We start from the raw sequence: 72,089 nt of genomic DNA, 5'->3' as shown, positions 1-72,089 counted from the left end.
TTAATTTTTCAATTGGAGTAAAAACAAGGGACAAAATTGTCACTAAACCAGGTTTTCAATAAAAAAAAGTCTAATCAAGGGAAACAACTACAACTCAAAATGTGCATTGCTACTGATTGTTCATCACAGTTACCCCCTTGTTTCAAAATCAATCTTTTTTTAGTCGTGGCGACCTTGACTTGGAGATATCTACGCAATTCTGTTGCGCGACACACCGTCAAATGATGGTGAACAAATGTGCCAAATGAAATCTGTCAATGAATGACATAGTTATGGCTCGGACAAGCTCGTTTTATGGCCATTTTTTACCTTTCAACTCAAAGTGTTACCTTGACCTTGGAGATATCTACGTAATTCTTTTGAGCGACACACCGTCAAATGATGGTGACCAAATGTGCCAAATGATTTTAAAATCTGACAATAAATGACATAGTTATGGCCCGGACAAGCTCATTTATGGCCATTTTTGACCTTTGAACTCAAAGTGTAACCTTGACCTTGGAGATATCGACGTAATTCTTTCGCGCGACACACCCTCCAATGATGGTGAACAAATGTGCCAAATGATTTTAAAATCTGACAATGAACGACAAAGTTATGGCCCGGACAAGCTTGTCGGCCCGCCCACCAGCCAGCCCAGCCGCATTTGCCAATCTCAATCGGAAAACCTGGTTAAAAACATCATTAATATGTAGCTTTTTAAAATGGTGAGCAAATATGGCTCAGAATAATGTAGAAATACTAAAAAGATAATGTGAAACAAACATCCAAGTTCCATTCTTCAAAGTAACCTAGATATTTGCTACATGCTTTTATTTGGGGTATACATGTAAGCCTTACTTCCATTGAAGTAAAACAGACATTTATTCAGCATCAGTTGGCATCTTTAAATTGTAATAAACGAAACACAAATACTGAAGTTCCTTTCACCAAAGTAACTTCTAATCCTTGGTTTCTATTATAAATTATTCTGTGTTACAATAAATATGAAATAAAACATGGGACAAAATTGTCACAAAACCAGGTTTTCAATTAAAATGTGCATTGTTACAGCCCCCCCCCCCCCCGCCCTGTTTCAAATTCAACCTATTTTTACTCGTGGCGACCTTGTTTTCAATTTGAAACAAGGGACAAAATTGTCACAAAACCGGAAGGCAATCCAAATGTGTATTGTTAACCCCCTTGGGTAAAATTGACCTTGATTTCAATTAGAAAAAAACAAGAGATGTGTTCGTCAGAAACACAATGACCCCTATTGTGCGGCTTTGAAGTAAATTAAAAAAAAATATTTTATTGTTTTACCTTTGACCTTGAAGGGTGACCTTAACCTTGAACTTCCACCACTCAAAATGTGCAGCTTCGTGAGATACACATGCATGCCAAATATCAAATTTCTATCTATAATAATGCAAAAGTTATGGCCAACGTTCAAGTGTTTTTTTCGGACGGACGGACGGACAGACTGACATACACACATACTGACATACTGACAGACAATTCAACTGCTATATGCCACCCTACCGGGTGCATAAAAAGTCTGATAAAGAGAGACAACTCAAAATCAAAATGTGCATTGTTACTGATTGTTGTTCCTAGTTTCAAAATCAATCTATTTTTAGTTGTGGCGACCTTGACCTTGGAGATATTTACCTAATTCATTCGCGCAACACACCTCCCAATAATGGTGAACAAATGTGCCAAATGATTTTACAATGTCACCATGAATGACAAAGTAATGGCGCAGACACGCTCATTTTTGGCCATTTTTTACCTTCAAACTCAAATTGTGACCATGACCTTGGAAATATCGACGTAATTCTTTCGCACGACACACCGTCTAATGATGATGAACAAATGTGCCACAAGATTTTAAAATCTTACAATTAATGACAAAGTTATGGCCTGGACAAGCTCATTTATGGCCATTTTTTACCTTCAAACTCAAATTGTGACCTTGACCTTGGAGATATTGACGTTATTCTTTCATGCGACACACCGTCTAATGATGGTGAACAAATGTGCCAACTGATTTTAAAATCTGACAATGAACCACAAAGTTATGGCCCGGACAAGCTTGTTCCGCCCGCCAGCCCGCCCGCCGACATAGCCAATCTAATTAACAGTTTTTTCCTTTGGAAAACCTGGTTAAAAAGTCTGATAAAGGGAGACAACTCAAAATGTGCATTGTTACTGATCATTAATAGTTACCCCCCCTTGTTTCAAATTCAATCTATTTTTAATCGTGGCAACCTTGACCTTGGAGATATCGACATAATTCTTTCGTGCCACACACCGTTCAATGATGGTGAACAAATGTACCAAATGATTTTAATATCTCACAATGAACGACATTGTTATGGCCCAGACAAGCTCATTTATGGCCGTTTTTGACCTTTGAACTCAGTGACCTTGACCTTGGAGACATAATTCTTTCGCGCGACACACCGTCCAATGATGGTTAACAAATGTGCCATATGATTTTAATATCTCACAATGAACAACAAAGTTATGGCACTGACAAGCTTGTTCCGCAAGCCCGCCCGCCCACCACATTCGCCAATCTTATAACCAGTTTTTTCCTTCGGAAAACCTGGTTAAAAATGTTATTGGACGAACAAATTATCAATGAAGGTTTTTAAAACAATTAGTTAAAATTTGAAATGCTTGACTAATTATCCAAACCGCAAAAAAACGTGAACAAAAAAGGGCATACTGCATATGGACTTTTGACAAGGAAATGGACAGATGATCAAGAAAAGAATGTTAAAGATCTCCCAACAACATTTATCATGGAGGCTGCATTATATCTGTTACAAAGCCCTAAAGCCTGCATGTGGACCAGCAACGTATGCCAAAGGCAAGGACTATAGAGGCTTGACTAGCAACGTATGACCAAGGCAAGCTCTATAGAGGCTTGACTAGCAACGTATGACCATGGCAAGCTCTATAGAGGCTGGACTAGCAACCTATGACCAAGGCAAGCTCTATAGAGGCTGGACTAGCAACATATGACTAAGGCATGCTCTATAGAGGCTGGACTAGCAACCTATGACCAAAGGCAAGCTCTATAGAGGCTGGACTAGCAACCTATGACCAAGGGAAGCTCTATAGAGGCTGGACTAGCAACGTATGACCAAGGGAAGCTCTATAGAGGCTGGACTAGCAACCTATGACCAAAGGCAAGCTCTATAGAGGCTGGACTAGCAACGTATGACCAAGGGAAGCTCTATAGAGGCTGGACTAGCAACGTATGACCAAGGCAAGCTCTATAGAGTGCTGGACTAGCAATCTATGACCAAGGGAAGCTCTATAGAGGCTGGACTAGCAACGTATGACTAAGGCAAGCTCTATAGAGGCTGGACTAGCAACCTATGACCAAAGGCAAGCTCTATAGAGGCTGGACTAGCAACGTATGACCAAGGGCAAGCTCTATAGAGGCTGGACTAGCAACATATGGCCAAAGGCAAGCTATATAGAGGCGGGCCTAGCAACCTATGACCAAAGGCAAGCTCTATAGAGGCTGGACTAGCAAACTATGGCCAAAGACAAGCTCTATAGAGGTAGACCTAGCAACCTTTGGCCAAAGGCAAGCTCTATAGAGATTGGACTAGCAACCTTTGGCCAAAGGCAAGCTCTATAGAGGCTGGCCTAGCAACCTATGACCAAGGCAAGCTCTATAGAGGCTGGACTAGCAACCTTTGGTCAAAGGCAAGCTCTATAGAGGTTGGACTAGCAACCTATGGCCAAAGGCAAGCTCTATAGAGGCTGGACTAGCAACCTATGGCCAAAGGCAAGCTCTGTAGAGGCTGGACTAGCAACCTATGGCCAAAGACAAGCTCTATAGAGCCTGGCATAGCAACCTATGACCAAGGCAAGCATTATAGAGCCTGGACTAGCAACCTATGGCCAAAGGCAAGCTCTATAGAGGCTGGCCTAGCAACATATGGCCAAAGGCAAGCTCTATAGAGGCTGGCCTAGCAACCTATGGCCAAGGCAAGCTCTATAGAGGCTGGCCTAGCAACCTATGGCCAAAGGCAAGCTCTATAAAGGCTGGCCTAGCAACCTATGGCCAAGGCAAGCATTATAGAGGCTGGCTTAGCAACCTATGGCCAAGCAAGCTCTATAGAGGCTGGCCTAGCAACCTATGGCCAAGGCAAGGTCTATAGAGGCTGGCCAAGCAACCTATGGCCAAAGGCAAGCTCTATAGAGGCTGGACTAGCAACCTATGACCAAGGAAAGCTCTATAGAGGCTTGAAACCTGCATGTGGACTAGCAACCTTTGGCCAAAGAAAAGCTCTATAGAGGCTGGCTTAGCAATCTATGACATGTATTACTTGCAATGAGTATTTGATTTCTTACTGAACAAATTTACACTTTTGATATAACATTTCATTATAGATTATTTAATCATTTTCTTTCCTTTTAAAGGGAGCCCAGCAGTTCAGCAACCTGGTCGTTAATGGCCACACTACGTATACCCACAACTACAGTATTGGTGCTTTTTTGTCTTTTATTGGTGATGTTTTGGAGGTTGATTTGGTAGAAAAGGTCAAACAGTCCAATGGTTTCAGTAAAATGTTGGATGAATCCACAGATGTTTCCGTCCATCAGAATATGATTGTGTTAATTTGCAAATTAGAGTAAAATTGTTTCGGTCAGATCCTCCCGTCGACTTACTTTCTTGGTTAATTATCACGACAATCAATCACCATATTGGCAGTTCAATGTACAACAAAGAAGCCACAAGGCACTAAGAGAGACAGAAAGCAAACTGACAAAATGAAAGAAAGTACTGCCCAAGAGCTGCAGTTCAGTCCGAAGAAAAAGAAAACAACTCTTTCAGACAATTCTTTCTTTGAGCAACACTAACAAACATGAAAGCAGTAGCTCGCAAAACAGTGAAATTACTGTCATGAGTGAATTTTTGAGTAAATTGAAAACAAAACAAAACAAACCATCAAGCATGAACATTAACAATTCTACTGGTATCAAAACAAGTGAACAAACAAACATAGAAAAAGATCACCAACTTGGTAGCCCAGACACCAGCTTCATGAAGCTTCTTACAACGGAGAGCTTGACAAATTAATACTGCATCTCAATATCATCAACAGTTCCAGCAATCTCCTCTGCCCTTTTAGAAACAGACCAAAATATCCAGCACAATTTCATGTCTTCTGAGATGTCTGGCTGCCAATCGCCAATGCCAAACAAATTTCTTCAAGGTAAGTTAGTTTGTGAAAAATGATAGTTTAATATAAATATAGTATATTTATGGCATGAATGTAGAAATACTAGGTACTATGTTAAACTAGGCGTATGCGTTCTTGAGTTATCATCCGGAAACCATTTTACTACTTCAGGTCACCGCGACCTTGACCTTTGACCTTGTGACCTCAAAATCAATAGGGGTCATCTGCGAGTCATGATCAATGTACCTATGAAGTTTCATGATCCTAGGCCCAAGCGTTCTTGAGTTATCGTCTGACAACCACCTGGTGGACAGACCGACAGACCGACAGACAGACCGACATGAGCAAAGCAATATACCCCCTCTTCTTCGAAGGGGGGCATAATAAATAACTAATGAACTGTCCGATATCAAAAGCTTAAAGAGCTGTAACATGATCATTTTGAATATGATTGTCTCTGCAATCTGGCCTTCATTGATACAATGTTAATTGTTATATTTAAAGTTATTTCGATTAAAATTATATCGCTAGAAAACCATTAAAACACACTACTTTTAAAGAAAAATCAATATAAGGCTATGCTTATCGCAACTGATTTTTTTAATTACGTAGAACTATAATAAAAAAGTTGTAGTCCCATTAAGTGACCAGGTCATAGTATAATAGCCTTAATATTGTTTGCACAATATAAAATCATATCAACAAAATCATGTCTTTCGCAGTAGATTCATCATTAGCGGCGCCAGTAGTGCAGTTTTTTACATTGCTACTGAATCCTGAAGTGCAAGCATTTGCTGCAAACATGGGCCAGCAAATGAAAAATGTCCAGACAAAGAATAGGGTATTATATATAATATATTTTTTATAATCTAAATATTATATTCAAGTACTGGTGATCTTCATGATGCACATGAAAATTACAGGTATAATTTGTATGCAATGATTTATGTTATTATTATTTTAAAGGGTTGTGAAACTTTCACTTAGTAATGATGAATACAATTTATAAATTTATTAGATCCACCATGCACAATGAAGTATTGGTTTAGAACTTCTTAGAACCTCTTTTAATTATAGGCCATGAAGCATTGTTGAAATTATATTAGTTTTCATTGTGTAAACTATGTATTTAGTTCATTATGCCATTTATTTGTATCATTCAAATTCTATCTTTCTTTGTTTTTTCTTTATTTTTGGAGTCACTCCCAGATTTTTATTTGGACGCGATAGCGTACAAATAATGTAGCAAGTTTTGCAAGCCAGTATGAGCTTAGGTACGCTGGGCGGAGCGTCGTTGTAAACAATCGATATTGGCCAATGAGAGTGCACGCTTTGCATGAGCGACAGCACTCGTAGGCCTACATTACCTGCAGTAAAATTATGCAGTCGATAAATGAGTCGGAACAGTGGTGTAATGGTAGATCGCTGGCGTAGTGAACGAGAGGATCCTGGTTCAAAACCTGCCCTGACCACTGGAATTTTTCTGAGCAAGAAATTTATTCCACATTTGCTCTTCTCGTGGAAATTGCGCATTACATGCAAAATACAATTAAATCACGTATTTGACGTAAAGAATTTTAATAACTTAAAGTTGAATTCATTACATACCACTAAATTGTTTTGTCGAATTCTCAAATTGGCATAAATAAATTTGTAATCCGAAACGCGCTTCTGAATTTTATTGTCAACGCCACATTAACAAATTGTAGCTTCAAATAAACAGTGCTTCGTGTATTTTTTCGGTTTCTTTGTTTCAGTAAAAAGCGCGCGAAAACTATGATGAAGTGTACAACGTCACATGAAATGTGTTGGTGTATTTATTGAACAGCAAGTCAGGCGACATACGTGTGTTCAGTTGGAAAACCCCGTCTCAATTGGACATTATTTCATCACATCTTTTAATTGTCACATATGCCAAAAATTAATTTGCTACTTAAGAAACAAGGGCTGTTTGTAAAACATGCATGCCCCCCATATGGGCTGTCCGTTGTAGTGGCAGCCATTGTGTGAATACGTTTTTTGTCACTGTGACCTTGATTGACCTAGTGATCTGAAAATCAATAGGGGTCATCTGCGAGTCATTTACATGTGTCCATGAAAAATCGTTATACCATCCCCATAAAAGATGAAGAATCACAAAACGTTCAAGTATTTTATACAAAGGCTTAATTTGCGGCAGTTTTACCCCTGGTAATCTTGTTACTCAAACATATGCATGATTTTTTTGTAGTGTTTGTGTTTTATTATTTGGATGATTGAAAAGTGTGTAGGTTGGAAAAAAATTACGTGCATCCATAAATGCATATAATAATATATTATGAATAAATATACTTTTATAAAGGATTTATTAAGTGGTAATTTTAAATCAGGTTATATGATTAAGCAGCAATAATTTAAAGCCTTGTTAAAGCCTTGTTCAATTCAGGGATTTCAATAGACGCAAAATCCTGCGTTTTGACGCGAGCAAATTAAAAAAGACTCGTTTTTGACGCAACCCCTTTTCTGTCGTGTGTTATTTTGACACATCGTAATTTGACCCGTGCGTCAATCGGTTAACATATCGAGTTCCATGGTAATAAATCCCACTATGCTCCTAATTGAAATTAATGTTTCAGTATTTGAAACACGGTCTATAATCGAGGGAAAACCCCGGGCGTTGTTTATCTTATTTCATCTCCTCCAATACACATGTCACCTTCTAAAAAGTGCGTGCGCACTAATTAACTCGGTAATTAGCAGCAGCGATTACGTGATAATTGATGGACCATCCGATAATTGCAGGCTTTTTTTTGGAGGCTTTTAAACGGCACGGTTAAAGTAAGTCGACAAAAGTAATAAAGGAATAAACAAAATTGACCAAAGGTGTATTAATTACATAGATCCACTAGTAAGTTCAGCCAGTTTTGTCAATTTGTTAATCCACCGGTAATTACCAGTAACACCCGTCTTATATAAAAATGGAATCACAGTTCATTTTTTATACTAACATATTTGGGACATGTGTAGTATTCGGATAAACAATAGATATACTAGGTGTTCCATGCATTTTTATTGTGTTTTGTTAGAAGAGCTATCATAGGGATGATGATAATATAATGACGATAAATATGTGATGAAAAGGTGCAACCGGTACATATCTTAATTACTTAAATGTGTTGAAAGACTTTAATATTTTAAAGGAAGTTGATTTTAATGTACCAATTCATTAAAATATTTAGTGTTTATTTATAATGGTATTGTTATTTAATAAAGCAATATAACTTTTTAATAATTATGTTACTTTTAGAGCATATTTTTATCTAAAAAATTGAATAATACAAACAAAAACACAATTAAAGCGCTTCAAAATTGACCCCAGCATTTTTCAATTTGACTCCTCCAAATTTCAGTCCAGGGGTCATTGACTCCTGGTTTTTAAAATTTATTGAAATTTCTGCAAGGTATTAATTATTGTTTTGTTTTTAATTTAAGGGTTTAAATAATAATTGTGAAGCTATTAAGTTTTATAGTTTTAGTATTATATTAATTTGAGTTGAGCTTTTGAGTAAGTAAAGGCAATTTTAATTGAAGCATTGTATATGTTAGTTTCTTTGAAGTACAAAGTTCCGTTGCGGTTTTAATGCTCCGACAATGAATAACGTAGCGTTGATTCCCACTTAAAATGAATCCCGCTGCTTTGTAAGCCGTCTTTCTTTGTTCTTAACGAAGTGGGCGTTTAACGCGTGTTCAAAGGTCCGTCAGATAAGTTACTTAGATTGAGAACTCTGGTAATTGGCGTGACTACGCGTTGTGTAGCTTGTATTTCAATTTTCACTATTTTTGAGTGCGCGCAATATAAGTATTTAAATGTGTTATAAATATTGGTATTTATTATCTCTGTATCAAAAAAATAATATAGTTAAAGTGAAGCTACATGAAACCGACGATGCTAATTAATTAAGACACGAGGTAGGCTTTTATGACAAGCGTTGAAACGGGCTTTGACTAGAAGTTCATTATTTCGTTTTTAAATTTTTAATAAGTTTCATGTAAAATTAAGGTAATATACGAATCTATAGCCTTAAAATAATTTTGTAATTTTAACGTGCATAGTTTCGAATAGTTTACAATTGTCCCGATACAGAAACTCATGCATGAAGTGTTCATAATTTGCGAGTGTTATTATTTGCATTTTTAAAGTATGTGTAGACGGAATTCGCATTTTAAAAAAATGTGAAGAGTGAATAGTGAAATGAAAACCTTGCATGTAAAAGTGTATAGATTTAATATACTTTATTAATGGTTTTATAAAGTGCCAGATTTTATGAAGATAATATCAATAAAGAATATTAATTATGTTTAACAATTAAGGGTGATGATGTAAAGTAGCTAGCAAGTAAGTTTGAATAATTTAGCATTATATTATTTTGAGTCGATTTTAGAGTTGGTAAAGGTAATTTTAATGGAAGCATCGTAAAGTTAAATGCATTGTTGAATTTGTGTTTGTCAGTTTGTTTAAAATATGAAATTCCATTATGGTTTTAGTGCTCAGACTTCGAATGCAGCGCAAATGCAGCTGTGATGTGTAATTGGAAGGACACACGCTGCTTGTAAAACCGCCTGTCTTTGATGTAACCATTGATATGAGCGAAACATTTACGACATTAAGCGTTTGCGCAACACTTGTTCAAAGATTTTCGAAATAGTTATATCGATCGACAACACTGATAACCGGCGTTTGGCGCGTTGTTTAGCTTGTGTTTGAATACACGGGGTTTTATGACTAAATTGTACAAAGAACTAAATGTGGTTTGAATTTAGGAATTTATTACTTCTTTACCAAATAAAAACATATAGGGATATAAGAATAACACATAATAGAAGTATAAAATAAATGTATGTTAACGTATATGAAACTGATTTGTTGTCATAATTAAGGCCTGTGTTTTTTAAAGGCTTTGGAAACGGCTTTGTGTTAACCTTAATTATTTTTTATTAGTATCTTGTTATATAAGCTTTATTTTAAATCATGGCTTTAATCATATCTATAGCCTTAAATAAATTTTGTGTTTTAACTTCAATAGTTCAGAATTCATCAACGCAGGTTTAAGTTTGTGTGTACTATTTTTATTGTGCGCATGATATGGCTGCATGCTTATATTTACTGTTACGTTTTCATTTTTTCCTTGGAAATTTACCACTTTCCGTGCTTATTTTTTTTTCCTTGGGATTGTTGTTATTTACATCGATGCATGATGTTTGCATTAACATTTTGACATCCACATATGTTGATGAAAAGCAAGTTTAGTCGTGTTTACCGCCTTTCTAGAAAACAGCGATGAAATGTTTAAAATGTGTATTGTAATGCATACATTTGTAATCTGGTATAGTAATGTCGCGGTCATTATAAGGTCCGTGTAATCAATTTGGTTTTTAACTCATAATTATACCGTGAGCATGTATTTTTTTTAACCCGCATCTGATTGCAATCACTCTCTGTTTACAACACTTGGCGATGAAATGATGTTGTGAACGCAAGATGACAATTAGAAGTGAAATGGAAATCGCGTGTTAAGTGTTTGTGTATTAACCCATTTGTAGCCTTAGAGTAGGAAATAGGCGTTGGCAAACAACGAGCAAGCAGTTTTTTACCGAAAGTGCCGATGGCGTTGTAAACCTATTTGCAAGTTATAGGAAAGTTTTTGTTGCCGTAGGTATTAAAACTTTGGTTATAAAAACTGTTCTACGAGCACTGTTATTAACATCAATACTTAGGTGTAAAAGGCAGTGGTCAGACCTTTTTTACTGGGGTTAACCATGTACAAAGGGAGTTAGCAGTGGGTGTGAAGATATAGTAACAATTTAGTTTTTTAAAAATATTTTTATATAAGACAATACTGTTGGGAATTGCGTTATAAACGCTAAAAAATCAACACTGGCAAATCGATGCTTGCCTAACTACGCGGAATAAGCATGTTTACCATTGGCTAATAGCTTTTTTAAAACATGATTCTGATTAGCGGTTAAGTACATGTGACTTAAGATTTATCTACTAACTACGCTGCTGTGAATAAACTCCGCCTACTGTCTAATACGATTGGCAGTTGCGCACAGCATCTGGAGCTGTGTATTTTCGTTAGAAGTGTATAAATAACTGATGCAGCGCGAGTGTAATTATAAATTGCTTTGTAATTGCTCAAAATGGAGTTGTCAACAGAGGAATTGGTGGAGATGCGGCTTGAAGAAATAGATCGTTTCGACAGAGCATTCAGGCAGCTTCTGCATTTGAATGAGCATATGAGTTGTCTGATGGAACACTTCAAGAGGGCGAAACGCTGTAACAACCATGTGTTTGTGTTCTCTCTTCACTTGAAGCTGCGAATGCTATGTGGTGTTCGTAATATGTATCGCGCCTACGCTTTGCAAAAATGCGACCATATAGAGGAGCTGAGACAGGCTCTACGTGGGAGATCCGACGTGATGGAGGTGCTTTGACAGGTTCGACGTAGGACTCTGATCTGTTCGGAATGTGGCCGCTGCCAACAACAATGAAGCTGCCGGTGATCCTGTATAAAAAAAATTGTCCCTTGTCTTTGACCGAAAACGGCTCTTTTCAGAGCCAACCACATGTTTTCGAAAGAGATGTCTTTGATTGTCACAAAGCAAGTGTAGTCGATTACATGCACCTAACTCACACGTTTCAGTCCGAACACAAGAACATTGTTGGCATTCAAGAATGGATGTGTTTTTCATTTTTATGTGTCCCTAAAAAATCGTGTATATCTTACCCATTACAGTTTAAGTAAATTACCATAACAATTTAACGTTGTTTTTTTTCTAATAATAAAAGTATTTAAATTTTGGGTTAGGTATATTACGCTCAGATAATAGTTTGTTTGATAAAGTAATTTTTTACATATTAACAATTGAGGTATTAAGGATTTTTTGGTAAATAAAATTTTGATTGTAAGTACAAACTGTACGCGCGTATGTGGTTCTTACATGGGAAAAGCTGGAAAGTTTGCAAATGTCTTTTATTTTTTATACGATTATTATTACAAATGGGGTTTATGAACTAAAATACCGAACACCAAAATTATTGTATCCTGTAACGAAGGAACTACCACAAGCAGTTAGGTGTGGAAGTATGGGACTGGAAGTACATGTATAGTAAGTTTGAACGACTTAGTATATATGGGTGTAGTATTAGGTTTACATGTAGCTTTAATTGTGATACTAAGAGTCTGCGTGGTAAGGGCCCAAAGCACTTAAATTATGTTGTAAAACATGTAAGTTTTGGTTGTAAGCAGCATTTAAGGAAGGGTAATTGCGTTAGCGGTTCATATGTAATCGAAGGAGGAAGTGGACGGCTGCAAAGTGGCATTCATTGTGGTAAGTGCAATAGCGTTGTAACATGTTGTCTTAGTTGGTCGTTAGTTGTAGTGTTTCAGAAATTACACAACAACGAAATGTAGCGACTTTGCGTTTAAGTGTGAAGTGTTTGTTACATATGTAGCAGTTTTAAGGCAGTTAGGCTGCCAACAATGACAGCATAAAAGGGCAAGAATGAATTGTGATTGTTTAATGGGTGTGATTAAAGAGGGCCTATACAAAGTTGTTAAATATTTATAAATTTTTAGGAAATGTGTTAATGTGGTATCAATATAATAAAATTTTGCTCATATAAAAATTTAGCAAAATCGACCAGTCTCTTTTCAAGGCCAATAATTGAGCATTTTATATTGTTTGGCGCTTTATAAAAACGACTAATGCTGTTGTGGTATGACTTTTTTAATAACATTTACATTCCTACCACAACAAAAGCATTTATGAGGGTGTTGCGTAACGTAAACGCTATCGTGGTCCTAAACACTACGCTAAAATTAAACCACGCATTGTTATGTTCTGTTGCATGCAGTCGTTAAAAAGTTTATGTTCCGCGGGAATCCCCTCAACCATTGGTTTTTTAAACCAATCAAAATGCTTATTTCACACTGATTTTCAATAAGAAGGAAATCTGCAGACGGTTCAATGTTCGGAATTCCTTGAGTAGAAAATGTTTGTATAAAAATGTTTACAGAGCGAGTTTGCATTTTTTGCAACGGGTAAGTTGCATTTATTCCATGAATTTGTCTTGTATTTATTTGTTTTAAGTTTGTGTTCATGTTATGCGTATGTGAGCGTGATGTCATCTGCAAGTCATGATCAATCTACCTATGAAGTTTCATGATCCTAGGCATATGCGTTCTTGAATTATCATCCGAAAATCATTTTACTATTTCAGGTCACCGTGACCTTGACCTTTGACCTAGTGACCTGAAAATCAATAGGGGTCATCTGCAAGTCATGATCAATCTACCTATGAAGTTTCATGATCCTAGGCATATGCATTCTTGAATTATCATCCGAAAATCATTTTACTACTTCAGGTCACCATGACCTTGACCTTTGACCTAGTGACCTGAAAATCAATAGGGGTCATCTGCGAGTCATGATCAATCTACCCATGAAGTTTTATGATCCTAGGCGTATGCGTTCTTGAGTTATCATCCGGAAACCATTTTACTATTTCGGGTCACCGTGACCTTGACCTTTGACCTAGTGACCTCAAAATCAATAGGGGTCATCTGCAAGCAGTGCCACAGATAATTATTTCGGAAATAGGGTTTTCACCCACTGATTTTGAAAAATAGGGTGATTTCATTCTTGGAATAGGGTGAAATGAGTTATAAGATGCATACAGTAAAACCATCGCTGCTTTACTTCTGTTGAAGCTGCACACAATTGTATTGATTCAATAAAACTGTAAACTAATATATTTAACTTTAATAAACTGATGTTTCATAACATCTTTAATCCTTGAAACTGTCAATAAAGTTTAAACTTAAAAAAATCGATAACACGAATGATTCGGCACTTATTGGCTCTTGCTTTCCTGGTTCGAAAAAGTTAGCGATCGACTGATATTATGGCGCAACAATTGCTGACGTCTTTCTCTTAGACATTTTTATTACGCATCGTATTAGAAACTGAAAGTACAGACACTTAACAAATACATGCACAATGAACGACGGATTAAGTCAGATTGAAAACGCATGTATGTCGTCGTAAATAATTTGGTCAGCCGCTTTATTTAACTATGAAATCTAGTCCGCAGAGCGTTTGAATAGCTTTGACTGTTTTATTGCTCCGTCATCCAGGCGCTTGCTGAATAAAAGCGTCGCCGCGTAACAAAAATAATCACAAAAAATACCGAAAATGAGCAAAGTATTTTCGATCAAAGCTATTGTATTGTACGCATCAAATAAGACGAATGTGCGTAAAAGGCAAATCTGGTGCGTTTTCAATACGCATGATATTGTATTTCTTTGCGTTTTTAAACATTTTAATAGGGTGAAAGACGCAGATACGCAGCTTATCTGGGGCACTGTGCAAGTCATGATCAATGTACCCATGAAGTTTCATGATCCTAGGTCCAAGCATTCTTGAGTTATCGTATGACAACCACCTGGTGGACGGACGGACGGACTGACCGACCGACATGAGCAAAGCAATATACCCCCTCTTCTTCGAAGGGAGGCATAAAAAAACAGAGAAAGAAACAGCGTTATTTAATTACATTAAATGGCGCTACTTTTCGTGTTGAGGAACAATGCTATTTTTAGAACGATTCATACGCGATAAACAAATGCAGCGGCTCCAGGGCGTAGCGATGAATTTTTCATATTTGTTGAAAAACGGGGTGAGTGGTGTCAGTGGTATGTTAAACAGAAAAACAGGTTACTGCCTGATCGTTTTGTAATATATCAGACTTGGCAAGAATAAAATAACAAGCCTCGCCGTTATTTTATTCTAAGCCTCGCCTGATATATTACAAAATGATCAGGCAGTAACCTCTTATTCTCTATATACATGATCTGGGGCCTTTGGCCAGGCAAAGGAAAACCAAATTTTAAAACATGCCTTCAGCCACTTGTGGATGAGCTCATTAAACTGCAAGAAGGTGTGATTGTTGGGCAACATCAAGGCCATATTGACATGCTGCACAATGGAACCGCAAGCTAAAGCACAAGTTATGGAGATGTCCACACACAACGGCCAATATGCCTGCATAACAATAATGTAAGCAACTGCATATTTCGGAAGTGACTACCAAATTTACAGACTTTTCGATCGGACTTACAAGCTTAAAAAGAAGTGCATAATTTTCACCCATTTGCAATGCATGGTACACTTATTTGCTAATTCTCAAAGCCTGCAAATAATTATGTTTTGGTAGACTTTGGGAAAGCTCAGAAAAAAGTACCAGACAGTCGGTCTGACAAGATCCAAAAATATGTCAGACAGAGCAGAAAATTGTTAGACCAAACCATTTTTACATATAAGATTTTTCCTGAATTTAACCAGACCGTCAGTCTTACAAGATCCTAAAATCTATGTCCGTCAGATTGACAGCTTTCGTGAAGTCTATAAATTTGGTAGTCACTTCTGAGATATGCAAACAGTATAATGTTAGCTTGCAGCTTCAGCAGCTCCTTATACTATGAAATTCATAAGAACCTAAAATATTTCAAGACTTTTGGCCCCAAAAACAGCCAAACGAGGACCCTCATGGAAGAAATAACTGCTGATAAGCTGGACAGTGACAGATGCTCTTAATTATGCATGTTTTCAATTGTAGGAATGCAGAAGAACAAAGTGTTGCTAGGCCAGATGTCCAGAGTGGTGGGATTGGCAGACCTAAGTACCTTGTTTCACGTGACCAGCTACAGACACTGCTTCTACATGTTGAGCATTAAAAAACAAATTCTTAAAACTGTCCAAATTGAAATAAAATCATATGTATCGTCTATAAATAGGGCTAGGGCATATTAAAATGATAAAAAATTGCACTTGCAATCTTAAGAGGCAGAGCGGGGAGGGGATCCTTATAACAAGCATTCTGTGGTAAGATACAAAACTTTCGTATAGATTTTGTATTTATACATTATATTTCAGAAAAGTTACCATCAGACGTGGAGAAGTTGTTGAAGACATAGAGACAATTTTCTATGAAGACCGAACGGATGAGACAGTTAGTGTTGTGATAGCAGGGTAGAGAGCGGTCGACCAGGACGGCGTTTTGAGGGATATTTGCACGGAGTTCTAAGGTAGGGCTTTTGAGAGCCATGCCTTATCATGCCACAGGCAGGTGGCCCCTCGCTCAAGACCACAGACATCACCGCTTATTTGGGCAGCGATGGGGAACTTTTTGGTGGTTTGGTTCCAGCAGACTGGCTACCTGCCGGTCAGACTTGCACTGGCCTCCTTGGTGTGGGCCATTTTTGGGTCAGTTATGGACGATATACTCATTGAGTCGTGGCTGGATATGCTCCAGCCAAGTGATAGGCGTGTGATTGAAGATGCCCTGCAGAGTGTCAACAGTGACAAAAGGGACCTAGTGATTGATATTCTGGACACATTCGGGATTAGTTCTATGCCGACAACAGCCAATATCAGGACTTTGTGTATTTGTGTATCAACGTTGCACACATGGCCATGGTACACAATGCTGCATTTCCACTCATGCAGATGGCCCTCAACAGACTGAGAAGACACGTGAACAGTGTACAGTTATTATACAAGTCCCTGCAACCCACCCCTCAAAAGAGGCTGTTCATGGAGAGAGCAATTATTTCACAGACTAAGACATCGGGAGATTTATGACTTTCTGTGTTCATGCATTCGAAACATGGAGGACGATGTGTTATGTAGGTTCCTACGTTTTGTGTCTGGGAGCGATGCTATCACTTTTGAGCGCATTACTGTGCAGTTTGTTAGATTGACAGGTGTTCAGTATAGGTTCGTTGCCCACATGTGTGGCTTGTCCTTGACATGCCTACGTCCTACACCACATGCAACGAGTTCAACGTGGACCTCAGGACCCAGTTGTTATCGGATAGGTGGGAAATGAACTTCCTGTAGTCACCTTGCGATGTAGGGAAATTCACTATTTAAGATATAAACCTTAAGCTACTGTAACTTTATGAATTGAAGAGATACATATAGTTCGCATAATTGCATTAAAACGAGATTTGTAAAACTTTGTGAAACTATTTTCAAAATATTCATTCCCATTTTTTTATGTTTAAGACTGAATTAATTGTAAGTTGAAATTTTGCATTTAAAGCGCAACTTTTGCTAAATTCTTCAATTGCAATAAATGCATAGTTTGTTGTGTGTTTTTTTTTAATACACATAACAGGTAAATAATATGTTGTATTTTCGGATGCAAAATTATAACTTTTCATAATGTACCTTCGATGAAGTGCCCGAGTAAAGTCTTAAAATACATTCAGAAATGTAGATTCAAGTATTTTAAGAATTCAAGTGCATTTCAGCTCACCTGTCATTCCCCAGCCAACAGAGGTATACCGGTCCTATATAGGGCCTAAAGCAAAATAAGCCTTTTTTCAGTGAGGCCAGGCTTTGAGGGCATGTTTAAGAAAAGTTTCTTTTTACAATCATATTTATGGTTCTGTTTTCATTTCAATAGGTTTTACTCTTTCTGTGTTTAAAATTTAAGATAAATCGGCCAACTTGTTTGGAAATAATGAAACTTTAAAGTTGCCTAAACTTGCAAAAAACTGCCATTTTAGCGTGACATTTATTTTTTGGTAAATAAGAAATGCATGTTAAAAGATATTTTTGTATCATAGTAAATTATTTTTGTGTTTATACTGTAGCAAGACTATCTGTCTTTCTCAGAAAATCATTTTCAAGAGAAAAAACAAGTATTTTCTTATTGTATGTGTTTTTAAAAAATATACTCATATGAGGCCAAAAGAGCATTTTCATACCTTTATTATATATTGCATGAAATAATCAATACAGGCAGCTTTAAATGTATGTAACCTATCTATTTCACTAGACATTAGGCACCATCTAAAAATGGTATCCTAACCTTTGTCATAATATCTCCTGTATTCTGGAGATTTGTGTCCTTAAATGCACCAAACTTGTCCCAACAGTCACGGTTTGACAGCGTGTGTCTTCTAATGCTCATTGTTTGACAATGACAGCAGATTTCTATGAAAAAGCTATCTTAACTTATTCTTAAGACCCTAACAGAGGTATACATATTTCAGTCAAACATATATGCTGACAAGTATCAACTGAACATTGCCTGGAATATGTGTCCCAACAGTCACGTTTTTTGTCCCAACAGTCACGGCTGTTTAAAGTGCCTCTATTTCTGCTTTAACATCACCCTAAATATAAGCATGCATGTCATTGTCTTCATTGAACAGCCATTGAGAGAATAAGACTGATCTTTGACCTTTCAGGTTTATCAATTCATCATACTAACTATAGAAACTTTTTGTCCCAACAGTCACGGCTGATTTACTATACACAGATCACAAAATTTTAATCGACCCCAAATGTAATACTCTGTGGTCCACATAATTCCCAAACCTCTGTTATTATAATTTTGTTCAATTGCAGTGTAAAATATGCATAAATACACACAAAATAATGGTCTTAATGCAATTGAACATGTCCCAACAGTCACATTTATATATTTAATTTTTCTTAAAAATATTAACACTAAACCGTTAATTATTTCAACAGAAATTATTTTTCTTACTGGTTTGGTTTTCATCTTGCTAAAATATAGATCTTCTAGGTACATTTGATTAAATACTTAATTATAAAATGGCAATAAATTAAGTATGAAGAGCAACATAATATTGCATTTTTATACTTATTTTTTGAAGACTAAAATGCAAGATTACTGTCCTTTCCTGCCAAATAGAACAGTATATTGTGTAAATGTATAAAAGAGCAAGAATTCTCCATTACACTAATAACTGGTACTTCATATGTAACTACTCATTTTTGTCCCAATAGTCACGGTTTTAGTGATTTAATTCGTGACATCATATCTAAAAAACTACACAAGATAAGTTGGTAAAATTTTGAACATTGATTTTAATGCCTTGGTATTAAATGACAAACATGTTTGGGTACAGAATAGTCCTTGATTTTTCTTTAAATAAAACTGACCATGTTCAAAATTCTTTTTAATCTACATTTTGACCCTTATTTTATCAATTATTTTCATATAAGGATGTTTATAATGCACAAAGTAGTTATATTTTTCATTCTCTTTATCCCAACTAACTCATAAAACGGGTAGATAATAACAGGGCAACAGATAAGATTCGTTTAATCGTTTTTACGATTTGTATTTGACTGAAAATGAATTGAACTTAAAAATCAATTGTACAGAAAACGATAGTGAAAATGAAAAACGAATTGAAATCAAATCTTCGTTGTATAGTTATTCCGTTTTCCGCCGTACGGCGTTTAATTATAATTAGTGTATTGTAACATTTAGTGTGGCCGTAATATTTTCAGTTAGTTCATATAGACATCGTTTTAGGCTGGTGTAAATATAAAGTTACTTCCGCCGAAATAAGTTCGGGAAAAAGTTCGCTGTTAAAGGTGGTCGGATTTGGAAACTTTCATAAACAGCGTGCGCACCCAATATTTTACAATTCGTTACGAGACCCAAATCATCAGGAAAAGACATTGTGAAGAGTATACTATCACATTAAATAGCGCAGGTGGTGACAGATTCTTAAATATTCGGCTCAAAACACCGCTGCGATTCCGTGTCTCAAAAACTAACAACATCATGATTTCTAATGGTTTGTCGTTGATGAAGAGGGTTAGGCGATGTAGGTAAGCTCTGAGACTGAAAGGCAGGAGTGTTGAAACTCATGGTTTAAAAAATGACTCCATCTGCATCCATTTGTCAATATACAATTCAGGGCTTAACACTAACTTTTTTTTAAACTAGCCCATTCGGGCTAGTAAATGCAGAACCTACTAGCCCTCACCAATCTTTCATGCGCCCTGACCCAAGTATTATCAAAACCTTTATATTTATCATTCAACTTGTATTTTCTTGTGCGTGGAGATGCGCAATTATGATTCAATCATTCTTATTAGCTTGCCTTACTTATGCTAATGAATTCAATATTCATCTACTTAAGACATCTATTTGTAATCCTCAGGCCATTTCGGGTGAAATTTCCTTGATATTTTTCCCTTATACTTTCTCTTACTTTCCTCCTACCCTTTTCTTTTCTTATCGGAGGAACCCCCATCCCCACCCGTAAAGCCAAATTTAAATAACGACATGAAACGTTAATAAAACTTTTTTTACATAGATTGCCGCGGTCGCCGTCTGACAACAAACGGTAAGTGAATCTAAGGTGACGCAAAATAACGTGTTACGGTAGTCGTAACAATTGTACAGGGTTAACTCTCTACTAAAAGCCGAGATCGACCATTAATATTAGTTCTGCTAATTGAATTGCGTAAAAAAGATTGTCAAAACACTTCTAATCGATCAAACAAATTAAAATGATTTAAAATTGATCAAAAACTAATAATTTTACAGTAACTTTGTGTTAATGTCGAGTTTTATACCTTCATCGATCCCGGACAATCAGGGCAATCCCGGCTTTTAGTTTAAAACATATTTTTATCGAGAAAACACGTCACTTCGAGGAAACCAATCAAAAACCGTATCTAGCGGAATTCCGTTTAAAAATAGGTACTGACATGTTTTACCAGAAAAACCGCCGGGGATTTTCTGAATTGTCGGCCTCTTTTTGATTGCAATCAGGGGGTTCCAAATCTATTTCGAATAACAATCCGTTTGTTGTCTCCGACTTCACTCTGGGATTTAATTGTCATCTGATCATACTGCATTAAGATTTTTGCATCTTTGAAAAGCTTATTTAAAACTCAGTTTATTGATATAAAACACATAATCCCGCCCAAATTACACACGACAGGTTGGGCATGTTCCTGGGACATTGGCTAGCCCGGACCTAGGTACAGGCAGTGAATGTCGTTCGGACGTGCCTTAGTGTAAAGCCCTGCAATTAGTACTACCGGTAATATCCACAAACAACCATTAATTGTCAGTGTGAATTGATAATGACTTAAATGGAATAAGAATTGCTGAGAATTACCAATATCCAAAAACTAAGCGCTAATTCGATCCAGAAATATATGTATGCTTTGATCAAATTGTAAAAAAACTAATTGAAAAATAGTTCTTAGGGAAAAAAACTAATTGTTACAAAAAGCTTGCAGTGAAAACTAATTGACCCAAATCTTATCTGTTGCCCTGATAATAATATACATTTCTCTTTTCTTCCTATATTTTGTTATAATTTTTTGTACATTTTTTTTTCAATTTTTAACAAATTTTCTATCAGTCATGATTATTTTTTTCATACTGAATGAAAAGATTTTCTTGAAACATTAACTATTTCATAAAATTTGAAGTATGACTGCAAGTAGAAACATCTATATTATTTTCGCTTGTAAGAACTTATATTTTACAAAATGTCACTCTTATTTTGCTTTAGGCCATAGGCTGGCTAAAATCAGTTGGCGATGCAGGTCTGATGTCTAACCAATATATATACAATACTGTTTAGTAATGTAATATAGTGAAATAATGTATCAAACTGAATATGATGTAATTTATGCAGCCCATATGTGATGAATATGTAATACCACTATATAACAGTATGATGTAATTATAGGTCAGATATCCGGCCTATAATTGCGAACTGATATCAGCCAGCCTGTAAAGGACCGATATACCTTTACTTTATGGGTTGTAGCTATAATGTGAATAACTAGGATAGTGCACATGAATATTGTTAAAAAAGCTCCTTTTTGGACAAATTTCCCACTTTCAGTGCTTATTCCTAGAAATAATTGTATTGATTGAAGTTTGTTTAACATCATGTATAATTGAGTTACTTGTATGTGAATATTTTTTACACTCCATTACAGCGACAGACAATATTTTAAACAAGAGCTGTTTGTAAAACATGCATGCCCCCCATATGGGCTCTCTGTTGTAGTGATAGCCATTGTGTGAATATGTTTTTTGTCACTGTGACCTTGACCTTTGACCTAGTGACCTCAAAATCAATAGGGGTCCTCTGCGAGTCATGATTAATCTACCCATGAAGTTTCATGATCCTAGGCGTATGCATTCTTGAGTTATCATCTGGAAACCATTTTACTATTTCGGGTCACCGTGACCTTGACCTTTGACCTAGTGACCTCAAAATCAATAGGGGTCATCTGCGAGTCATGATAAATCTACCCATGAAGTTTCATGATCCTAGACGTATGCGTTCTTGAGTTATCATCCGGAAACCATTTTACTATTTCGGGTCACCGTGACCTTGACCTTTGACCTAGTGAGTTCAAAATCTATAATGGTCAACCGCAAGTCATGATCAATGTACCTTTGAAGTTTCATGATCCTAGCCCCAAACTTTCTTGAGTTTAATCATCCGGAAACCATCTGGTGGACGGACCAACTGACAGACCGACCAACATGTGCAAAGCAATATACCCCCTCTTCTTCGAAGAGGGGCATAATAAGTGATGAATGTTACAACCAAGAATTGAACACAGGATCTCTGGGGTAAAGTGCCTAGCACTATACCTCCCGGCTGACATCATTTGTAAATGAATACAACATACATAAAAGCTTTAACAAATAATTTCAATGACTACACATTCAACCAATTAAATCAGGTTGTTAATAACTGGAAAATGTAGGATTATTATAAGATTTATTGTAATGTTTTATGATATTGTTTAGAAATCATGTATATATGCATATTGCTGTTTTTAAATTTATACCTCTACACTATTATACACTATTCACTATATTATATGTTTTAGCCGTCATGCACACACTATCTTGGGCCTATTCCAGAGGGCTCCATCCAGGGGTTTCATTAAGAGCCAGGGGCCGGGGATTTCCCCCGGCTACTTTGACCAGAAACCCCGGCTACTTTTCCATAGTAAAAAATATTCCCGACGTAAATATTTTAAATTTCGTCCAGGCAAAGTTAATTAAAACTATTTTTCACCCAATCCAAGTCGATTTACAACACTTACGCTTGGAATTCAAAGCCAAATGAGCGACAGTCATTGCTAGGGGTTATGTCAAAATGAAGGTTACATGATACTAAATAATCGTGTTACATTCCACTAGAAAACGGAAAAAAAAAAAGAAGGTGCTAAAACAGGCAATATTGATTCGTGTCATTTTATTTCTTGAAAACTGCTTAAAAAACCTTTTTATTGTTGAAATCAATTCAAAGTGTAAAAAGTTTCATTTATTTTTGCTTCATGTTGTCTCTTTTACATTTTTTTTATTCGCTGTGCCCCACCCACTTTTTTACATGAATTTAATCTTAACTCGATTTTAATTCATTAAATATTTGCATATGTTTGATCAATAGATTTAAACATGAATAAACACTTGTGAACTAATAAATTTTGCTTTTTCAGATTTTAACAATTAATGCATTCAGAGCCATTTCTAGTTTCTGAATGATAGAATTGGCAAAAGACATGTTATCTTACATAGTTGAGAAATAGATCTTGATTCTCCCATACACAACCTTTGTGATATGTCAAAATTTAAAGCCTCAACAGACGAGAAGAGTAAATTACAGATAATCATAATGGCAATTTTATTCTCAGACAGCATAATAACACTGGAAAAGGATAAATTGCTTGTATGAGTAATTTCTTTGGTGACAAAACGTTTTGTAAAGTAATCAGTTAAAGATGTGTTTTCATGAGTCACTTCATCATTATTTTTTTCATGTTAATTAACCGTGTTTTCCTTATTTTAAACATATTGTTAGAAACACATCAGTGTAATAACTTGTAATGTACAAGAGAGTTCAAGTTTGTACCATCTTAAATCTCAACAAGAGTTCCGCGGTCGGAGATGACCGCATTGAAGCCGGATTTTTTATTTAAATGACAGGAAAGTACCTTTCGTGTTTTTGTCAATGCAATACTTAAATTACTGAAATATTGTTCAAAGGTCAAAAGGTTTGAAGACTCTAGGTACAAGCATACCAAAGTTATAACATGGAATAAGAACTTTAACATTTTTACCTACCAAAGTTATAAGAACTTTAACATTTTTACATTCAAGGTCACAGTGACCTTGACCTTAGAATGAATGACCTTGAAATGACCAGTGGTCATCTAAGTGTGCTTGCAAACCTTCATGTCAAGTTTGAAGACTCTATGTCCAAGCATACCAAAGTTATAACAATTTTAACATTTTAACATTTAAGGTCACAGTGACCTTGACCTTCAAATGAATGACATTGAAATGACCAGTGGTCATCTTCTAGTACTGGCCAATCTTTATTTCAAGTTTGAAGACTCTAGGTACAAGCATACCAAAGTTATAACATGAAATAAGAACTTTAACATTTTTACATTCAAGGTCACAGTGACCTTGACCTTCAAATGAATGACCTTGAAATGTCCAGTGGTTACTTACTAGTTCTGGCCAACCTTCATGTCAAGTTTCAAGACTCTAGGTCCAAGCATACCAAAGTTATAACAACTTTAACATTTTTACATTCAAGGTCACAGTGACCTTGACCTTCAAATGAATGACCTTGAAATGTCCAGTGGTTACTTACTAGTTCTGGCCAACCTTCATGTCAAGTTTCAAGACTCTAGGTCCAAGCATACCAAAGTTATAACAACTTTAACATTTTTATATTGAAGGTCACAGTGACCTTCACCTTCAAATGAATGACCTTGAAATGACCAGTGGTCATCTGTTAATCCTGGCCAACCTTCATGTCAAGTTTGAAGACTCTAGGTCCAAGCATACCAAAGTTATACCATGAAATAAGAACTTTAACATTTTTACATTCAAGGTCACAGTGACCTTGACCTTCAAATGAATGACCTTGAAATGACCAGTGGTTACTAACTAGTTATGGCCAACCTTCATGTCAAGTTTCAAGACTCTAGGTCCAAGCATACCAAAGTTATAACAACTTTAACATTTTTTATATTGAAGGTCACAGTGACCTTGACCTTCAAATGAATGACCTTGAAATGACCAGTGGTCATCTGTTAATCCTGGCCAACCTTCATGTCAAGTTTGAAGACTCTAGGTCCAAGCATACCAAAGTTATAACATGAAATAAGAACTTTAACATTTTCGAGCACGCCGCCACCCCGCCACCCCGCCACCCCGCCACCCCGCCACCCCGCCACCCCGCCCGCCCGCCCGACAACATCAATCTATAAGCCGAGATTTTTTCGAAAAAAATCCGGCTAACAAATGTATAATCAAAGAATAATATATTGATGGCAAAAAATCACTTACTATTAAAATATTTTTCAGATATTTTTGGTTTCCTGTCCAAAGCTGAGATCAAGGAAGATGAACATCAGGTTCACATCCATGAACTGCAAAAGCGCCAGCGCCTGCCAGAGCTCCAGCGCCTGCCAGAGCTCCAGCGCCTGCCACTGCTCAAGCGCCCATCACTGCTCCAGCGCCGGTAAGAGCTCCAACGCCTGCAAGAGCTCCAGCGCCTGCAACAGCTCCAGCGCCTGAAAGATCTCCATCGCCTGCAAGATCTCCAGCTGCTGCAAGATCTCCAGCTGCTGCAAGATCTCCAGCGCCTGCAAGAGCTCCAAAGCCTGCAAAATCTCCAACGCCTGCAAGATTTCCAGCGCCTGCAAGAGCTCCAGCACCTTCAAGACCTTCAGCGCCTTCAAGACCTTCAGCGCCTGCTCCTGCTGGGGCTACTGCTCCTGTTCCTGGAAGAACAACAGCCCGACTCTACAGCGACGTGGTCAGAGAAGAACCATCTTCAAGAACATCGAGACCGACCCCCCAGGGAACACCAGCTAACACAACACCGACGAGGACAACAAGAGGACAACACGGAACCACACCGACGAGGACTACAAGAGGGGGAAAAGGAATCACATCACCGACGCCGGCCACCAGAATAATGCCAGCAACCACAACACTGACGAGAACAATTAGAACCACCGCATTGAAATCGGCCACCACAGGAGAGCCTTGAACCACAAAGACGCCGAGTACAAGAGGGGGAAAAGGAACCGCAGCACCGACGCCGACACACAGAATAACATCAGCATCCACAATTTCGACGATGACTACTAGAACAGATCAACCGACTACAAAGCCGTTTACTGAAGGAGGTAATGAAGTTCCCTTTTTTTCAAAGACTGATAGAATTTTAACGAACTCGGAAGCTGTAGATATTTTACAACAAGAATGTAGTGATTCTATAACAACTGAGGTGCCTTTTAAAAACCAGGAATAGTTTATTTATATTCTGATAATGGTAATACTCAGAACAAAGAGGATTGGCGCGCGGACGGATATACATAGAGAAATTATGGGAAAAGATTATTTGAAAGCGAAGGATTTTTGGTAGAAAAGCATGCGTTTAGGATTGTTAGCAACGGCGAAGCTAGTGCTAAATATCAAAAACATGCATTTAGGTTTAGCGATAAATATAATGGGAAAACATTAATTGTTTATTACGGGGATATAGACGAATATGAAAATATGCCTCATGGAAATCGCAAGCGTAATAAAAGACCGCACAAACGTGTTAAACCATCGTTAATTCAATCCATACAAAGGCGAAAAGACGAAAAACCCAGAGGAAATATACAATTCTTTAAAATCCGACAATCCCGATGAATTATTGCAAGGCACTTCAACCTAGAAATAACAGGCAAGTGCAAAACATACAGGCGTATTTTCGTAAGAAAACTAAATTATCACATTATTCGTTCTATGGTTTACATTTGTTGGTCAATCAATTAGATAATTTCATTTTAAGTATCAAAACTACACCTGATTTAGAGGTTATTGTAGGAAACAACGACATATTTGAAGAGTTCAATTGCATACTATGTCTAAAGGACGAAATGGTGTACGTGTTTTATGACACTACTTTCTGTCTAGGCGATTTCTACGTATCCGTTATATCTTTTCAGCATTTGATGTTCCGAGAAAAAGCAATTATACCACTAGCATTCATGATTCACGAAAGGAAATTTCAAAAGTGCCACGAACAGTTTCTTGAATTAATAAAATCTAAAATTCCGAAGATGGCCAATTCAAAATTTTGCTTGATTATGGACAGAGAAATAGTAATCGTAAATGCTTTTAAGAATTGCCTTCCGAACAGTAAAGTTTTGATTTGTTGGAATCATATCTTGAAAGATTTAAAGTTTTGGCTCACAAATCATGGCCTTAAAGCGGATGACAAAATGATTTATGATAAAGATATTAGATCTCTGTTAACTTGCAAATCCCTTGATCACTTCAATCTTAAGTATGAAGAGCTAAAAATAACATGGAGTGAACCGATGGTAGAATACTTTGATAAAAAGATGTGTTTCTGAAACACAATGTCCCCCTATATGATGTTTGACCTTGTAGGATGACCTTGACCTTGACCCTTCACCACTCAAAATGTGCAGCTCCATGAGATACACATGCATTTCAAATATAAAATTGCTAGCTTCAATATTGCAGAAGAGACATTACATGAGCAATTTTGACCCATATATTTGACCTTGAAGGATGACCTTGACCTTTCACCACTAAAAATGTGCAGCTCCATGAGATACACATGCATGCCAAATATCAAGTTGCTATCTTCAATATTGCAAAAGTATTCATAAAATTAGCGATTTGGGCCACATATATTTGACCTCTGACCTTGAAGGATGACCTTGACCTTTCACCACTCAAAATGTGCAGCTCCATGAGATACACATGCATGCCAAATATCAAGTTGCTATCTTCAATATTGCAAAAGTACTCATAAAACGAGCGATATTGGCCAAATATATTTGACATCTGACCTTGAAGGATGACCTTGACCTTGACCTATCACCACTCAAAATGTGCAGCTCGATGAGATACATATGCATGCCAAATATCAAGTTGCTATCTTAAATATTGAAATACTGCAAAAGTGTGCATTAAATGAGCGATTTTGACCCATATATTTGACCTTTGACCTTGAAGGATGACCTTGACCTTTCACCACTCAAAATGTGCAGCTCCATGAGATACATATGCATGCCAAATATCAAGTTGCTATCTTCAATATTGCAAAAGTTATTGCAAATGTTAAAGTTGGCGATAACCAACCAACCAACCAACAGACCAACAGACCAACCAACAGACCAACAGACAGGGCAAAAACAATATGTCCTCCACTTCTATAGTGGGGGACATAAAAATCTAAGCGAAACAATAAGAGAGCACGCGGGTAGATGGATTCTCGAACAATATGACAATTACAATCAGTATTTGGGCATTACAAACAACGCTGCAGAATCTATTAACGCGGAACTTAAGCGACTTGTTGATTTTAAAGAGAGAGAAATTGATAGCATTGTTTTATTTTTTAACTACTTGCAATGGAACAAAGTTACCGAACTTATACGCGGTTTTTGTGGCGAAACTGAATGGTACTTACTACCGCGATTCCATTACACTAAACAAGATCCCGACACAATAGAAATTCCTAAAGCATGTTGTCAACCAGATTTATTTAAGATCATAGATTTAGTAAGAGCTAACATAACTTCTTTAAATCAGCCTACTTCAGTCTTTGTACGTCGGAAGACATTGTCAATAATGCAGTTTCTACGGAAAACGATGTCCCGGATCAATTACAAACACAAAGTCGTACTCAACATTCATTGGCATTAAATACACTCAGCATTAACGGTATTGTTTTAGTACCAGAAATGGGCGCTTTCATGGTAAAACGTTCCAAAAATTATAAGTATTCTGTGACACTCTTTCCGAAAGTCAATAGGGGTCATCTGCGAGTCATGATCAATGTACCTATGAAGTTTCATGATCCTAGGCGTAAGCGTTCTCGAGTTATCATCCGGAAACCATTTAACTATTTCGGGTCACTGTGACCTTGACCTTTGACCTAGTGACCTCAAAATCAATAGCGCTCATCTGCAAGTCATGATCAATTTACCCATGAAGTTTCATGATCCTAGGCGTACTGTCTTCTTGAGTTATCATCCGAAAACCATTTTACTATTTCGGGTCACCGTGACCTTGACCTTTGACCTAATGACCTCAAAATCAATAGGGGTCATCTGCGAGTCATGATCAATCTACCTATGAAGTTTCATGATCCTAGGCGTATGCGTTCCTGAGTTATCATCCAAAAACCATTTTACTTTTTTGGGTCACCATGACCTTGACCTTTGACCTAGTGACCTCAAAATCACTTGGGGTCATCTGCGAGTCATCTATCTATCTAACGATGGAGTTTCATGGTCCTAGGCGTATGCGTTCTTGAGTTATCATCCGGAAACCATTTTACTATTTCGGGTCACTGTGACCTTGACCTTTGACCTAGTGACCTGAAAATCAATAGGGGTCATCTGCGAGTCATGATTAATCTACCCATAAAGTTTCATGATCCTAGGCGTATGCATTCTTGAGTTATCACTCAAAAACCATTTTACTATTTCGGGTCACTGTGACCTTGACCTTTGACCTAGTGACCTCAAAATCAATAGGGGTCATCTGCGAGTCATGATCTATCTAACAATGAAGTTGCATGATCCTAGGCGTATGCGTTCTTGAGTTATCATCTGGAAACCATTTTACTATTCCAGGTCACCGTGACCTTGACCTTTGACCTAGTGACCTCAAAATCAATAGGGGTCATCTGCAAGTCATGATCAATCTACCTATGATGTTTCATGGTCCTAGGCCCAAGCGTTTTTGACAGACCGACAGACCGACATGAGCAAAGCAATATACCCCCACTTCTTCGAAGTGGGGCATAAAAAAACAAATACAATCTTAGTCAACTTAGGCAAAATGCACGTACAAAACTTAGCAAACAAGATGCGTTTGTGAAACACAATGTCCCCCTATATGACGTTTGACTTTGAAGGATGACCTTGACCTTGTGAAGGATGACCTTGACCTTTCACCACTAAAAATGTGCAGCTCCATGAGATACACATGCATGCCAAATGTCAAGTTGCTATATTTAATATTGCAAAAGTATTCATAAAATAAGCGATTTGGGCCACATATATTTGACCTCTGACCTTGACGGATGACCTTGACCTTTCACCACTCAAAATGTGCAGCTCAATGAGATGCACATGCATGCCAAATATCAAGTTGCCATCTTCAATATTGCAAAAGTATTTATAAAATAAGCGATTTGGGCCACATATATTTGACCTCTGACCTTGGAGGATGACCTTGACCTTGACCTTTCACCACTCAAAATGTGCAGCTCCATGAGATACACATGCATGCCAAATATCATGCTGCTATCTTCAATATTGCAAAAGTATTCATACAAGAGCACCGCCTTGCGGGTGCAGACCGCTCATCTATTTTCTTTTTAAAGGTGAAGGGACTCTCATTTTCAATCACAAAGGAGGGAGGGGTGGAGTGAAGAGCGGTGCATTGTGTGGGGGTGTGGACATTTATTACATTTTCTTCCAAAAATGTGAAAAAAAGGAGAAAAAAAAATTGGGGGGGGGGGGGGGGGGGGGGGGCGGATTCTTGGGTGCGATTGTTGGACGGTATTTCAAACATAAAATAATAAAAATAAATATTTGTGTTTTTTAACCGTTTCATAAAAAAAATGGGGGGGGGGGGGTGAGGTAGGGGGGTATAGTGTGAGGGTGTGGTGGTAATTTGTGAGATGATCTTAAAAAAAAAAAAAAAAAAATAGGGGGGGGGGATTCGGGTGGGGGGAGGGGGGGTGGAGGGGGGGGATTCTTGGGTGCGATGGTTGGACGGTATTTCAAACATAAAATATTCAAAATAAATAGTTTTGTTTTTTAACCATTTAAAAAAAAAATTGGGGAGGGGGTGGGGTGGGGTGGGGGTATAGTGTGAGGGTGTGGTGGTCATTTGTGAGATGATCTTAAAAAAAAAAAAAAAAAAAAAATAGGGGGGGGGTTGGGGGGGGGGGGCACGGGCGATGGTTTGGGTGGAGTCTATTGTGGTATGTCAGGTAAGAGTAGTTTTGTCAAAGTATCAATCAAATCTAATCATAAATAAAGAAGTTATGGCAATTTTAGAGAAATTTAATAATTTGACCTTGAGAGTCAAGGTCATTCAAAGGTCAAGGTAAAATTCAACTTGCCAGGTACAGTAACCTCATGATAGCATGAAAGTATTTGAAGTTTGAAAGCAATAGCCTTGATACTTAAGAAGTAAAGTGGATCGAAACACAAAATTTAACCATATATTCAAAGTTACTAAGTCAAAAAAGGGCCATAATTCCGTAAAAATGACATCCAGAGTTATGCAACTTGTCCTTTTACTGTACCCTTATGATAGTTTGCGAGTGTTCCAAGTATGATAGCAATATCTATGATACTTTAGGGGTAAAGTTGACCAAAACACAAAACTTAACCAAACTTTCAATTTTCTAAGTATAAAGGGCCCATAATTCCGTCCAAATGCCAGTCAGAGTTACATAACTTTGCCTGCACAGTCCCCTTACGGTAGTTAGTAAGTGTTGCAAGTATGAAAGCAATAGCTTTGATAATTAAGGAATAAAATGGACCTTAACACAAAACTTAACCAAAATTTTCAATTTTCTAAGTATAAAAAGGGCACATAATTCTGTCAAAATGCACGCCAGAGTTATCTAACTTTGCGTGCCCAGTCCCCTCATGATAGTAAGTAAGTGTACCAAGTTTGAATGCAATAGCATTGATACTTTCTGAAAAAAGTGGACCTAAACGCAAAACTTAACCAAAATTTTCAATTTTCTAAGTATAAAAAGGGCACATAATTCAGTCAAAATGCATGCCAGAGTTATCTAACTTTGCCTGCCCAGTCCCCTCATGATAGTAAGTAAGTGTACCAAGTTTGAATGCAATAGCATTGATACTTTCTGAGAAAAGTGGACCTAAACGCAAAACTTAACCGGACGCCGACGCAGACGCCGACGCCGACGCCGACGCCAAGGTGATGACAATAGCTCATAATTTTTTTTCAAAAAATAGATGAGCTAAAAATGAGTGATTTTGGCCATATATATTTGACCTCTGACCTTATAGGATGACCTTGACCTTGACCTTTCACCACTCAAAATGTGCAGCTCCATGAGATACACATGCATGCCAAATATGAAGTTGCTATCTTCAATATAGCAAAAGTTATTGCAAAATGTTAAAGTTGGCGCAAACAGACAGACAGACCAACAGACAGGGCAAAAACAATATGTCCCCCACTACTAAAGTGGGGGGACATAAAATTGTGGTACTAAAAAGGGTCGCAAGGGAGATCGCGATATTGAAGACAAAATAATGCCAGCACCTGATTCCGCGGTTAAGAATCGTTCATTGGCATCGGCCGAAACTCCAACATCTAAAATTAATACTTTTGACACTGTCGGTGAAATTCCTAATACAGCAACAACAAAAATATTTTGGGAATCGACACCAAAATCCATTCTTAAGAAACGCGACGAAGCGAAATGTCATTCTGTAAGGTCGGACAAGAAACGAAAATTAACTTTTCATGACAATTTGGAGGCACAACTAGCAAAAATTCCACACACTGATATCGAAACTAACAGCGTCGACCATTTATTAGCACAGTCTCACCCAGTTAATATTAAGTCGCAAGACAACAATCCTGCTTATGATTTAAATGGTATAGAAGTTAATACTAATGTAGAAGCCAATATTGAACGAAAATCAAGTATAGGTTCTGACACAAGCAACGTTGACGAGTTAATTGAATTAGACACAAGTAGAAACGAAATCGTAGTCGAAGAAACTATTTTCTGGAAACAGCACCTCGCATTAAAAATACAGGACAAAAACAAAATATTACAGAATAAGAAGCTTAATTCGTATCATATGGAGGCAGTAAATATTTTACTTAAGAAACTTTTATTTAGTAATATTAACGGTTTACAGTTAACGGAACAGGTGCCGGCTGTCGCTGCGAAAAATAAGAAGAGATGGGTAAGCAAAGCCCCTATGGAGTCAGTAATTGAACCTGCTTGTCAAATTCATCACACCCATAGAGATCATTGGGTTTCTACTATCTTATTCAACAACAAAATATATCTTTTGGACAGTTTGGGTATCGTAACGCTCGTACGATGCAATAACTCCAGACGGTTTAAAAATTCAGTTATCACATATATATGGTTGCGATAAGAAACAAATTTATATTGAACTCCCCGAGGTTATGCGTCAAAATAATAATGTAGACTGTGGTTTTTTGCCATTGCTTTTATTACTGCTTTTTGTTTTCTAAAAGAGATTTGTTTAGACCTCATATTTGATATGACACAAATGCGCCAACACCTAATTAATTGTATAGACACCGAACAAATGACCGAATTCCCATTAACAAAGAAAACAATCAGCGTACGACGACAAAAAATTGTAAAACTATTATTATTAAAAACTATTGTATTTGTAATTTGCCTGATTGCGTCGAGGATATGGTTCAATGTGATACCTGCAAAGAATGGTTTCATAAAAGTTGCGTTTCTGTTCCACAAGATAAATCGCTAGATGATTATGATTTTTCGTGTAATGTGTGCATTAAAAGTACTTGATAAAAGCATTTCTTTTGCCATATCGGTTTTTCATTCTTACGTGCCGGTAGTTGAAATGATCGTTGCACAAAACGCAGGTCTGATTCTCGTGTTCTCCGTTTCAAAAACAACAGTTTGCTTTCTTTTAATGCCCCAATTATCTCAAGGCTTTCGCAAACAACAGGTTTAATACAGTGCTTTACGACCAAATAAAGTTATAATGATTTTAATATAATGGTTCATAATACCGCATAATACTGCTGTTCAGAGTACGTTGCGTTCACATTTAAACATTGGAGTGTTTTTTCATGACAATTTAAATACATGACGAGGATTGAGTTTGTATTGATAGGTTTAATATCTACTGATTCCGAGTTGATTTACTACTGTGATTGTTATTATTTAAGTAGCTAGTGTGCATCTTTTCTTATTGAATACTGTAAGTAAAGTGACAATCCATTGTTTATATTGTGATTATATTGGCTTGTGTTTTTGTTGATTGCTTTTTTGTTTTTTCACTTTTATTGTTGTTGCTGTGCAGTCCGCACAGGCTAATTTGGGAAGACACTTTCCGCTTGTATTGTATATTTTGTTTAAAGGCAGGGCTCGGCCGTGAGGGCGACGTGGGCGACATCTTCGCCCGGGACATAATTATGTCGCCCTTAAATTACATGAAGGAGAAGTTGACTTCGCCTTCTTTTTTTACAACATCGACGTTTTTTTCTCTCAACTTTTTTATCTAAAAATTCTCTATTTTCACATGTCATAAAGTCACCGATGACGCTTGTTATGTTATCAGTTTATTATCACAGCAAAAGATCGACTGCTGTGAAAGCTTATCCAGGCAACTAGCATACATGTGCATTCACTCCAAACAATAACGGTTGAGATCAAAAGATCATAGCGAGTGTCATTTCGCAGACAGTTTGGATAGTTCTCTGTTCTGCAAGCCCAATTAGTACACGCCTTGCAGGCGGAGTTAAGCGGTACATTAACATCGATAGTTACCAATGAGAACACACGCATTGTATATACATATGCAATAGTTTACCTGAGCGATGAAATGACGTCGTTATAGACATGTATTTACGCTCAAAAAAGTTTACACGCGCGACACATTCCCAACAGTAAATATGAACACGATTTATTCTAGTATGTTCTACTGTTTACTTGTTTCGTGTTTCAAAACTCTTAAACACTAATTATCCAGTCGATGTGCAATTTATTTTGTCAAACATTAATTCATTACCATATAAACGAAAACTAACAACCCACCCGTGCAAACTGTAGTGCTAATTTTCATAATTTTATCTACCGTATCCATACGAGATTGACTTTATTTTAATATCCCGCAACCTCTTTGCGCGTGCTGTAAGTTGTCAAATGATTACGTGATAATTGATTGACCATTCGATAATTACATGTTTTTGGCAGACGGCACGGTTAAAGAAAGTTGGAAAAATTATTAAAGAAAAACAAAATTGATCAAAGGTCTTTTAATTACGTAGATCCACTACTGTAAAAGTCCAGCGAGTTTTGTCAGTTTGTTAATCCATCGATAATTACGAGTAACACCAATCTTATATAAACTGGAATCACAGTTCATTTTTATACTAACAAGTCCTAATACTACACAATAGACATTGAGAAAACACACCTCCTCGATTTGATATAAATTATCCGAGTAGAATAAAATTGCTACGTCATGACTCATGACCTTCGACATTGCACATGGCAGATGTATTGTAACATTAAACCCGCGTTCAATTCAAAGCTGGCGATTCAAATTACAAGTAGACTAATGGTGATTCAATAATGGAGAAAGCATTAACTGGATTTAACAAACATGTACGTGTAATAAGGTTTGTTAAACCAGATAACAACAAGGAAAATTTGGATTATTAAATGAAACAGGTAAGGCATTCTCAAGTGTACATATTTCGGATATGTATACAATTCGGATAAACAGTAATAGATATACTATATGTAATCTATAGGTCTTTGGTCCCATGCGTTAAGATTGTGTTTTGTTAAGACTCGTTTTTACCACAATTTGGTGATTTCATGACGCGAAGAAATCCCAATGGCATTGGTACCGGACCTGTTCCCAATTGGGTGAAAAAAATCACTGACTAATTATCATGTATTGATACATTATGATGTAAATGGGGTTTGGATTGTCATTGCATTATTAAAGTACTGTTTATTTTTATGATGCACATGGAAATCACAAGTTTTATTTGTATGAATTGATTTATGTGACTTAATATGTAAGGATAATCCCATTTATTGAATTTGAAAATAGTATTTGTATGTCATTGATGATGATACTAAGGCTTGGTGTAATGAGGGGTATAAAACAAGCGAAGATTTTATTAAACGCCGAACAGAAATCACTTCTCCTTCCAGTGGCCTCACTTCTCCCTAATTTCAGCTCAGGGAGAAGTCACTTCTCCCTCAAGTTTGAACCAAGGCTGAGCCCTGTAAAGGAAGTCTCTTTTTATTGTTTTACTATTATTGTTGTTGCTGATAGAATTATGGAAAAGAAATTATTTTAAACAAATTTGCATTGCTCATATTTTGCTTATATTTGTTGAGTAACACAGGCGTTTACATAACGTGCAAATGAATTACTAATTTATTAAATTTGTGAGACCTCCATTTTCATAACTACACAGACATATCTACAAACGTAAGATACATAAGCCTTCAGACCAATTAAGTGCAGTTAAAACGCCGGTGACCAGCGTCCTTCGAACAAATGTCAAGTATATTGAGAAGTTAGTCAACAGGTGTCACATTCATTATATTTGTATCATTAAGTTGACAGATTTCGCACCTTTTTCGAACGCACTATCCCACAATAAAGGATAATCAGACAGACACTGTAACAGATCCCTGGTTTAACAAGTATAACACTCCTTTCAAACGGTCTTTTGTTTATTCTTAAGCTTCTCTGATATCGTTCTTCAATTCTAACAAGTAAACATGGCAAAATAAAACTTAGTCACGTGTCAGAAATATGCTTGCTCCATTTTCTCCCTAGGATGAGGATTAATTTATGGATGATAACACAAAACAAGGTACAATCCAATTCTTTACTGCTCTACTGAGTTCGAAACGTATAATGCTTTTATATTTAATCATTTAACAAAAATAATGACCACCCGCGCGAAACCTGCCTAATTAGTTTGCCTCCATATCTACATAGGCTGCGCTAAAAGCTGCGTTTTCCATATATATATATATATATGCTGCGCTGTCAGCTGCCTTCCTGCATACGCATTTAATTTCAAGTAGAAATCTAATTATTTAAATAATTTGAAAGCAATAAAATGTGTAAAATGTGTAAAATGTGTATTTCATTCATAAACTAGATTTTAATACAAGTTAGTATTCTTTTATTACAGATCGTGTACATTTGTGTGCAATAAACCTCTTGGTATGAAGATTAAATTCAACTTGTTCGATATTCCGATTAAAAATATATTAGGTTACAGGCTTTTTCCGCTCCATTTTGGGAAAACGCCACACTGGAATTTTGGGAATTTCGCATCGAGAAAACCCCCATTTTGGGAAAAAAAATATTCACAAAATTGGCTCAATTGGGAAAAATTATCGCATGTAAAAAGTGTTTCTTATATTTCAAAGAAGCCGTTAACTGGTAAATAACGACTATATGATAACTTTTTATTAAAATTTTACAAAATATTATGAACATGTGTAATAAGTGCAGGTTTTTTAATCTGAATTTGGAGAAAAGGCCTGACCTTTTTTGAGGTGAAAAAAATGGCGCGAAGCACCGGATTTTGAGGAAAATAAGGAAAGTCTTAAATAATCATTAACATATTTTACAGTTTTTAAAACAAATTGAAAGCAACAAATAATTTAATTATGCAATACTTTCTATTTTCTACACTGGATCAGGTTAACTCATATATTTTAAGGTTAAAAAAAAAAATAAAAAAAAAAAATTTTTTTTTTTTTTTTTTTGGAATTGGGAATATTTTTTTTCAATTGGGAAAAAACAACCAGATTTGCATTGGGAATGGGGCCGAATTTCGGACCTGTGGCATAGGGCGGAAAAAGCCTGGGTTAAAAGTTTTACAATAATATGGACATTATACACTTTCATACATATAATGTTAAGTAAAACCTCGAATTATTGATACACAGTCAGTCATTGTCAAATTTCACAAGTTTTTGATTTCTATTTCTATATTGGCTGCGTATTCCTTCTATGTCTATATTGGCTGCGTTTTCCTTCTATTTCTCTATTGGCTGCATTTTCCAATATATCTATATTGACTGCAACAATGTCTTTATTGGCTGCGTTTTATGCCCGATAAGGCAGCCTGCAATTTGCAGCGATGTCCATATTGGCTTCGATGAAAACAACATTGCGTTTAATCTATACATACATTAAATATACATACAGTCATATAATTATATTATCACAATTTTAATTATTCAATTGTGCTCATAAAAACACATTATTATGTCTTCATCTTGATACAGAACATCTAGGTTCCTAAATTCATATAAATAAATTCACAATACAATTTCATTAGTTCAACGGTCATTAGTTCAACGGCTTAAATGCTTGATAGTTTTTATTTAAAATAAATAATGCCAAGCATTGCGAAACATTGACCTAATCTGTTTTCTTCCTTTGTATATATTGTCTGCGCTAAAAGCTGCGTATTCGTTAATGAGTTTAACACGTATAAAGCTTTTATATTTCATTATTTCAAACAAATAAGGATAACCATTGCTCTTAATTTAAATTAAAATTTCCTATTATTTGAATAAGTTTCACGCAATAAAATGTGTATATACAGTCAAAAAAAATTTTTATTACAACTTAATATTCTTTTTTATTTATATATCGTATACATCTTGTGAAATAAACCTCCCGGTATCAATATTCAACTTCAAATTGACTGATATTCATTTTTAGAATGTTCTTGGTTCATAAATTCAACGAAATGCAATAAAACTTACAAGTATTTAAATAGTTAAATATAGCACATAAACTATATTGCATATTGTCTGCGTTTTCTTTCTTTGTCTATATTGCCTGCGTTTTCCAACGATATCTATATTGACTGCAACGATGTCTATATTGGCTGCGTTTTATGGCTCGATAACGCAGCCTGCAATTTGCAGTCTGCGCTAAATGCCACGGTTTATACACACCCTATTATTACTTGAAGTATTAGATGCCTAATGGTTCTGCCACATTTTTGACATAGTGACTTTCAGCATTTTCACAAGGTTTCAAAACGAATTTATCTGAAAACCTTTGTTAACACAGACAGTGAAAGTTTATGATTGCGAAATCTGGCTGGAACCATCTAATACCATACTAAGGCAAAAGCTTATATTGTTATTCAGTGTGCTATATTGTTATTCATTGTGAAAGTAACTGTTTCCATTGAATATATTGAAAGCAAATGACAGGGGTGTGATTGAGGTGAAGTCTGAGTGGAGGAAAATTCTGTAGACTGATTTTGACTACACGAATCGCATGCATAACGCAATGACAAACGGTAAAACAGACATTTAAATAAACACCATCTTAAACTTATCAAAAAGATTTATTTTATGAAAATCTTTTTAAAATCACTTAACATGTTATGCAAAGTCACCAGTATTGATTGTGATCAAAATCAATGAGCGTTCCGATACCTGTGAACGATGGCGGCAATCTTTCGTTTGAGCTCAATGCCTTAAAATTCTACATAAGGTCAACAATGTTACAGTGTTCAACTAACAACATTTTACCACAGTTTGAGTTTACGTAGTTCAAGATTTTTTCACATAAATAAAATATGACTTCAGCCTTACCAAGACAGTCGATCTTCTGTACCCAATCAGCGCTTTTCGTTTTATATCCACTGTTGTTTCTGTCCTTTCCCATTTAATTTTGTTTTTCAGTAATTGCTAAATCTCCAAGATTTTGTGAGATTCGTTCTTTCGTTTTCATTAATGCTTCACATAGGCGTCATTTGCAATCCACATAATTATGAAACACATTTTAAAAGACCGATTTTAATAGGAAGATTGGGAAACGAAAGCCAATGACATCGCTCGTTTGAAAATATGCTTTGACAGAATACCAGTGTAAAATGCGGAGAGGTTTCACAGGCCGCTGATTACCCTTGTCAAAAAATAACCCACTTTCATACCAAAACACACTTAAACCAACATAAAACTGTGTTTTTTCTGAGTTTTTCTTAGCGGAAGTTGGTTTTTGCTAATAAAAGTGAGTTTTATGTGCGCTAAACTGTGCTTAACTGAGTTTAAAGTTGGTTATTTTAAGAAGATGTGTGTTTAAGCGAGTTTTTTTCTGTAAGAAGTCGGTTTTTTGTGTGTCAAAAGTGAGCCTTTTTATTTATGAGTTGGTTTATGTGTGTTTAAGTGTGTCTTTTTGTTTTATAAGCGAGTCTTTTACAACAGAAGTTGGTCTTTTTTTAAACAGAAGTGGGTTTAAGCGAGTTTAACTTGGTCTTTTTGTAAATAAGTTGAGAGCTGCAACGACCCGGGTGTACTTTGTCCAGGGTTTTCCATGGAAATCCATGGAAAATATGAGGCTGGAGTATTCGGACTAAGTTTCCAGCCTTTTCCAGCGTCAATATTTAAAAAAAAGGGTGGAAAATTGTCCATGGTATGGGAAAATAGCCTGGAATAGTTTCCATGGTTTTCCAGGCTCCCTGGAATAATTACCATGGAACAATTTCCAGGGTTTTCCAGCCAGCATGGAATAAATACCGTCCGAATACTCCATGTAATCTGGAAAACCATGGATTTTTTTCCAGGGTTTTCCAGATTACATGGAGTATTCGGACGATATTTTTTCCATGCTGGCTGGAAAATGTTCCAGGGTTTTTCTTTGTTTAATATTCCATGGATGCCTGGTATAACATGGAAAATTGTCCAGCGTTTACCATGGTCACTGAATAGAAAAAGAAATTTCTGGTCTAAAAACAATATTCATGTATTAAATGAATACAATACTCACAGCTTAAATAAATCATAATTTAAGGTTAGATTAAAACAAAACAAAAAATCAACATAATGCCTTAGTTTCTTCGATGTATTATTTTGTTCACAATTCATCAAAATATAACATCAGATTACAAATTGTGTTACATTTATTTAACAAATTATTCAGATCAAACAAGTGTTGTTTAATACATGCTTACAAAACCTCTAGGTCCATTATCATAAATCAGGCCCTTACATAACAGAACAGGCGCTACTTTAAAAGTTAAAAAGTATAATGCAACCTTAACAACATCAGGGGACAAAAATATTTATAAATGGCACTCGTCCTGCAGGACAAGTGCATTAAAATTTTCACTCGTCCTGCAAACACATGCACTTGTCCTTCAAATATGTGTGAAAGAAAGATTGCAAAGGACTGATATGACTAACAATGTTTCCTAAATCACTGCTAAAAGGCTGCTTACTTAGTTATTCATGCCAGCTGATCACAGAAGAAATGTTAACTTACTTTATTTATAAGGAACACAAAATAAATAAATGAAGACAAATTTGTTTTTTCCTTTTTCTAATGCTTGCGTGCTTTCCATTTCGGATGGTTGAAAATCGCTCCTGCCCCCTTTAAAGAACGCTTGTGTGTCAGACATTTTTCAGATGAAATTCAGACTGGTTTAAAACCGTACTTCGCAGTAAAATAATTCTTAAAAAAATCAATACTTACAACGAATGAAGTCAGATGGTTCCCTGTTAACATGGGCGCGCAAAGTTTACACCAAAAAGCCAATATTTACTCGGGACACAGTCTCGCATAAAAAACGCGCACCTGCTGTATGAAATTTACAATTACGATTTCCGGTTCATTCGCGTTCTACATTCGGAATAGATATGCTTTAAGAAATGATTTTATTTAATGAAAAAGAGTCTTACTGGTAAAAAAATACATATTTTAACATCAGTTTTTTTTCACTCGTCCTGTAGGACGAGAGCTTTAGGGACATTCACTCGTCCTTTCAAGATTTCACTCGTCAATACGAGCGGACGAGTGGAATTTTTGTCCCCTGAACATGTATTCAAAGTAACAAAATACAAGCAAGTCAAGTAATATACAGTAACAATTCATGAACCCTGTACAAACGATATAAAAATGCAAGAAACAAAATGAAAAATTAAAGTTATTTTAGCTACTTCATGTTTGTCACAATATATGTAGCTGCCCATGAGCACAAGGATACTATTTTTCTCAGCTACTTTCACTTTAATGCAATTTAGGTGCTAAATTTCATTAAAATACTTTTGTATAATTTTATTGTTCCAAGAAATTCAGAACATAATGCATGTACATGTATTACTTTCCAAGTGACAGTTTAAAATATAATTGCAAGTCTAAAACTTGTGAAGGCAGCTTAGTAAATTATAAGTACCCAGGTGGGATAAAATTAGAGTTTTTAAAAACTTTTTTGTTAATTAGCTAGGCTTCAGTAGGTCGTGGATCTTTTATAGAACTTGTACTGCTGTTATACTGTACGGCTCCTGCATGATCTCTGAAAGAAAAACAAAGCAAACATTATTACAAGAAAGTCATAAGTTGTTTACATTTATCTGTAAAAGTAAATGTGCAGCAATCATATTATTGAATATCTATACTTCAATGCTCATTCATATTTTAATCTATTTTAGATATTTCATATCACTGCTCAATTCGGTACATCTGGCTTTTTTGTATTTGAGCGAACATTTACGATCCTAAGTAGTTAGCAATTTTTTCTTTTCCATTTACTGAAATTTATTCTCTTAAAGTTTGCAAGCGGGCTTTAATCTACTTGCAAACAGGCAACCACACAGGAAAACTGAGACTTTCAAGTGAATAAATTGGTGATTTAACTTATATTTTTATATGACTCTCTTTTATTTTGAAATTTATATTGTTGTTTTCTTAAATGCCCCAAAACGGGGTACACTAGCATGTATCTGGAAACTCAAACATATATAGGAATTTTATATTCAGATATTGCTATATGAAAGTTATGCTAATTTGCTAATTCATATAAAAATAACCTGTAATTGAAACTAGACCAAAATATTGGATACCAAAAAGACAAAATACTTTCAGGTGGTTAACACTTAATTACTTATATGAGCCCGGGGCATAACAATATTTACCATGAATTTGTGGCCATGTTAGTCCTCTTGGTAAATGCGCCAAAAGAGCCGCTTTGCTGTCTTGGGTTATTTCCCTGCCAAACTCTGCAGTATCTTCCATCAACTGGTCAGCTACAGTTAAAGCACATAATGAAAATGTATATAGAAAATAATTCAAGTATTGTTTTAAATATTTAGTAAAATGGTCTTTAAATAATAACTTACAATGAAGTTAATACATCACAAAGCATAGCATAACAAAATTTGTAGGTATGATTAGTACAAATTTATTATTGCTATAATTAGAATGATGTGTAATTCTATTGGTATGAAAATGCACAGTGAAACCTAAAAAACAATGCTATTGGTTTAATTAATTCATTTATAAACATTAACAGCATTAATGAGCATTGAGTTCTCATCATGCACAGCACATAACTCCCTTAGCCTCAGTTCCCTAGCCATGCATTATAAACTTCCGATACTACATTCAAGCTTATTAATATCTCCACATAGGACTTCCTTTATCAAGCTGCAAACTGCACTTAGTGAAAATGTGTGTGACAGCTGCTTTTAAACTTCTATATTTGCCATACTTTTACCTAAAATGTCACATAAAAAAGGTCTACAATGATGACATAAGAAGAATAAATTTAAAGGAATATTTAGAAATAATGAAAAGCACAAACCTTCAGTTGTTGTTCTATTCCTAGACAGACTTCTGAAACAATTGTATGCATCACTTTTTAACAACATTTCATGTCACTTTCCAAATGATATCCATACATTATAATTTTAAGAAATTCTTGTTTATGGAAAAACTCATTAACTCTACTGTTTGTGAACATTACATTAACTTCATTTTAACAACAAGTTTAACCTGCATTCCGCCAGAATTTCAATCTAACAGGTAAACTTTCTGTATTTGAACTCAGCCAATCAGAAAAGGCTGTGATATTTTATAACCAATAGATTAGCAGCAGACATATCTGACTCACACACAGGTTTATCAGATAGTTTGTTAATTGCAAACCTGGACTGTAGTTTAATATTGAGTGTGTATACACCTTGAACAGGGTTAAAGAATTTAAACTTGTAGACATTGCTTTGAAAGTTACTACTATTACTTCTACTACTAGTACTACTACTACTACTACTACTTCTGCAAAACTACTACTACTATTACAACAGCAACAACAACAACAACAACAACAACTACTACTACTACTACTACTACTACTACTACTACTACTACTACTACTACTACTGCTACTTCTACTTATACTACTACTACTACTACTTCTACTACTACTACTATTACTACTACTACTACTGCTGCTACTACTGCTACTACTACTACTACTGCTTCAACTACTACTACTGCTTCAACTACTACTACTACTACTGCTGCTGCTACTGCTGTGGCTGCTACTACTCCTGCTGCTGCTGCTGCTGCTACTACTACTACTGCTACTGCTGCTGCTACTACTACTACAACTCCTGCTGCAGCGACTACTACTACTACTACTGCTGCTGCTGCTGCTGTTACTACTACTACTACTACTACTACCACTACTACTACTACTACTACTACTACTACTACTACTACTACTACTACTACTACTACTACTACTACTACTACTGCTACTACTAGTACTTCAACTACTATTGCTACTACTACTGCTACTGATGCTGCTACTGCTACTACTGATGCTGCTGCTACTTCTACTACTACTACTTCTACTACTACTACTTCTACTACTACTACTGCTGCTGCTGCTAATGCTACTTCCTTAACTACTACTACTACTGCTGCTACTAGTATTGTTATTATTATTTATACTACTATTGCTACCGTTACTGCTACTATTCCTGTAAATGCTAAAACAACAACACAATAATAACTGCTACTACTGCTACTGTCACTTAAATTTGCACCAATAGTATAATTATCAGTAGTTTAACTGCTTATACAACTTATACAACAACCACTTTTACTTCTACTCCTACAACATATTCTACTGCCAGCCTCAGCATTACTACTTCTACCACTACTATTTCTACTATAACTACTATTATTTCTGCCCAAACTATGCACATTGTTTTATGTTTTATTCATATGTTGTGTAAATTGTTGAACTCTGATTTACTTTGAATAAAATGTGTTGCATTTTTATAAGTTATTTTCTCCTCTTATAAAGTCTAAGTTTTTTCCAGGGTCAGCTGAAAATGTTAGAGTCTTTTCCATGCTTAAAAAATTCTATGTTCCACTTTCCATGCTATCTGGAAATATTTTCCATGGTTATCCAGCCTAAATCCAGCGTTTTCCATTCCTTTTCCATGCTTTTCCATCCAAGGCTGGAAAATGCTTGGAAAAAAAGTCCACGTTTCATGGACATTTCTAGAACAAAACCCTGGAAAACCCTGGAAACTGTTTCAAATTCCAGGGATTTCCATGGAATTCCATGTTATACCATGGATTTCCAGCCTAAGTTCCATGATTACCCTGGACAATGTACACCCGGGGAGGCTTAAAGACTCACTTTAACACACTTTTCAACAAGTTGGTCTTTTGTTTATTAATATAACTCATCAATGAAACAATAATTCTTCAACTGGGTCTTTGTTTAATGTTTATAGCCATAAATAAAACAAGTCAATTGTAAAGGGGCTTTTTTTACAGCTTGTTTGCCATTGTCCCTATTGTACATTTGTGTGCTCCCCATAATTTTTAGGGAATATTGGATGAAAATGGCTCTTTCAGATTATCACAGGTTCACAGATGGACAACAAGTATCACTGACAAAAACTTTAACAATGGTCAAGCTTAGTTTTATACATGAAAATGAAAGAGTTTGTGTTTCACTTTGAATTTTTTCTTTATGTTTGTTTTTATTATAAACAATATCTTATGATTGTTTTATGTCTTAATTTTTTATTTTTTTTAAAACAATCTCATATGATTGTTTATATTTTTTTTAAACAGTATTTACTTGTTAAATCTGCATATTTAAATAATTATGGTATTGGAAACATTATTTTGGAAATAATCTATTTATTTTTGTACATAAGTTATGCAAGATTTTGATATTTGCATATGATACCATCATATCCATTTTCTTAATTTGCAATAAAATAATAAAATGCCAAACATGACCTGTGTTACATAAACTGTCAACAAAATAACAAGACAATACCTAAAAACACCCTTATTTCACACCACTAACAATAAACAGATAACAATCTGTCAGGCATTCAGAGCGTGTGTGTGTGTGTTTCAGAGTTTATTTACAGGTCCTACTGGCCTCTTCACGAGGTTACGGTAGCCCGACCTGCCCCTGTGACCTCTCAGGAGAAAAAGATTAATTTTAGAGTCAAAGTAGGTCAAATTTACCCCGTTTTCCCGGGTATTCGCCAAATACTTTAATTTTTAAAAGAGTTTGTTGCACGTTGGCCAATGAGACCTTAATGTGCTAGCTACCTAAAGGTGGTGATGAGGAGCGGATCCCGCCGAGTGTCCCGCACATTACTAATGTACAAGACACTCAACGCGATCCACAACCCAACACCACCCGGTACATAGGACCCGGAACACACACACGTATCGCTCTCACACCCCCACTCATTACGGGTGGCGCGTATGAGAGCGCCACGCCCGTGCGTTCCGGGTTCCTTGGTGGTGATGTGTATGGTTGTGTATAGTGTGTGGTATGTGATTGTTGTGCATTTGTCTGGAGCGGAAGAGGAGGTGTCTGTCAGTAATTTACGGTCGTAGGTCAGTCGTGAAGGGTTGTATATTGTTGCAGTTCCCAGATCGCAGAACCCGCCGCCCCGCACAAGCGCACCCACGCCGAGCGAGCCCGAGCCCCCCCTCGCGCCCGCATACTGCCCCGGCCCGAGCACCCAACCGCTGAAGGCCCCCGAGACAAGCACCCTCATCCACCCACTTGCTGCGCGCGACAACACATCAGTCGAGAACCAACCATGGAGCCATCCAAAGCCCTATCCAGAGTCACCATCGTTCCTTCCCACCCGCCTGCCAAACATCCAGACCGTGTATCAAGCTGGGATGTGTTAATTTTGCTGTTATGTTGTATTTGCTTTTATAATTGGAAAGGTAAAGTAAATAAATGATCTAAAAACTCCTTTGATATATCATATGATTTATTTATGTTTGATGTTAATTTGTAAAACTCATGGTATTATAGATTATGTCCTGTGCTCTAGCTTTCATTTACCCAAGTGTGGTTGTTGTGCTCTCCGCCCCATGAGAGGTGTTAGTGGGGGTTCGAGCAGGATACAGGAAACGCCCCGATTCCAGAGGCGCCCCTGGTTCTTTTAAGTGCCCGGTGTATAGCACCGATACACTGCACCCCCGTTTAACGTCCCTCGCGGAGGACATATTAGTTCATAGTGTTAGTATTGGTGTTTATATACATGTGTAGTTCTGCTGTTTTGTGCCATAGCTTGCGGTAACGTGGGCTCTCTCTGTTGTTATTTGGTATGTAGTATGGATGTTATTGCGTAGGGTAGGCTAGTTTTTGAAAGATCATGTATACGATGATAGAAGAAGGGGACTATGTTTGTTTGATTGGGCCGAGATGACTAGTTCGTTGGGGGCAGACAATCTTTTTGTAAATTCTTTCTTATTGATGTGTTAAGTGTCTTGTGAGACTGTGGTGTTGTAAGGGCCAGACTAGTTTTGATAGGTCATTTATTTGATGAAAGAAGAGAGGGGCTGAGTTTGAGTGTATTTGGTATTAGGGAGAGCGCACACGTTAGTGTTTCTGGTTATACAAGCAAAGACAGCAATCCTATGTGTTTGTGTAATATGCCAGGTTTAGTATTGTGGTCTGGTCTAGGGCATGTCGAGCTAAGGGCTCGAGCCGGCTACATAGGAACATATAAAGGTTAGTGTACCAATGAACTGCAAACAGTCATTCTTTTCAGTATCTTTCAAGAGGGACGGCATGTAGCGTCTCTCGCTGAGGACATACTAGTGTATAGTGTTAGTATTAGTACATAAAAGATCTGCTGCCCTGTGTCATATTTTATAGTAGCTTGGGCACTCTCTGTTGCTATTTTGGGTATTGGTTGTATGTTGATGTGAGGGTCAGACTAGATTATTGACAGATCATGTACTAGATGATAGAAGAGAGGGACTGAGTGTGTGATTGGACCAAGATGACTATTTTGTTTTGTGGATTTTTGACAATTTCGAGATTTTCTTTCTTCTTTCTGAGGTGATTGCCTGTGGCACTGTGGTGTTGTGAGGGCCAGACTTTGTTTTTTATAGATCATTTATTTTATGATAGAAGAGATGGGCTGTGGTTATGGTAGTTTGGTATATGGAGAGTGAGCGCTTTACTGTTTCGGGTTATGTATGATATCAGAGGCAGCAGTTCTATGTGTTATTGTGGCTATTTCAATGGTTAGTAAATAAATGGGCTGCAGTGAGTTATTATATCTATACACTGAGAAACAAATATACTAATTATCATCACTTTTCTTTTTTTGGTAATCTTGGGTGGGTCGTGTCGACAGAGCCGCAGTGCGAATAGGGGGCGCCTCACCACCCCAGCCGACACGCTCCATCCAACATTTTTATTTTTGTTTTAAATATAATGCATATATAAAATGGTTGTGATATCTACAACTAAAGGGGTTGTACTGAAGGTTTCTCTATTGAGTTACCTGAGTACGCACTTGATGCGGCTTCCGTCTCTGTGCGGAAGTGTAGTGTCTGCGTGCTTACCCCACTACCGTCGTCGTCAGCTGCTGCATGCTGGGTGCAGTGGCAAAAAATAATTTAAATAACGAGGTCCAGCACAAGGGGGAGGGTCTCGCGGAACCCGGATACTGTTAGCCCGATGTTTTGGTTTACAAGGGAGGGGGGGATTTTAGGTTTGTCCATATCGTTACATAGTGATTACAGATGTTCGTTTTTATTTTTATTAAGCGTACCTATCCGTCATTGATTCTGATAGCGTGCCCTTAGGGTTTAATTGCGTTTATGTTGTACTTTCGCGGTTGTTAACGAGACAGGCGGCCGAGACATTTCATGATTTGGTTGACAGTTATATTCGGTATCGTAAACCCTTCCGTCGTTTTAGTAAGAGAGTGTTGTTGATGTTTTACCGGGTTATAATGTGTAGCTTGTCAGCCCTAGCCCATCCGTGGCGTCGTCACAGGGCACAGACCAGGGGGCCCCACTGACACACAGGTGTGATCCGTTGGCTATGCCCTGCGACGAATAACTATAGGTCGGTTGTCATATCCGCGTTATGCTCAGGCCGTGATAATACCGTAGGTTTACTCTATGCGGGCCCGGGCGAGCAGCCCCAGTGACATACGGAAGTGACCGTCGTCCGTGCCCGCACAGAGGGTTCCTTTATGGCTATAGTCCACGGACGGGGTCAGGTAGAAAGGTAGATGATATGTAATATGTAGTTACCTAAATGTGTTTTTAATCCGGCACCGGAACGCGCTATATTCGCACTTTTTGTAAGTTACGCGATTTGTTTATACGCATATTTTTGCTATTTCGGATAACCTAAGGAAGATAGTTTATGCAAGAAGACTCTGGATAGTTAGTATGCCCTACTGTATCGCTTTATTTTATAGATTAAGTGCAGGTATGCATCTAGTGTTACCCTTAATTTTTTATTTTAATGCGATTTTCCTTTTATCTTGATTTTGCAAGGGAGATAATTGAATTGCGCATAAATCGTAAAAATAGTCCTTTCCGTACATGTTTATCTTTGGTTTGCAATATATATGGGAATTAAACCTTAAGATACTATTAGTATAAGGTCAAAGAGATATTATTACGGATATATGCTGTTTGTATGAAATCTAGGGATAAATCGATATATATACAGTGCCCCAGATAAGCTGCGTATCTGCGTCTTTCACCCTATTAAAATGTTTAAAAACGCAAAGAAATACAATATCATGCGTATTGAAAATGCACCCGATTTGCCTTTTACGCACATTCGTCTTATTTGATGCGTACGATACAATAGCTTTGATCGAAAAAACTTTGCTCATTTTCGGTATTTTTTGCGATTATTTTCGTTACGCGGCGACGCTTTTATTCAGCAAGCGCCTGGATGACGGGGCAATAAAACAGTCAAAGCTATTCAAACGCTCTGCGGACTAGATTTCATAGTTAAATAAAGCGGCTGACAAAATTATTTACGACGACATACATGCGTTTTCAATCTGACTTAATCCGTCGTTCATTGTGCAAATATTTGTAAAGTGTCTGTACTTTCAGTTTCTAATACGATGCGTAATAAAAATGTCTAAGAGAAAGACGTCCGCAATTGTTGCGCCAAAATATGTGTCGATCGCTAACTTTATCGAACCAAGAAAGCAAGAGTCAATAAGTGCCGAATCATTCGTGTTATCGATTTTTTTTAAGTTTAAAGTTTATATTATTGACAGTTTCAAGGATTAAAGATGTTATGAAACATCAGTTTATTAAAGTTAATTATATTAGTTTACAGTTTTATTGAATCAATACAATTGTGTGCAGCTTCAACAGAAGTAAAGCAGCAATGGTTTTACTGTATGCATCTTATAACTCATTTCACCCTATTCCAAGAATGAAATCACCCTATTTTTCAAAATCAGTGGGTGAAAACCCTATTACCGAAATAATTATCTGGGGCACTGTATATATATATATATATATATATTTACTATTGTAACCCTCCCCGCCCCGCGGCGTCTCCCGCGTCACCACGGCGTCCCACTCCGGACCCGCGCCCCCAGCAGTCACAGCGGTCTACGGATCAATATTTAGGTTGTTAAGGACATAATTTATCTAGTGTTATTATATTGTAATATTCATATTTTATTTTATTAAGGCATACGCAGTGGGAGCTCGCTTAGCGGGTTATTTTCAATGTAGGCTGATTGATGTTTCTGGCGGTGTGTAATTACGGGTAATGGTTTCGCGGTTAAAGGCGGCGGTTGACTGTTATGAGTTAGGTGTGGAATGTTCACCTTTTTTAATGTGCTAAGTGCTTAAAGGCTGTTTATCGCGCTTTATTAGTCGGCGTTTCAGGTGTAGAGGTAGTTAAATTTTAATTATCTCTATTTGTCTCATATTCTGCACTTTTCATGGTATAAATACGTTAAGCGGGAGTCATTTTTCAATTCAGTTTTAATAACCAATATGACTACTTCGAACACAAGAATAGCATTTTACGGGGATAGTTATGTGGCCCGGATGTCCGGCTGTGGAGGGATACCAGATGTATGTATAGATGATGAGTTGTTTTAGTTTTATTATCATAGTGAGTGTTACTGGTTTGATTGTCCTTGGAGTATAATACTGACCCTTGTGGTTAAGCAGCCAGGTTATAATGCTGTGGTTATAAGTTTACTATTTTTAGGTTCTGATACTGCTCCCTCCTAATATTCTTTATGTTCTATGTAGTCTATTGTTGTTGTTTTAATTTATGTTATTTTCTTTTGTTCAATAGGTGCCTGGGCGTTATCGTTATTTTGGCCAGGGGGGAATGCGGGTGATGGAACCGAATATGGATCTCATGGAGGACATGTTGCAGTGGGGTCCCGATGTTATAATCCTCAGCCTCGGGGGAAATGACATCACCGCTAGCTGTCAGCCCCGGGACATAGGTTTGGCCATCCTCGGATTGTGCCGGATGGTGAAAGCCAGAGGTGTCGCCACCGTAGTGGTGGCTGCCATATGTGGTCGTTGGGTGTTTAGAGACCCCGCCTTAACGCCAGATCAGTTTTCCAGAATAGGAAATGCGGTTGCTAAGTACGTTATGAGGTATTTCCCAGTATCATCGATGATGTATGTTTGTGAGAGGGATGTTCATTGGACGAGAGACGGGGTGCATTTGAGTGCTGCGGGGCTGGAGGAGTACTTGAACAGTCTGAGATTGAAGCTGATGAGGATTTTACCTTCCAAGGATTAATTATCTTGTATATGAGTGTGTGTGCAATGTTTAATGTTAAAATAAAGGATTTAAGGTTAAATAAAGGATTGAAATAATTGTGTTTATTTGTGTTATGTGACTGGGTCTGTTTTACTTATGTGCCGTCCTTGAGACCCTAAGTATCATATTTTCATGTTGCCTAAGTTAGGTCTATTATTTAATGTTAGTCTATGAATTAGCTGTGATGATCTGTCTTGTCAGGATATCAGATGAATCTGTGTGATTGGTGTTTTTGTGTTTTATCGCCATGCGTGCTCCCGTGTTTAGTCTAAGAGGTGCCGTTAATTTTACCCTGGTTTTCGTCTCGAGGTACATTTAGTAAGACTAACTAATTGTTCGTATCATTAAGGGTTTCTTATATACTTTCTATTGTCGGGGGTTGCTTATACTACATAACCTGGCAGGGTTTGTGGTAATAATGTTTTGAGATTTCGAGTGTTCGTTTAATGCGATTTTCCTTATATCTTGCTTTTGCAGGGGAGATAATAGAAATACTCAAAGTTCGTAAAAATAGTCCTTTTCGTGCATATTTATGTTTGTTTTGCACTATATATGGGAATTAAACCTTAAGTTACTATTGGTATGGGGACGAAGAGATATTGTTACTGTTATATGATTCCTGTATAATATCTTGGGATAAATCAATACATATATATATACTATTATAACAATAACATCCCTGCGGCGTCTCCCGCACCAACGCGGCGTCCCACTCGGGGTCTACGGTTTAAATAATTAGGTTGTTAGAGAAACAATTTATCTAGTGTATTTATGTTGTAATATTTATGATATTTAGATTGCTAAGGAAACACTGTATCTTGTGTATTTAACATGTAATATTTATATTTTATTTTAATAAGGCATACGCAGTGGAAGCTCGCTTATCGGAGTATTTTAACTGTTTGTCTAATATGCGATGTACTTATTGTATTTATATTTTATTGAGATATCCCGTATCCCGCAAAAATTTAAAAACATGTTGTCTTATAACGGATCCGATCTTGTTCGGGGGCATTAACAGTAGGCTGCGATCAATTATAACAGAGATATTGTTATATGCTGCTATTATACCTGCACTTAGTTCTAGTCTTTGGGCCGTATGTTGAGGGCATATGAAGAATAAATGTTCGAAGGTGTCTGGGACACTGCATTTGGGGCACAGAACAGTTTCGTAGCTATCACCGTGTAACCTAGTCACCCCTAATCGCATACGCGTATATGCCCTATCTTCTTGCTTAATGGGGCTATAGATATGGATCTTATGGCTGGGGTTAGTGATAAGTGGTAAATCATGCTCAGTGCAGTATTTTGACCATTTATAGTCCTGTTCATTGTACGCTTTTTGGTTTATAATGGCTATAATTTCGCGTGCGCTGGGTTTTAGCTCAGAGAGTAGGCCGTCTTGGGATCCTAGCTTGGCAAGTTTATCTGCGTATTCATTGCCCGGGATGCCTACATGGCTAGGTATCCATATAAGTTTAAGAGATATGTTTTTATTAGTCAGTTTTGTGATGCCTTTTAGAGCTGCGTATATCAAATCTGGTCGCGTTTTCGAGGATCCTGCGTGTAGTGCTTGCAATGCGCTAAGAGAGTCGGTTAGAATCGCGTAGTTAGTCTGTTCGTGCGTGTTAAGCGTGTTAAGCCACCTTACTGCGTCATTAATTATTGCTAGCTCGCAGGCAAATATGGAAAGTTCTTTTTTAAGTTTTAATCTGTTGTGGTGGATAATGACATTTTGAGGGTTGTATACTATGTACGCAGCGCCGGCTAATTTTAAATCCTCGTTTTTACTACCGTCTGTGAAAATCTGTGTGTACCCGCCGTATGTATTATTTATGTAATTTAAGGCTATGGTTGCGCTATTGGAGTCGATTTCGGATTTTTTAATCAGTGTTGATAGATGGAAGTCGATGTCGGGTTTTACTATTTCACTAAGGCTGTAGTAGGTAGGTGGTTGGAGTTCAATTTCGTTAATTAGCCGGATTTTTTTCGAAAAAATCTCGGCTTATAGATTGATGTTGTCGGGCGGGCGGGCGGGCGGGTGGGCGGGCGGGGTGGCGGCGTGCTCGAAAATGTTAAAGTTCTTATTTCATGGTATAACTTTGGTATGCTTGGACCTAGAGTCTTCAAACTTGACATGAAGGTTGGCCAGGATTAACAGATGACCACTGGTCATTTCAAGGTCATTCATTTGAAGGTCAAGGTCACTGTGACCTTCAATATAAAAAATGTTAAAGTTCTTATAACTTTGGTATGCTTGGACCTAGAGTCTTGAAACTTGACATGAAGGTTGGCCATAACTAGTTAGTAACCACTGGTCATTTCAAGGTCATTCATTTGAAGGTCAAGGTCACTGTGACCTTGAATGTAAAAATGTTAAAGTTCTTATTTCATGGTATAACTTTGGTATGCTTGGACCTAGAGTCTTCAAACTTGACATGAAGGTTGGCCAGGATTAACAGATGACCACTGGTCATTTCAAGGTCATTCATTTGAAGGTGAAGGTCACTGTGACCTTCAATATAAAAATGTTAAAGTTGTTATAACTTTGGTATGCTTGGACCTAGAGTCTTGAAACTTGACATGAAGGTTGGCCAGAACTAGTAAGTAACCACTGGACATTTCAAGGTCATTCATTTGAAGGTCAAGGTCACTGTGACCTTGAATGTAAAAATGTTAAAGTTGTTATAACTTTGGTATGCTTGGACCTAGAGTCTTGAAACTTGACATGAAGGTTGGCCAGAACTAGTAAGTAACCACTGGACATTTCAAGGTCATTCATTTGAAGGTCAAGGTCACTGTGACCTTGAATGTAAAAATGTTAAAGTTCTTATTTCATGTTATAACTTTGGTATGCTTGTACCTAGAGTCTTCAAACTTGAAATAAAGATTGGCCAGTACTAGAAGATGACCACTGGTCATTTCAATGTCATTCATTTGAAGGTCAAGGTCACTGTGACCTTCAATGTTAAAATGTTAAAATTGTTATAACTTTGGTATGCTTGGACCTAGAATCTCAAACTTGACGTAAAGGTTTGCAAGCACACTTAGATGACCACTGGTCATTTCAAGGTCATTCATTTCAATGTCATTCATTTGAAGGTCAAGGTCACTGTGAACTTAAATGTTAAAATGTTAAAATTGTTGTAACTTTGGTATGCTTGGACCTAGAATCTCAAACTTTGCTCATGCCTTGAAAAGTACTTACATTTCATTTTGACCTTTGAACAATATTTCAGTAATTTAAGTATTGCATTGACAAAAACACGAAAGGTACTTTCCTGTCATTTAAATAAAAAATCCGGCTTCAATGCGGTCATCTCCGACCGCGGAACTCTTGTTTTATAGTATAAATTAAGCGCTCGGACATTTTGCGCGTACGGGACTCCAATGCGACTTTTAGGTTTACGGTAGGCCGGGTCTTCGGTGACCTTTGAGTTGATCGGTAGGTTGTTTTCCATAGGATTAGTGCGCGTGTAATACTTCATTTGATTTATTTGCCTTTGATGGTCCAGGTCAAGCATTCCACACTCGAGATGGATAAGAGCGGTGCTTGTGGTTTTACGTGTGCCCGTGATTATTTTGAGTGCCGTGTTTTGGATAACTTGTAGTTTTTTTAGTAGTGTATCGCTGGCTGAGTTATATGCTATGCTTCCGTAATTTATCTTTGCCCAGATAGTGGCTTTGTAAATACTCATCAGTGCTTTCTTGTCTGTGCCCCAGTTATTTTTTTGAATGCATTTGAGAAAATTAAGATCTTTCTGGCAGCGCACTGTTAATTTGAGGATGTGTTCTTCCCATGTTAGGTATTTATCAAATGTCATTCCTAGGAAAGTAATTTTGTCGAGGTACGGGAGCGGAGCGCCACATAGTCTTAATTGCGGAAGTTCTGAGATTTTTTTAGAAGTTGCTTTGGATGCGCGGTTAGAAAAAACAATTGCTTGAGTTTTAGAGGGATTAATTTGAAAGCCGTATGATGCACTCCAAGTTTCTATAGCAGTCAGTGCGTTTTGAATTTTATCAATTGCTAGTTTAGGCGACCATGAGGTAGTCCATATGGCACTGTCATCTACAAACAGGGAAAGATCAATTAGGCCTGTTTTATTTTGTGCATTATGTTTATGAATCGTACGTTCTAGCGAATTCATTGTAACGGAAAATAATATGGGGGAGAGGACACTTCCCTGGGGGCAGCCGTTTGTTGTGTCGACCGTTTCGGAGGTCGCGTCATGTAGTCTTACTTTTATTTTCCGCGTTGTGAGGAAGGCTGCGAGCCATTTGAGCATGGTGCCCTCTATACCTAATGTATGTAACATATATATCGCATGTTCATTCCATAATTTATCGAACGCGGCAGTGAGATCTAAGAAAACAGCTGCTACCGATTGGCCTAGATTTTGAGCTCTTCTGATGTCGGCTTCGAGGCGCACTATATGATCTTCGCACGAGTGGTGGGCTCTACACCCTGATTGATTTTTCGAAATTAGGTTGTGTTTTTCGAGATAAGCGCATAATCGAGGTTTAATCATTTTTTGCATTAGTTTTGCAAACGTTGATGTTAACGAGATCGGCCGGTATGAGGCTGGAGATTCTTTGGGTTTGTTAGGTTTGAGGATCGGTATAAATGTTGCCTCATGCCATTCATCCGGGAGGGTGCCTTCGGCCCATGATTTATTGTATAAGGCAAGGAGCTCTTGTTTTGCAGAGAGAGGGAGTTGCTTCAGTATTTTGTAATGTATATTATCATCACCTGGCGCGCCGTTTTTACAAGTCAGTAAGGCTGTTTCTAGTTCGAATAAGCTAAAAGGCGAATTGTATTTGTGAGTTTTGGTCTGTGTATGAGATTCGAGCCATTCTGGAAATTCGTTTTTAGTTTTAAGTTTTCGCGCTATGAAGGCTCGCGAGTAGCCTTTGTCACTGCTTACCGTTTGGTAGTGGCGTACTAAGGCCGTAGCTTTATCTGCGTTTGTTACAAGTATTTCATTATTGATGCGGAATATCGGAGTTATAGGAGGCGGTCTGCCTTGCATACGGTGTACTTGAGACCAAAGTTCTTTGCTAGTGGTTTTATACGAGAGATTGTTACAGAACTCGTTCTAGCTATCTAGTTTTGCTTTTTTAATTACTTGTTTTACCTTAGCGCGGGCTTCTTTAAGTTTTTCATATTTGGGGCCCGTTCTGATTCTGATGCATTTTTTCCTGCATTTTTCTCGGTATTTAATAGCGGTTTCACATTCCTCGTTCCACCAAGGTACTGAGCGTTTAATTTTTTTAGGTTTTTTGTTGGCTATAGGAATAGAATTGTCTAGCGCTGTCGTGAGTTTATTTAGATAGGAATGGAAGTGAGTGTTAGAGTCAGTATTATCTTTGTTGGGCAGAAATTCGTTATTGCATTGAACTTTAAAGTTATTCCATTGATCAGGTGTAGCCTTATGGATTTTCCACTTATGTTGTATTGACGGAAGGGTGTGTTCAATTTTCAGTTTTAAATTCACCACGATAGGGAGATGGTCGCTACCAAATGAATTGTCGAGTACATTAAAGTCGCTTATCGCTTGTAATTTAGCTGATATAAGGGCGAGATCGATCGCGCTGTCGGAATGGCCGGCGCGGTCGGCTAGTCTCGTGACCTGCCCGTCGTTTAAGAAATTGAGGCTTGAGTTATTTAGTAATTTTAATAGATTTTCCGCATGATCATCACATCGCGGATCGCCCTCGGGGTTCCAGCAAGGGTGTTTGAGGTTAAAATCGCCAATGATAATATTGTTTTGTCTATGGTCTAGTGAGTGAAAAATTTTTGAGTAGTTTTTTAGAGTATTTTCTACAGTTTGAGCGTAGACACATTGGATACGAAAGGACAGGTTTTTATCGAGGTAGAGTGTGATAGCACACGACTCAATCGGGCAATCCTGGTTAATCTTAATTTCAGTAAATGGGATTCCCAATTTTACATATATAGCTACCCCCGTGGCCGTTGCCTTTTTCCCTTCTATTGATCTCACGGGTTCTTGGAATCCTTTTAATTGAACTTGTTTATTTTTGCTTCTAAAGTTTGTTTCTTGGATGCATACAACATGTATCTCATTATTATTTACATAGTTTTGTAGCTCATACAATTTGTTATTGGTTTCATGGCAGCCAACCCCTCGGGCGTTCCACGACATTACGGTTAGATTTGACGTAATATTAGGTGCTGTCGTAGCCATTGAGGGGCTTGTATTGGGAGATTGCACAAGCTTAAGTTATTCTATTAATATAGACCGTACGCGTGACGGAAGTATATCGGGAACGGCGGCGCGAGCGCTTGCCTTTTGTGCTGGCTATGTCGCATGATGATAGGATTCGGGCGGTATCGGTTCAAATTAAGTTTTTTTCTATGGATGTGTAGAGGCGAGCTCTCATTGTTTTTAGGTTGCCAGTTGTGACGTTGGGATTGTGTGCGTAGTGGTGTTTGTTGTTGTTGTTTGGGGGTGACCAGGTTGTTAGCGTTAATGGTTGGTTTGTGGGTTTTTGCTTGCTGTGATTGTTGTTGTTGTGTGGGAGGAGGATTCATAACCTGTTTTGGTTTTGTGGGTTGAACGGGCGTTGGTGATGGTTGCACGGGCGGTGTTGGTTTGATGTTGAGTTGCTCAGCCTCTTTTTCAGGGAATTTATTTTTAAGAATAGTTAGTATTTCAGCTTCAGATTTACCTACAAGTTGTTTAGCAATTTGTTCTAGATTAGGGCGCTGATTTGTTGTAGACATGTTATTAAGGTAGTTGTTAGTAAGTCGAAGGTTTTTGTTGTTAATAGTGGTTTGGTACTTGAGGTACACTGGGCACCCCTTATACGCCGCGCTGTGGCCTCCACCACAGTTTGCGCACTTCCTAGTGTTCCTTGATGTGCACGACGCGTGCGAGTGGTTACCCGCGCAGTGTGGGCATTTCGCATTGTTTTTGCAAACGTGCGATGCATGGCCGAACATCTGACACTTAAAGCACCGTAGGCTGGCGAATAGTGCGGGCTTAACGTTGTGGCCTAGGATGTTGGTTGGCGCGTTTTCGGATTTAAACGTAACTGTTATAAATTTGTTTCTTGCTCCACTATGGACGGCCTCTACGTTAGGTTTAGATTTTAGTTCATTCTTTAGTTTCTCGATGTTCGCATTTAGGGGGACATGAATTATGCCTTTGCCTAGTTTTGGTTGTTCGGTCAGTTTAAAGTCGTAGTTACCATAGGAGAATTGATGTGCTTTATTGATCGCGTCTTTTCTTATTTTAAATAGCAGTCCGGCTTTAACTTCCTTAAGCGGTTTGGTTTGTTCTGATCCAACGAACTTCACAAAAGCATCACCAATTGCCTTGGCCTTGTTGCGCGGGAAGATCGCTGCGACAGTGCCAAGGCAGAGGGTGAGCCATATTGCCTGTCCAGGGTCATAGTTGTTGGATTGCCTAGTGGACTGAGGCCTGGGAGATTTATTAGGTACATTCACCGGCTTGTCATTGAGGGTTTGATTGACCTTTGAGGGGGTAGAGTTTGTCTGGTGCGTCGCGTCATTTGTTATCAGAGTGGCAATGAATTGGGGAGAGTTAGGGATAGAATCAGGGATGGTATCCGGGCTTGGATCCGAGTTACGCGTGACGTGTTGATTGGGGGTCAGGGGTTCCTTAGGGGTCAACGTGACTGTGTAAGGTGTACCCGTCTCTGAGTCTATTGAGAGGTCACCGGCGCGGAAAGAAGATTTTTGAATCTTTGGAGTCACCATTAACGAAGCGGTTACATTGGCATACGTTTTCATTGTTAACGATTTTGTGACACGTTTCATTTTTCCTTATGGGTTGGTCTTATTAGTACACGAACTACGTTGTATTATCGGCGGTTTAAGTCTGTACTTCTAAAGTAGGTCACCTATATTGGAGCGCGCGGACGTGATGGAGATACCGGCAGGTGCGCGGTTGTTTTAAACTGGTATGTTACTGGCGTGCTAATGAGGTAAACTAAGAAAAGTAATAACCCAAGTTAATTTCTGGTACAGTCAATGTACTACTATCTAAGACTAGTTTAACTGTTTAGCTGTTGAGAAAAAGGGTTAGTTCAATGGGATAAAGGTGGTAAAAGTGGTAAATAATGTTAGATTTGGCACTTGACAAGACTTACTACTTCCGCGACCCTTCTTTGTTCTCAAAATCCACCCACTTTATCACACTTAAGAGAGATTAAACCAGTAATTAAATCACTGATATCTTATTTAATTATCCTCTATTAATCCCTGTAATTGCTTATGGTTCACTAGTCCACTGGTTAAGTAATATCTGACAGATTTGTTCCTAAAGACTCTGTTGAAAAGTAGAAAAAGAAAGAAAACTATGATCCTATTGATTTGAGTAATTCTTATCTTCCCTTAATTTCCTAACACTGATTCACTTTGGAGCTTATTGCTGGTAGAGCACTATCTCCGAAGTAAGACTTTAGAGGATAGACCCTGACTTAAGGTTGAGCTTGTTACGAGATTTTCTAAGACTCTAAGTTGAAGAACACGGTTGTAAGATAAAGAATATTTAAGCTAATCCAATAATCCGATTAACGCAAGAAACACGTCCGTTCGCCACGAGATTAACGATCCGAATGACGGAATGGCTGCTGTAAGACAGTGAGGCATTCAGAGCTAAACAGGGTACTGATTATCTAGGGGTAGATAAGGCTACTGATGGGGTTTGCCTAGAGATAAGGCTGTGTGGAATAAGATATAAGGCTTTTGATTGGCTATTGCACTGAGGAAGTTATCTTTTTGAAAACAACAACTTTTGAAAAATAAGCTGGTGTCAGCAATTGAATATTGAGCTAAATTTAATTCAGCAACATTAATATAATGAAGTGAAAGACTTATAATGGTAGTGTAAAATGTCTTGAAATTCTGTCAGCATGAAGTATTGTGTGATGAAAACAATGTGTTTTTACTGCAATGTGGAAATCAATAATAAGTTGGTTGGAAAGGAGGTTGAACTGCCTGTTGTTGTTTTTGGAATACTGAAGAACAGTTTTAACAGGTTTGTATTGTCATTTCTTCACCCCTTTTTTTATTTAGTTTATTGAATTAATTATGATCATTATCATATTTATGTATTGTCACTGGGAAATGTAAATGGATAAGTTATTGTATTGCAATTTAAAGGATAAACAACACATTTTGAAGCAAAAATAGATAAACTTACACATGAAAAAGTGTAAATGTTGTGTACAGTGAATAATTATGGTTGTGTTTCATGGTTATTGTCATCTAAAATTTTATTTATATCTATTTCTGGTTATTACTGAACGGATTTCTTTCCCTCATACTTAATTAGAACTTATATATTTTAATTTTGAAGGTTAAACTCTTGCCACAAGGCAAAATTGACATCAATGGGAAGATCCTTTGGAAAGAATGTGCATCATCGCCTGCCTGATGTATGGACTTTTAAACCTGGTTTTTACCCTGCACAAGCTGGCAAACTTGAGGGGAACAACAGTGGGAAAACCTCGCCCTGTCCTTGACCAAGAAAGCTCGATTTGTTGAGAGGTAAACTATACAGGTTATTGCATTTACAATGCCACCAGACCACACAGCCAAATGAGACCACGCATCTTGGTACATTTTCAAACTGCATTTTCTACCAAACGCAATTTCTTTTAATAATTGATGAAAAGTGCTAAGTCACATGTGATCACGGGATTAAAATTTCAAAAATAAACAAACAAAAACAACAAGCAAATAACTTAAATTTATTATTATTAAAGCAAAAAGATTACCATAACAGCAATATTTCATAGTTAAGTGGAATGAAAACATAACCAATCAACATGTTTGAAGAATGCCTTGCCCTTTTGAAAGTGATATGGTATTAATCCTTTGCAGATCAACTGGCATAAGAGATGCTCAAGAGGAGAAGGACACAAGCAGCATCAATGGTACAACTACGTGTCGCTCCAGGGCCTGCTTTCCAGGTCTCTACCAGCTGCTTTCCAGGTCCCTCCACCCGCCAAGATCAGGTCTAATTCCCTGCACTGGCTGCTTTCCAGGTCCCCTAGCAGTCAAGGTCTCTCCAGTAGCTGCTGTGCAGGTCCCAACACCGTATGCCGTCAAGGTCCCTCCATAAGCTGAAATCCAGGTTCCTCATTCCACTGCGGTTCAGGTACCTCCAACAGCTGAGATCCAGGTCTCTGCAGCAGCTGCGGTCTAAATACTCCACCCGCAGTGGTCCATTGCGGTCAACCTTTTGCTTTAAAATCTTCCATAAATGTCTATTATTTTATAATGTATTGTAAAAATAATCTGTTTGTATTAATTTGCGGTGTACTATTTTTGTCATATAAACATAATTTTCGTACACATTGTGTTTTTTTCCCTTTTAACCACATGGGGCTTATAATGAACTGTTGTAATTGCTTCACAAAAACTATTTTTTCTAGAACATATCAGTCCAAAATTATTTTTTTTCACACTGCAAAATCCCACAAAAGGCTCACAAAAAACCTACTTTCTTAAAAAAACTCACTAAAACACTGTTAAAACCCACAAAAATCAACTTAGCCAAACCCACAAATTTCTTTTGTTTTTTCACAGATAAAATACTGTTAATAACTAGGTTTAAAGCGAGTTAAAAGCATGTTTTCACTGTGAAAAAAACTAACAAAGGCCTGCTTTCAGCTCACTTTTCGCTCACTTAAAAACCGTGTTTAGCCTGCTTATAGCTCACATAAAAAACACACTTTTTACCCACTTAAAACCAACTTCACAGATAGAAGTTGGTCTAAGCATGTTTAAAAAACCTCAAAAAACCAACTTGTAGAAAATCATACTCACTTTAAACCCACTTAAGATGGTTAAAAAACCCACTATGTTGGTTTAAAGCGAGTTAAACCAAGATTTAACTCAGAAAAAACTAAGTCGGTAAGCTAAAAAACCCAGTCGGTAAGCTAAAAGCGTGTCTGAAAAACCCGCTTTTAGCACAGTGCAAATACCGCAGAGTTTAACACAGATGCCTGAAAAAAACTCACTTTAAACCCACTTAAGACGGTTAAAAAAACCACTATGTTGGCTTTAAGCGAGTTAAACCAAGATTCAACTCAGATAAAACCAAGTTGGTAAGCAAAAAGTGTGTTTAAAAGACTCGCTTTTAGCTCGGTGCCAATACCGCAGGGTTAAACCCAGTTTAAAACTGGGTTATAACCGGATTTTGCTCACTTTTTTGACAAGGGTATAGCGGATTTGGTTGTACTTTTACCCATTTTTTTTTCGAATTTACGGATGTTGCGGAATGACCCCGGACAATCCGATCCGCGGAAATATGCGGATCCGCGGAAAAATCACACCCCTGACTGATGATAATTTTGAGGGTTTCTTTTTCTCATGGTCCATCATACTTGATACTTGACTTCAATAAGATATCACAGGGCCCTCAATCTATCAAATCTGCCGCCGAATTTCGGCGGCAGTCCCCCACCTGAAAAGTATTCTTTTTTTCCCCTTTTGGGGGGAAAAATTCCCCCTAAAAAAAAATAAAAAAAAAATCTTTTTTTTTTTTTTTAATAGAAAGATGAGTCTCATGATTATTATATCTCAATTCTATTTCAATTTAATCTTTTCAAACATACTAAATTATGAAAAATGCAATTAATATAGTGCAAACATGTACAAATGAAATAATGAGAGAGTAAGTAAAAAATTCCCCCAAAAAGGGAAACGCCGCGAAAATTCCCCCTCCTAAGGGCTGCGGACCCCTTCCCCCAAAGTAGTGTGAGGGCCCTGTATCACCATAGAAGTACAAGTTTCCATATGGCATTATTAGCACTTAATAAGTGCTTTAAATGTCATTTGGATATGTATTTTCTTTTGCATCAGAAGACCTAATATTTATTTTTGGCAAAAGGGGGCATTAAACCCCCTGGACCCGCGGACAAGGGGACCTTGCCCCCTCGACCCCCAATGGGAGAGGTCCCCCATACCCCCTGCCTACTTTTGCAAATCACCCTCCTCTACAAATTAATGAAATCCCTGGCTACATCACTGACAAACGTGCCAGACAAGTCTTTTTTGAAAAGACTACAGACTTTTCAGAACTTGGTAAATATTTAATGTAAACATTTGAAGTACACACACAGAAAAGAACCATCACTTCAATTTGTTATCAATCATGATTTTCAAATATATAGCTTGACAGATTTACAAAACGTAATATTGTCACTCAGGCATGAAAAAAAAAGATTTAGCTAAACAAACATTTTTGGGAAAATACTAATAAAATCTATATTTCCTTTAGCACTTGCAACATCAGTATCTCTACTATTGCACTGAAACTTGTATACTTAAGGTTTGTTTGAAGGCAGGTTTTGTGTAAGTCCAGATGACCTTGACCAGACCAGTACAGAACTCCCATGATCACTTCATTATAGTCTGTATTACACCTGTGTCTTTTTCACTATTTTCCACATGGTGTGCAGGAAGATGTATAGGCTGTGCCAATATCCCCGACCAGTGCGGTACAGCAGGGTTGCAGTGTAGGTTCAAAACAAGATGGGGTGTAAAAGCCCCAGATAAATGACCCTTTCAAGCACATGCTGGTAGGTACCTTTGTTAGTTACCGTAGGTTTCCACGTATAGCGCGCAGTGTTTTACCTCCAAAGTTCAAATTAAAAAGCTGGTGCGCGTTATACATTGATACAACGCTATCCTGGCTGCTAAATTGGTAAAAAAAATGTTGTGTAATCGTTAATAATCAAAATGACCGCCATGTTTTTTTCCAGAAAACTACCACCCTATAATCGTACAGACTGAAAGACAGACATAAAAAAAAATATGTAATCATATTGAGTTAAATGCTCATATTGCTTATGATCTATGTTAGTTTTTTAAGTGCCAAATCCGGACAGAAACTATTCAGATACGGATGTAAACAAATAAAAGTTTAACATAAAATTAACAAGAGCTGTCAGAGGACAGCGTGCTCGACTATTCGAGTGCTTGACAGTTTAATGTAAGCCATCATGGGGAAATTGTTCATATTCACTAATTTATTAGACGATCTTTCAAAAATAAAAAAAGGAAAAATAAAAAAAATGGGGGGGGGGGTATGGGGGAAGTGGGGTGAGAGGGGGGTATAGTGTGGGGTGTGGAAATTATTAGATGGTTTAAAAAAAAATTGGGGGGGTAGGGGGATGAGGGTGAGAGGGGGTATAATGTGGGGTGTGGTAATTAATTAGATGTTTAAAAATCCATTGTGGTATTCAGGTAAGTGTTGTTTTGTCAAAGTAATAATAAAATGTGATCATAAATAAAGAAGTCATGGCAATTTAAGCAAAATGTTCAATTATCTGAGTGTAAAAGGGGCCATTATTATGTCAAAATGCTTGATACAGTTGTCTGCTCTTGCTTAAAGGTTTGGGTCATGTTGGTTAACAAGTTTGCAACGTATAAAAGCGTATGTCAAAGGATATAGGAAATATTTGGGGTAGTATGCAAAGTTTAACATAGATTTATCAATAATATGCATATTCTAAGTATAAAAGGGGCAATAATTATGAGAAAATGTTTGAAAGGTTGGGGTGATGTTGGTAAACAAGTATGCAAAATATGAAAGCAATATGTCAAGGGACATTGAAAATAGTTGGGGTAGTATGCAAACTAACATTTGCTACATATTCTAAGTGGAAAAGGGGCCATAATTATGGCAAAATGCTTGCTAGAGTTGCCTGCTATTGTTTATAGGTTGGGGTCATGTTGGTAAACAAGTATGCAAAATATGAAAGCAATATGTCAAGGGACAAAGAAAATATTTGGAGTAGTAAGAAAACTTACATTTGCATGCTAACGCAGACGCTAACGCTAACGGTAACGCTAACGCAGACGGTCACGCCGATGCCAGGGTGAGTAGGATAGCTCCACTATATCGTCGCTGTCGTTCTCAAACCTGGTGGCTACAAAATGACAACTTTTCAGGAGAGAAAAAAACGACAATTTGTCCTGATAGGAAACCTCGTAGTTGCAAATAAAAAAATATATAAAAACGTTTTTGTCAAATTTGTCCAAACAAAACGACGTACCTATAGGTGAAATGGCGTCGCTACGACTTTTCGCCTGGAAAAAGGCCAACAATCATTCTAAAACATTTCGTCGCGTGGCTTTTTCAAGGGCTCTGAATGGCGTAGCGTAGAGCTAAGAGATATAGCACAAAAACACGCGCCAGACTTAATATATTCAGAAAAGACGAAACAAATATTTTGAAAATTTTGGAGCTACGAGGTTTGAGAACGACAGCGAAGATATATATTTCATATATAATAGTCCAGCTAAAAAACAATAAAAGGTGTTTATAATTGTAAAATTAAGTTTATGCAACAATGGCATAAAATAGTTCCCATTCAATGTCAAACGATTCATAATTATTTTTTTAAATTGATATTTTTTCAAGTTGTCATATTCGTACTTAATGTATTTCTTGGCTCTAGCTATTCTTGGAATGCATTTATTTATCTTACATTTGTATAAGTATAGCTTTATAAACAAAAAAACATTATTTATTGCACTATCAGACTTTGTCAAATATCCAAGTAGAAATATTAGCATATTAATGAAATACAAGGGACAAAATTGTCACAAAACCAGGTTTTCATTGTGAAAAAATAATCTGATAAAGGGAGAAAACTCAAACTGAACTTTTGAAATGAACAAACAAAATTAACCCCCTTTGTAAGTTTGTTTTTTTTAAATCTATTTTTAGTCGTGGCGACCTTGACATTGGAGATATTGACGTGATTCTTTCGTGCGACACACCGTCCCATGATGGTGAACAAATGTGCCAAATGATTTTAAAATCTCACAATGAATGACATAGTTATGGCCAGGACAAGCTCATTTATGGCCATTTTTGACCTTTGAACTCAAAGTGTGACCTTGACCTTGGAGATATCGACGTAATTATTTCGCGCGACACACCGTCCAATGATGGTGAACAAATGTGCCAAATGATTTTAAAATCTGACAATGAACGACATAGTTATGGCCCGGACAAGCTTGTTCCGCCCGCCCGCCAGCCCGCATTCGCCAATCTAATAACCAGTTTTTTCCTTCGGAAAACCTGATTAAAAAAGATTGACCTGGTAGCATTTCATCAATTATTGCTTTAGATATCTGACATTCCCAGAATAAATGCTCTAATTTTTCTTTACTTAGTTTGCACAAAGTACATTATGGATCATCAGTTATTTTCATTTTGTTCAAAAGACTATTTGTTCCAAGTATCCCATGAATTATTCTGTATTGGAACCACTGTACCTTTACATCATTTGTTATTAACAAGAGGGCCTGAAAGGTCCAAAGTCGCTCACCTGAGATTCAAAGGAACTTACCTGTTCTGTGCAGCCCAAGATGTCATTAGAACAGTATGTTCTTACCAACTTTCATGACTAGTGAACAGGGTACCCTGGCAGCCACGTTTTTCAACAGACAATAACCATTTTCATACACATCCAAGATATCATTTAAACAAATATACTGACAAAGTTTCATGAAGATTCATAAGTCCATATTAGGAAAAATGCCCCGCCCACTGGTGGCCATGTTTTTCAAGCAACTGGAACCACTTTCGAACTTGTCCACATCATTGGGACAAATCTTCTGACAAAGTTCCATGATGATCGTACAATACATATGGCTTCTAGAGTGTTAACAAGGTTTAACTATAGCTATATAAGGAAAAAGCCACGCCCCCTTGGCGGCCATGTTTTTCCACCAACCGGAACCATTTTCAAACTCATCCAAGATATCATTGGGACAAATCATCTGACCAAGTTTCATAGTGATCGGACAACAAATGCAGCCTCTAGAGTGTTAACAAGGTTTTACTCAAGCATGATACAGTACAGCCAAAGCGGCACAAACAAAATCCGCGGCTACGCCACGGCCATATTATTAGTCCACGGCGGCCGAATCGTGTGTTCAGGCGGCGTATTGCCGTGGCACTCGGCATCGATCCGCGCAACGACGCCGAGTCTGTATTAACCTCACGTACTTTCGCGGAGTAAATCCGCCGCATACTTACGCCGCGGATCGAGTGAAAAGATATCCACCTACATGTACATACATGTATGTGTAGCGTAGAATTAATTACGCGCAACTGTTTATGTTTCGTTCGATTATCATTATTAAATTTGTAATCCGAAACACACTTCCGAATTTTAATGCTAACGCGTCCTTTGGCAAATTCTAGCGTCAAAGAAACAGTGCTAAAATATCCTTTGTTTCACAAAAAGCGCGCGAAAATTATGCAGACATGTAGAACGTCGTTTGGAAAGTTTGGGTGTATTTTGTGTTGTATAAATACATGAACATCACGTCAGGCGTAAATCGCGTGTTCAGTGGGGAAAAAACGCCCCGATTAGACGTTATTTCATCATCTCTATAAATACCAACAAATGCCAAAATGCATTTGATACTTAAGGAAATATCGAGAATGTTTGTGTATCGTAAATATTAACCAGCATTTGCTTTAAAACTGGAATATACGGGATTATCGGGTAATTAGTAGCGATATTAACTGTATAATATGAACAAAATAAAACGTGTTTATATACGTATATTCAAACAATAATTATAATAAGCTGATAATTAACAAAACAACAAATACGTCGTCACCGTCTTGATTATAGATGTGGCTTCAAACTGCTATTTTTTTTCAGCTAAAATATAATAGCAGAATCAACATGCAATTAATTTATAAATCCACCATATGCTGGAGCATTGACCACTTGTATATGCGAAAACATAATTACGTGACCTTGTTTATGTGTGAAATACATACACTACGGGCGGGAAACAAACTTAATTGGCCATACACATTAACTATGCTTACATGTATATGATAATACAATCCGCGCACAATAAATTTATTATGATTTTAATTATTATTATAATTGTTCTTTCAAAATTTGTTAACTACATGTAACAAATAATTTTTAAAAGACTTTTTATTTCATGATGCGCATCGACTCGGCATCATGCCGCGGATTGCGGCATGCCTCGGCGGACAGATGCGAAGTTTCGCGGCGAAATGCGACTTGCCGCCGCATACTGACGCGGCTTCAACGACTGACGCGGCATCGACTCGTTTCGCGATGCCGCGGATCGCGAAATACGTTTGTTCCGCTTTGGCTGTACTGTATATAGCCATATTAGGAAAAATGCCCCGCCCCCTGGTGGCCATGTTTTTTAAGCAACCGAAACCATTTTCAAACTCATTCAAGATATCATTAGGACAAATCTTCTAACCAAGTTTCATGAAGATCGGAAAATAAATGTGGCCTATAGATTGTTAACAAGGTTTTACTAAAGCCATATTAGGAAAACTGCCCCGCCCCCTGGCGGCCATGTTTTTTCACTGATCTGGACCAAACTCGTCCGATATATCAATGAAACCAGTGTTTTGACCAAGTTTCTTGATGATTGGGAATAAATTGTCACTTCTAGAGTGTTCACAAGGTTTCTCTACAGCCATATAAGGAATACTGCCCCGCCCCCCGGCGGCCACGTTTTTCAACGGACCAGAACCATTTTTGAACTCAACCAACATATCATTTTGACAAAAAATTTGACAAAGTAACATGAAGATTGGACCAGAACCATTTTTGAACTCAACCAACATATCATTTTGACAAAAAATTTGACAAAGTAACATGAAGATTGGGCATCAAATGTGACTTCTACAGTGTTCACAAGGTTTTTCTTTTTTTTGACCTATTGACCTAGTTTTTGACCTAGCATGACCCAGTTTCGAACTCAGACGAGGTATCAATCCTTCTCTTTTTTCAATACAAACAACACACATATAATAATAATAATATTAACAAAAGTAACAATAATAATAATAATAATATTAATATAACTTCATCATAATAGTTTAAATAACATATACCAATTATATTAAATACAAACAGATTCAAGTAGCAATAGTCCTTCCTGTTTCATATGCTTTATTTACATGGCAAAAGTGTAAAAGAGCAGACGCAATCATTATGATTGGTTATCTCTGTCACGTCCGTGCAAGAGCAGACGCTATTTCAAGGTCGTTCTTTGTGCGAAATTTTTATCCCAAAACGGATTGACCTACTTGCTTTGCGCGGACGTAACAGAGATAACCAATCAGAGCCATGCTTTTAAATACAGTCAACCAATAAAAACACCGCTTTCTTACAGCTTTAGGCTAGACATTGATTATTAATTTTATTAAGTACTGCGTTTTTAACGCTTCTTGAATAAGTATAGATATTTTTAAACCAATAGATTTTTATTAAGGCACCGCAACAACACTGCAAAGTTTTCTATTTATATCAATGGTACAGCCCATTAAAATCGGGCTGTCCATTTTATGGCCGTTTTCGACCTTTTTATGCAGAGTTTTATGTTAAGCAGTGTGCTTGGGCAATGGTTTATTAACCGAAGTCCCGATGGTAAACAATCCCATTTGTTGTTGTTGTCGAGGTATCAATGAGAAAAATGTTCTGACCAAATTTCATGAAGATCAGACAAAAAATGTGGCCTTTAGAGTGTTCACAAGGCAAAATGTTGATGACGGACAACGCAGGAAGGACAACCCACAACGGACCACACACGACGGACAAAGAACGATCACAAAAGCTCACCATGAGCACGTTTTGCTCAGGTGAGCTTAAAAAGGTTAGTTATTTTTTTTGTAAACAGTAATAGGAAATTAAAACTTATTGTTCTAACGCACGTACCTTTTCAGCGACCCTTCTTTATCATTATCCGTTCCTCTGAATGCACAACATTTACACAAGTATTTCAAATTTCTATCTAACCATGATTTCAATTCTGCAGTATTTTAATTATAGTTCACTGACGATGAATAGAGCTGCAACGATTCACCAACAGCTCGATTCGATTTTGATTACAGACACTCTGATACCGATTTTTTCGATTCAATTCATTTTCAAACCAAGTTTTATCATATATTCACTCTAATACCTCAAAATTAAGATTTCTGTTCAAATGTGATTTCAATAAAACACATAAAAAAGAATAGCAAATTAGGACTCAATTTTAAAGGGGCCTTTTCACAGATTTTGGCATTTTTTAACTTATTCATTAAATGCTTTATATTGATAAATGTAAACATTGGATCGTAAAAGCTTCAGTAAAAAATCAAGAATAAAATTTAAAAAAGGAAAAGAACATTGCCCGGAGCAGGTTTCGAACCAGTGACCCCTGGAGTCCTGCCAGAGTCCTGAATTAAAAACGCTTTAGCCTACTGAGCTATTCCGCCGAGTACACATAGTTGATGTATTTTATACCTTATATAAGCAATCTTCGTAGTTTCACAAAATTTAACGACAAAAACAGAACTCTCCAAATTATTCAATCGTTTCGCGTTGCAACGCTTTATAATTTTTAGGTTTTAAAATCGTCAAAAGATGCATATAATGGCTATATTAGACCATGGTAAATGTTCAGTATTACTGTTTCCTCACAAATATCATAACTAAAACGAAAATTTGCGAATCTGAAACAACTTTTTTCAATTTTGTCAATTTACCAAAGCGTGAAAAGATCCCTTTAATATAAAAACTTCTGACTAGAAGATTGTGATGATTACACAATAATATAAAAAAAATATCATAAGAACGTATCTGGAATCAGTTGAATGGTAGTATTATCACTACTATACTTTTTCCCAAAACCGCTATAAGCATGTCTACCATTGTGCCATGACAGCATCACCTCTTACCAGTAGGACAAATCACATTCTCTAATAAACTTAACAAAACTCTAACAGAAATATAACTTCTTTTCTGGCTGGCGACTTGAGTAGTTGCACTTGTGCGACCTCTTAGTCTTTGTCTTGCTAAATCAACGTTATGTTTGCGTTTGACATATTGCATTAGATTAGTGGTTGAGCCGGACTTAGCGTACGCCACATCCGTGAAGCACAGTTTACACTTTGCTTTATCGGTAGGGCTACCATCCCGAAACCCAAAATACTGCCACACTTTTGATTTTATCTTCTTAGGCGCATCTGATAATTTCAATTTGTCAGCAACAACTTGTTCAGCCATTTTGACGCCTTTTCCGAAAGTAGACCGTAACGGGCTTATTGATTGGATGACTAAAGTAATAAGCAACCAATCGCGTGCGTCGTAATTACAGGTAAAGATAAAACCTACACCTTCCTGTATCAATAACAGCGCGCTTTACGTATCTATGTATATATATGTTAAAGAATCGAATTGAATTTGGTAGGTTTGGTCAGAGACGT

General features: G+C 37.1%; 1 protein-coding gene across 1 annotated transcript; it reads left to right on the top strand.

Moving 5' to 3' along the window:
* Nucleotides 1-46,620: 46,620 nt before the first annotated feature.
* Nucleotides 46,621-51,864, top strand: LOC127848397 (uncharacterized). The gene is made up of 2 exons (XM_052380851.1): nucleotides 46,621-46,900; nucleotides 51,325-51,864. Exons 1-2 carry the CDS (start codon nucleotides 46,814-46,816, stop codon nucleotides 51,784-51,786), a joined length of 549 nt encoding a protein of 182 aa, XP_052236811.1. The 5' UTR covers nucleotides 46,621-46,813; the 3' UTR covers nucleotides 51,787-51,864.
* Nucleotides 51,865-72,089: the final 20,225 nt, after the last annotated feature.

The sequence above is a fragment of the Dreissena polymorpha genome, chromosome 10, assembly GCF_020536995.1.
Source record: "Dreissena polymorpha isolate Duluth1 chromosome 10, UMN_Dpol_1.0, whole genome shotgun sequence".
NCBI classification, from domain to species: domain Eukaryota; kingdom Metazoa; phylum Mollusca; class Bivalvia; order Myida; family Dreissenidae; genus Dreissena; species Dreissena polymorpha.
The sequence above is the reverse complement of the archived record's forward strand: the minus strand, read 5'-3'. Positions and strand labels throughout refer to the sequence as shown.

What these genes read in the sequence shown, in the direction of transcription:
- LOC127848397 (XM_052380851.1), top strand. Translation starts at nt 46,814, where the DNA reads ATGGAGCCATCCAAAGCCCTATCCAGAGTCACCATCGTTCCTTCCCAC. An exon ending in ACCGTGTATCAAGCTGGGAT is followed by an intron (nt 46,901 to 51,324) that starts GTGTTAATTTTG and finishes TTTGTTCAATAG; the next exon opens with GTGCCTGGGCGTTATCGTTA.